Here is a 72,089-nt window from a genome sequence, read left to right on the forward strand (position 1 = left end):
GGCAATAAAAAAAAATACCTTTTCACGCATTTCTAAAATATTTCCTAAGGAGGCAGTAATGATTCCATTAAGAGTCATCAACCTAGATGTTTGGTGTAAAAACTGAAATTTTGTTGATGAATTTAATACTAAATCAGCTCTGCCTTAAAATTTATCTAGAAAGACTGGATGCATTTGATAAGAACTCCCTGTTCCATTCTTTGGATCTCATTTCATGCAGTTGCTTCTTCCTATTCCTGTCTATAGGCCTCGAGTCAGTCAATCCGGGGAGTCAGTTTCTTCGTTCACTAGAAGAAACTCATTAAGCCTATAAACATTACTGATACATTAAATCATAGCATAAAGTTTATTTCTCCTTGCTGCTAATATTTGTAATCAAGATTCTGTGCCCAGCTCCATCATTTGATGCCTTCTTTCTGTACATGCAATTTGTCAATGCCTGTTGGCTTAGACTTCTGACCAATTCTGATCAATAATGTTTGACCTTCTCTATGCCTGACCAGTCTACATTGAATTTAGATGTTTTGGTACCAGCTTATGATTTTTGATACAGGTAGGGGCCTTTGCTGGGCACCTCACTGGTCCCCAACTCCTTCTTTCGGTCTGACTCCTGCTTCCATTGTATCTCCAAGAACTCCAGCTCTCACCAAACACACCCTCTCTGTCCCTCTCCTTGCTCTGCTTCTGAATTTAGGGCCTATCCCCTCACCACGCTTCCTCTGTGCTGGCATAAAAAACAAAATCCCTTGAAGAGGCAAAAAACAATGAGAAAATATTGAGGAAAAGGAATTGAACAGAAGACTCCTCAATGCCCGAAAGCAAACAGACAATCAGAAAGAAATAACAATATTTGGATGTGGTTACCTCCTCAGTGTGCTAACTCTTCTCTTGTCCCATGACCCCAAATTATAAACTCTCTGAGGACAGGGATCTGTCATTTGTCTATTGTGCTATTGAGTCTCCAAATTTTGCCCCGTGTCTGAACCACAGCAGACATTCAAACATCTGCTGATAAATGAATGAATAAATGAGTAATATCATCATGAGTGGCAGCAGTAGTAAAAAGCAGTTCGTGTGCAAGTGGGAAGTTGCCAATCAAGTCGTGAAATGACCCACACATTGATCTTAACTAAAATGGTTAAATCACATCAGTTAACTACTTTGAAAGCTTTTAAAAACAGAGTACCGTTGTCCAGTAATAAATGCATATCTTTCATGATCAGCAACAAGCAGTGTTTACTAGCCCCCGAAATATGTATATATAATGTGTACAATGACATTATTTCTTTTTCTAATTTTTTTTATTTTTAAAGATTTTATCTATTTATTTGTCAGAGAGAGAGAGATAGCAGGAGCAGGGTGAGAGGCAGGCAGAGGGAGAAGCAGGCTTCCCACTGAGCAAGGAGCCCTCCTTGCAGGACTCGATCCCAAACCCTAGAATCATGACCTGACTCGAAGGCAGATGATCAACCAACTGAGCCACCAAGGCGCCCCACAATTAGAAGTTTTTTTAGACATTAAGAACATTTATGTTCTTTAGACATTACTTCTAAAGAAATTCTAAAGAATTTGATTTAAAATTTAAATCGTAAATTTTAAAAGAGTGTCATTACTTTCCCTATTTAAATGCTGGACAGCAACAACAATCACTCACATAGGTTAATTTCCTAACTTAAGAAATTCCCATTTGTTTATCAATGGGTAATTCACTTAAAAAAATACAGGAATATTATCTTTCTATTTGAACCTCAGCAACAAAATATGGTGCTATATTTAAATTGCTTTGAAGCAAACATTTCACTCTCCTAAAATTGGCATATTTTGAACTATAAAATATAATATGTGCATTTATAAAAATATTTTGAATTATGTGGTTTCATGCTCAAAAATTAAGTAAAAGTTCCATATAAAAACATATTTGTATCAAATTTTGATAAGTGATTCGAAAAATCAACAGATATGGCACTTAGTATTTAGATATGATTTCTGTATCCTGTAACTCTTTTGATACATAAACAGAAAAAATACAATAGAGATTTCTCATTTAGTGTTGAGTGCTATAATTTGAAAATAATAAGCTAATAATTTTCAGGTTTCCTAGTAAATTAGGGAACACAGAATGTTCCTTTGTACGGGAACTTTCAGAAGCAGGAGGCAAAAGATGGCAGCAGTGAGTCGTTCCAAGATCTAACACTACACATGATCATTTTACTTTATATTTCAGTATCATCTAATTGTGCATTTAATAATATCTTAAGTTACGAATTATTTTAGACGAATAGAAATCATAATTGTTCCAATGAAACTGAGCCCAGAGCAAATCAAAGTAGTTCAGGGCATCACTGCCCTTCTTACATACCCACCTCACCCACGCTCTGCAGAGGTTTATCGGGATTGCCTGTGGGTCATTTCCAAGGATTACAGCTAGTGAAAAGGGTTTGCCATTCCTCATTACAAAAATGATCTAAGAAACTTCAGAAAATTATTTTCTTAGATCTATACAGGCATAAGAGTCACATATAGTTCCCATGGATAATAACAATGCACGTACTTTAAATTTAATCCAAAGTGTAACTAACCTCCCCTTAACACCTCCCCCACCACCTTGACTTCCTGAATTAAAAGATGTGAAGAGGAAGAAAAGGGCAGGTGGAAAAAAAAAAAACCCAAAACCAAAAAAACAACCCCCCCCCCCGAAAATCTGACCAAGGCTAAGGTGAGACCAGAGCATCCTTTAAAATATAATGTGGCCTAATGGATACAGGGCTGCTAATTTGTCTTGTACCAAGTACTCCACAGTAATTGAACTGCCTTTTTGAGGACTAAAATAAAAAAATATAGTTTAGCACGCACTGAAAAATGGCCCTGCAGTGTCTTCTCTCACAGGGATTAGGAGTATTTAATATGGAGCTGGCTTCAAAACTTGAAGCCAGGCTGGAGCACTACTTTTGGAGGTGACACCAAGCCTGTACACGCACCTCCAGCCCCGTGGTAGGATTAATTTGCACTGTTGTCAAAAGTCCTTGTCTTAATACGCTGCTCATTGCATTTATTTCTACCTATTTAACCTGTCTAAAACTTTTTCCCTTTGCTTTTACTTCAAATGATAGTTTAACATACTCCAAAATATAACAGAGAATAGTCCCGGATAAATATTCCAGTCATTTGACTTTCTTGGATAATCACTTCTGACACAAAAGAGAAGCACTTTGTTAGGGAGAATCATAAGCCCCCAAATCCCTCTGATTAAAATTTCCTGTATTCTTTCATGTTTATCTGTGTCTCAGGAATCAGTTCTGGGGAGGGGTGGACTGGAGATGGCAGCCTCAGACAGTCTGGGATCTACAGGGTCAGGGATAGTGAGCTGGGGCATAATTAGAAGGAGCATTTGCCCCTGGCCCCGGGCAGGCTGCACTCCCCCGCCCATGTCTTCCGAATGCAGAAGCGGAGAGCCTCCTCATGATTTCTGAAACAGAGGGACACGGGTGAAGGCCGTGGACAACAGAGGACTTCCTTGGTACAGGACATGGGTCTTGTTTTCTAATCTTTCACCGTTCACTACGTGATTCTACTTGCTTTATTTCACAGCAAGAGAGGCATAGAGAAGTCTCAATGGAGTCAATGAGCTGTCAAACCATGAGGTGATGCAGAAAACCAATCTGAAAGTAGAGACAGCAATGCGGGATCTAGAGGAAGACTGTGCAGAAGGAGCAGGTGGAGGTTTCCATTTTAGCCTGGGAAAGGGGGAGGAGGAGGAAGAGAGGGTGCAGAAGTGCAGAAGTAGGAAGACAGGAGATGGGGCACAAGAGGAGTTGAACTTGTCATGGCAATCTAGTCAAGTTCCAGAGTGGAAGAGGTCCTTCTTGCAGGAAGTTTTCATACATTCCAGATTCAAAACCAGAGGGATTTTAAGAAAAAAGCCTCTCCATCTGCAGAAAACCTGTTTAATCCAAGTACTGGAGGTGACCAAAACTGGACTGGCACTGTGGGGAAGATCGCAGATGGGTGTCCTGCCTTCCCTGCTCTAGAACAACAGGATTTCAGAACATGCACCTCCACCCAGTAGCATGCACATTCAGCCTGCCCCCTGCCCCCCAACTCACACCCAAGCTATTCTAGAACCCCCTCCACCCCGGCCCCTTTGTTTGCAGGCCGACATCTGCACCCCCCCCCCCCCCCCCGCACACACAGAGTGAACTGTCAGCTTCTTGCACGTGAACGAAGGAACCGGCCCAACCCCGGGTTCCAGGCCTTCCCCGGGTCCCTTCCAGCTTTCGCCTGGTTGCGAGCATCCACCCATCTCGAGGCCAGGCAGCGCGTTCGCCAGGATGCTCGGCCCTCTCCCAACCCGCGGTCTCCTCCCCTCTCCCCTGCTGCTGCTGCTGCCGCGAAAACCAGGAGAAGTGGAATGCGCACGGCGAACCGCCGCGCGGTCGCGGCGGCACTGGGCATGCTCCGCACCCAGGGCAGGTTTGGGCGGCGGGGCGGTCGCTTCCTCACTAGCCGGGCGCCGGAGCCGGCCGCTGAGGCATAGGTGGAGGCTGAGGCTGCCGCGCGCCGCGGGAGGAGCCTCGCCCTCGGCGGCGGCGGCGGCGGCGGCGGCGGCGGCACAGGTGGCGCGGGCCGCGCGCTGGGCGCAGCACGGGAGCGCTCGGCGCCGGGCGCCGCGGCGGCCCCAGGCTCGCGCCCGCGGCGGCAGCCGGCCGAGCGGAGCGGCTGGCGCGGCGGCGGCGGCGGCGGCGGCGGCGGCGGCGCCCGGAGCCCCGAGGAGCCTGGAGGAGCCCGGAGCCCGCGGAGCCCGCGGAGCCCGCGGAGCCGGGCAGGGGGCGCTGCGCTCGCCGCGCTCGGAGGGGCCGCCGGGCCGGGCGCCGCGCACTCGCGTCGGGAGCCGCCTTTCCCCCGCCGCGCTCGCCCGTGCTCCCCGCCAGCATCGCCTGTCCCGCGGCCGCGCTCAGACAACAAAAGCGGAAGATGCTGCAGTTGGGCAAGGTCAGGACCTTGCCCTGAAGCCGGGCGGCGGCGCGCACGCCTTTTCCCGGACTGAGGAGCTGTCGCTGGTGGCGGGTGCATGTTTTCCAGGAAGCAGTCGGGCGCCGCGCCGTTGGGTGAGTTGCTTTCGCTGGGCTGCTGGGGCCAGGCGCATCCTCCTACTCGGCGCCGTTCTCCTCCTCGCCCTCCTCCTCTCGCCGCCGGTGGGGGTTGGTCCTCTGCTCCCCGCCGGCTGACGGCTGCTGCGCGGTCCTGCCGGCCGGGGGAGGACCGCGATCGCGTCCCGTCCCCTCTCGGAAGACAGCTCTGCTTGGAATGGGGACCGGGGTTAGTGCCTTTCTTGGAGCGGTTAGCAAGTGGCTTCTTGCGTGCTCCCCCTCCCTGCCACCCCTCTCCCCCGGAGGAGGCGTATATAGGGCAACACCAACAATACTGCTCCCCGCCACCTTCAAGAACATACCCGTTGCCTTCATGACGTCCCTAATATACGGAGAAGACAGGGTGGGGGTGGGGAGGACTTCCCTCTAGTCTTTTGCCCTTATGTTCAATGTCATTACGATGTTTGGCTAGAACAAAATGGAAATACTTAGTCATATGCGTCCATGGCCGTTTCTTCGGTCTCCCGCTGCTTGCCAGACCCAGAGCCCCTTTGGTCTATATTTAGCGGTTTCACAAGAAGCCTTTTCAGCTCGATTCACAGGTTTCGGGGGCTTCTGCGTCCTGACAATAGAGAGCGAGGCTCTGGAAAGCGCCGCCTGAAACCCAGGTTTGGAACGCTGTGCGTGTGTGTGGGAGATTGCGATGCGATATTTGGGTGATCGGTAATTAATGGCTGAAAGCAAAGCTGCTTTTCTTTTTCGCCGACCTTCCTCATATTCTGGTGTGTAGTGTGTTTTCATCGATTGCTGCTCAGCTGGTTTGAGCCACTACGTTCAGAATTAAGTCACTGAAGAGGTGGTGCAGCCTCCCTGGTCGTGTGGTAGGAGAACAGTCTTAGGGATTTTTGGGGGGTGTGTATGTGTGTGTGTATGTGTGTATGTGTTTGTGTATGTGTGTGTGTTTCCAACAAAGAACAGCTACTTCCAAAATGCCTAAAGTTGTGTTGAGATGTAAATGGAGGGGAAGGGAAGGGTGTGGAAATACAGAAAAAGAGGGGCAGCTTGTGGTTCCAAGATGTTTTGTTCCTCTTGTGTGCTTTGGTTGAACTGATCTGATTTGCTTTGGCCCTGAAAGGTGTTGTTAACATGCATGCCTAATGTTATCAAGCAAATATGTTGGTGTAGAAAAGGGATATGTTATAGGCATACATACTCTCAGGCCTGACATGCATAGATTTTCACTTTTTGGAACTATGTGACCAATATTTAAGATGCTTGCAATTTTCTGCAACGACTTCCATGAAAATAGGGAGGTGGTCAAACTACCCAAGAGTTCTCTCATTGTGCATCTTTCCATCAGTAGCTCGGTGTCCGGTGGTAGTCCAGTTCATCTTTTTGCACTTAGTAATTCACTTACCGGATTAAAAGGCTTTCAAGCTGCACCACTTCTAAAATCCCATGGAGAAGTGTTTGATATGACTCATGTAGAATTACAGGGATGAACCTGTGCATGATTTGGGGGCCTCATTCTGGAAGAATGAGCAGGCATCCTCAAATAGGGACTGGATGCTGTAAACTGCCCTAAATTCTTTGCCACATGCAGAATCCATTTTTAATGTTTCGGGGGAAATGTTAAGTGGCATCCTTACTGCTCTGTGGGTCACAGGATCTCAGGACTTGAATGAAGATGCTTGCATTTGGAGTTAGATGGTGAAATTTGGGAGACCTGTAATTATACAACTAACAAGTCTCAGCGTTGCAGGAAGACTAGCAAGCTCCATAGGGCTTGCGGTAACTGAACAGTGTGATTAGCTCTACCTATATTTTCTTCGTTTCACCTTATTCACATTTAGAAAACTTTCCAAGAGCGCTTTGAACACACTCTTGTGCTCGCTGCATTGTTTTAATATAAATTTTCTTCAAAAAGAAGCACTATGTGAGGTAGACCTTCTTTTCTCTTTTTTCCTTTTGAGTCTACAGTTCAGTTTTAAATGTGACTCTTAAAGGACTAGTAGATATTGTTCCGTGCTTATGTATGTGGCCAGAGAGCAGCCGAAGAGCATGAACAAAACTACATGTGTTGTATATGTGAGTTTTATGTTATATTGTGGATTGAAAATGATAGTACCTGGTTGAATGGCAATTGTAGTTAAGTACAGGAGGTTGTTGCTCTAATAAAATTGTTATAGTCTTGTGGAAAGGAGTTATTTAATTTGGTGAATGTTTGTGTAGTTGTACAACCTAATCATTATAGATGTCACTAATGTTTTCATTGTTTATAATAAAAGTCATGCACTGTCAAATTACAATATTTCCATCAACTTCACATTTTCCACAGTAGAACGCAAGCCAATCTTTCTTCCAGTGAAATGGCTCATCAGGGAGAAAATGAAATTCAAATGAAATTAGTTGGAAAATGCAATTTATGGTTTTGTTAAATAATTTCTAAGGATAATGTCACTTTCATAATGACCTTTAAAATTAAAAATGAAGTTATCATATTCTCAAATATAGCATTACTTTTGACATATAGTTGAAAATGCAGTGCTCTCCTGAAAATATTATAGAACTTGTGACTTCCCATGGTCCTTTATCGAAGTTCTCTTTTATATGGTATGCATTTATGTGGGATTTGGTGAGTTCTGTAGAGTAATTCCATCAGGTTTTCCTTATGTAAGTAAACAGTAAAACTACATTTAAAATCATTTATTGTAATTTGTCCATAAAGTCAGCTATACTTTGTGTGGACCAGTGTATCTGGTTGTAACAAGCCAGTTGGACTAAAGTGGGAACTCTTGCATTGTGAAATGCTAAAAATGTTTGTTTTTTTCCTTTTTCTTTTCCTCATGACTATCCACAGAAGATTTGAACACCCATTTACGATTGTCTCTGTGGGAACATTATTTTTACTTCTGTGGTGGGGAATTAGTGATGCTAGTATACTCTTCCTGAAAGATTTTTTTTTAAATAGAGATTTTTATTTTTAGAAGATGCCACGTAGTTGAGAGTATTTCAACTGGACCACTGAATTCAGAGAATGAATTACCTCTGAATGACCAAGAAAACTCAGACAGATATTTTTAAATACAGTATTGCCACGAAGATGTGGCACAAGGGGTCTTTGCTGGCCGACTCACAGGTCAGAAATACATTTTTAAGCCAAATTCTTCAGTTGGCTTCCATGATGGTTTTCATCATCCGTACTCCAGAGGTGTTCTCAGGACTTTGATGGCTTTGTGCTAAGTGTTATGCGGATGTGGGTGAAAAGTTAATTTGAGTTAACTTGTTGCTGGCTTCAGGTTTATCTGATTATATGACAAAGCCACAGCTTTTTGTATTAATGTAAAATATTAAATGTGTCATAGATAAATAGTTTCTATCACATTGTCTGCCAGTCTTGCCCACTGATTAATACACTGCCTGGTTGGGTTTCATGAATCTAATTGTGTTCACAAACAGTACCTCTAACAAGGAAACTCACAGAAAGATTTTATCATACTGTGCTTTTAGTCAATTAACAATGTTAAGACTCATAGCAAAAATGTGTAGTGATGACACTTCGGTTGTTTATCTTTTGATCACATAGTGGTTAAGTATGATCTCAAGCTCCATATCACGGTTAATTGATTTGTAGGAAATGTCTTAGCTATATTAGGATATTGAAGTTATACTCTATATCAGTTTTTGACAAATTGCAAACAGTATTTCCTAGAAGCTTTTCATCTTAGACACAGATTCACGTGTATCTCTTGGTGAGGTTCCTGAAAAGTGATCTGTAAAATGAATTACATCTATTGAAACGTATTCTTCCATTAATTCTCATTTCATGTCAGAAATATATTTCTAGAGGAAAAAGTTGGGCTCCGACCTACAATGAATATATATAATATATATATGTGTGTGTGTGTGTGTGTGTGTGTGTGTGTGTGTGTAATACATACCCTGTATGTTATACATAAAATACATACCTAAAATAATGAAATATGTTTATATTATGGTGTAATGCTATTTGGGATTCTGCTTTGCGTAGGTGCAGAGATGTGGAGAGAGTGCTGGCTTTGGGTGGATCCCACCTTTGTCTCTTTTTAGCTGTGTCCTTGGCCATTTATGTGATATTTAGACTTTAGCGCAATTATTTTTTTTTTCAGCTGTAAAATGGGTACAAAAGGAAAGGACAGAATATCTGAAGAGATTGATTTCAGGATAAAGTAAATAAGAGCATAAGTAGCTTGTAAATTATAAACATTTGCACAAACACAGGAGATACATATCTGCATATTAAAAGGGATACTTAGGCTTCATTTATGTATTATTAAATGTTATATAGGCCTCTATCCTCTCTAACAAAAGCTATTAAATGGATATATTCTCTCCCTATTTCTATTGTAATATCACTTTATTATGTAGATTTGCATATAAAGTATGTCAAGTTTTCTAGTCTACAACATACCAGTCCTTTACATATTAAAATATATATTAGTTAAGCAAAGAGAAGTAAATTATATCTCCCAGCACCATTATTTAAAAAAAAGGTTCTAGGGGCGCCCGGGTGGCTCATTCGGTTAAGCATCTGCCTTCGGCTCAGGTCGTGATCCCAGGGTCCTGGGATGGAGCCCTGCATTGGTCTCCCTACTCCGCAGGGAGTCTGCTTCTCCCTCTCCCTCTGCCTCGTTCTCTCCCTCTCTCTCTTGCTCACTCTCTCTCTCTCAAATAAATAAATAAAATCTTTGAAAAAATCAAAAAAGATTCTAATCACAGAGTCAGAAATTATAAAACTTTGATATTCTCTATTAGTGTTATATTTTTCACCCGATTAATATCAAATTTTCTGCAAGATTCATACAAAGAATTTTATAGACAGTTACAGAAACATGACCTCCCTTTCTGTGAGGTCACATTTTAAACATATGCTCTGTTGGGAACCACAGGGCATGAATCCCATCATAATATCATTGGAACAAAAAAGAAAGAAACCTTAAAAGGCTAAAGTTATTATGTAAAGAGAAGACCCACTCCCCCTATTAAAATCAGCTTTTTGAAATAAAAGTGTGTACACTGGTACCTTTTTGACAATAAATGGTAATTTTCACTTGTTACCTCACTTTGAGTACCTTCAGTAAAGTGCCCAGGTCCTCTGGGTTTGATCATGCCCAGCTCTTACGAAGGATAACCATGATCTTTAGCAACATAATTTTTGCAAAAATAATGTTTGGATATATCTTAGAATTTGTTACAGAATGTGACCTGTATAACAAGAGACTAATTTATCTTAAGTCAGAAAAACATTTTGACAATAAATACGGTTATTTATATTCAAATTTATGTGTTGTTGTGGGAACTGCCAATTATAAGTTACCAGAGTAAAATACGTGTTATAATAAAAGACCTTTCTGTTTTTTGGCTCAAAGTAAGTGGTGAGCCAATTATGTTTGGTTAAATAAATACAAATGTCAAAATTTCTGCAAATTTTGCATGATAATGTATTACTAAATGGGATGCTTAATTTGTAGCATTAGATGATGAAGAATAGATAGAATTTAATTTTATCATTGAAATTTGCTAATACATTTATCCTGTATAGGTAAGGCCTAGAGTTTTCTCATTAGTAACATTTTTTTTTTTTTTTTGCTTAATAGATGTGATTATCACTGTCTTTAGAAAGTTGATACAGTAGGTATCTATTAAGAAAATGCATTTTGTATACATGTTTTATATAGCTTATTCTTTTGGTTCTTACAATGCTTATTGTAATCTTTTATCCTTTAAATATGCAACAACATAAATCACAAAAAAGGCATACATTTATGTTAAATTATAAAATGTGCTGAAATGTGGATTTTTGGTGTCCTTAGGAAACCCAATAAATATCATCCCAGAACCCTTACAATTTCCAAAAAAAGTTGGTATTTTGAAAGAAAAAGAAGTAAAGGAGTAGCCACCATGGGTGAAATAATCAGTTTTGGTTAGACGTACCTTGATGTGATGCCAGATGACATCCTAGGACCTTGGCTTTCTCCCTTCCTTTCTCCCAGCAGGGACAGAGCTGTCTCTGAGCCCTAGAGCCTAGCCTTGCCTCTCTGCAGGCAGGAAGATTTCTAGAGGAAGAAGGAGGGTACTAGCCAAGATGCTTCCTTCATTTTTCAGAAACAGAGAAAGTGAAGGGTTGGAGAGAGACCAGAGTGTCACATGAATTAAGTTCCCTTTACCTGGAAAAATATCAGAAGTAGGCAAGAAGTGTTCCTCATTGATGTGGTTTATAAAGAATTCAGGTTGTAGAATTCTGGATATAATAGTTTCCACAGTATTTTGCTTAGAAGTTGAGCTCTTTAAATATTTTATGGTATTTTGACACTGTATCAGGAATTATCAGGGGAGTGTCTAATGCCCTGGCTGATTTATAGAGAGTATGGTCCATGAAAGTCAGCTGATTTATGTATTGCCAACTTTAAAATACCTCATTCTTCGTGTGCCCTCCCTACTCTCCACGTTAGACTTTGACTGCCAATAATTGGATGGCCTTGTAAGTGGTGAGAGTTGGGCATAAAAGGGACAGTGTCAAAATCTGACTTCCCAAACCATGTATAAATGATGATCTATGCGAGCTCTCATCTACAGCACTTTCTACCCCAGTGTAGATAATTAGAGTTTGGTTGGCATTTAATGTTCTAACTTTTAATAGGAGCAAAAATGGACACCGTCAAGAAAGAAGAATAAAGTGAATTTCTAAGTAAATGTGATGTTTTATTTGACTCCGAGCATGACTACTCAACCTTAAAAAACTCACTTCTTAAAATAAATTTTATTCTTCTCTCTCAAATATTTTGTTTGGACTCTCAAACATTAGAGTAACCTAGCAGTCATTACCTTCTGAAATGCAATAATTTAATTTCCAGGAAGAGCAACTTCTTTGGCAGCAAACCAAGTCTCCCAAATACAAAAAAGCCAAAATTCAGTCTCCTGTCTCTAACGCAGTCCTCACTGGTACTGACTCTGTGTGTTGTGTGTGTGTGTGTGTGTGTGTGTGTGTGTGTGTGTGTGTGTGTGTTTTGAGTCACTGGATAAGGAGGTAGAAAAGAGCTTCAGAAAAGCAGAAAGGTGAAATGGGCATCATCTGAAAAGTCTCAGAGACAGTAGAAATCATGCCATGTTTACCCAGGTCGTGGAAGGTGGTGCAGGAAGCCTGGGGCTTGTAGTGTGTGGATCAGACTGTTTGGTTAGAGTTGGGTTGCAAAAGACTAATAAATATATTTAGGTGCATAAATATATTATGACACCTCTATCCAAGGAACATTATATAGTTAGGAGTTATCTCTTCCAAGAAAGTGGGAAGTGTTCATGATACTGGAGGTTAAGAAGGTTAAGCAGAAAACTATATTGAATATGATACCCTGCACACATACCCATACACCCATACAAACATAAGAACATAGTGTAAATGACAAGGTTTCAAGTGTTTTGCTCTTTGTATATTATCTGCCCACCAAATACATAATTGTTTGGTATGTGATTCATTACACAGAAAAAAAGCATGCCTTTAAATTTTGAAAAGAATATTATATTTTTGCTTTGGGATAAATTTCATTAATTAGCTGAATGCCTGACTGAAATTAACATACATCCTTTGAGTGTGTATTACATATATACCGTTCAGTGCTACAACTAGATTTTCTCTGTTTTTAAGTTTAAGAGATGTGTATTTTTTTTAAAGGTTTTATTTATTTATTTGACAGAGAGAGACACACCGAGAGAGGGAACACAAGGAGGGTGAGTGGGAGAGGGAGAAGCAAGCTTCCCACGGAACAGAGAGCCTGATGTGGGGCTCGATCCCAGGACCCTGGGACCATGACCTGAGCCAAAGGCAGATGCTTAACAACTGAGCCACCCAGGCACCCCTAAATTTAAGAGATGTATTGAGTCGGTTTAGCAAGTTGGTATCTTCTTGAGAACTGTGCAGTGTATTAGTGAAGTATTTTCTTTTTTGAAAAACGTTTTATTCTTTTTTTGTTTTCAAAAGTAATGCACAATCATTAAAAATTTGAAAATACAGGAATGATGAAAGGAAGCTGAAGTTCATGCATGATCTCAAGGCACAGAAATGACTATTTCTAGTAGAAATGTTAATCCATATACATTTTTAAATTTAGAAGATTCCTCAGATTCTGTTTTGTTACTGTTTAAAATGTAAAGTGGCTTTTTTCATATAATTTGTATTCATTTTTAGTGTCTGTTTTCCATACCTTTATGTAACATCATTTACTTAAATAACTTCCTATTTTGGGAGATTGATGGCATTTTCATTTTTTGGTGGGATATATGATGCTGTGATTAAAGCTAAATAGTTTTCATCAGGCTATTTTCTGTAGATTACTTCATAGAACTAGATGTTTTCAAGCCTGTTGATATATGTTGTCAATTTGTCCTGCAGGAAGGTTATATAATTTACATTTCCTTCGGCGATAGAGTGTCCCAATTTCTCCATGATTTCAACAACTGGGTATTATAATAATAAAAAAAAAGACAAAACCCAGGCAACACATTCCAATTAGGGGGAAAATTGTGTTTCCCTGTGATTTACTTTTCTTCTCTGTGAATATGGCTGAGGTTAAATATTACATAAGTTTATGATGCACTCGTAATTCTTTTGTAAATTGTCTTTTTGTATCTTCTGAGTATTTCTCAACTGCTTTATGCCTCATTTCTTACTGATTTATATTACTTGTCTAAGGTAGTTGTATTACCCTTTGCCATGTTTTATCAGTTTATTCCTCATTTTATTCTTATTTTAAAAACATAATTCTAAAGCTTATAGTTAAATGTATTCCTTTTTCCTGGGGAAGGGGGTCCTCTTTAAGGGCACGTTCTCTTGTTTCCTGATTTTTGTGTCTCAGTAGTAAATATGGCAATGGAACAAATGGTGGAGGGAGTATGTAATAGTCGTATCCTGACTTGATTGAGTTCATACCTCAACTTTTCCATTTTTTTTTTTTTTTTTAGCAAGTGGGTAAGTTACTATTGAGTGTCAATATTGATAATGGAGAGATATTTCCTGTGTTTTCAGGTTGTTTTGAAGGCAGATTAAGAGACTGTGGATCTCGGAGTGCCTGGGTGGCTCAGTCAGTTAAACCTCCACCTCTTGGTTTTGGCCCAGGTCATGATCTCAGGGTTGCGAGATGGAGCCCCATGTTGGGCTCCATGCTTAGCATGGAGTCTGCTTGAGATTCTTTCCCTCTCCCTCCACCTCTGCCCCTTCCCCCACTTGTACACACGCATGCTCTTTCTCTCTAAAATAAATAAATAAAATAAAAAAAAAAAAGAGAGAGAGAGACCATGGACCACACCTGCACAGCAGAGAACTTAGTATTGTGAACCTCAAACACTTTAGCTATTTCTACTGTTAAATAATAAATATGACATATCTTTTTCTCTAATTCTGGCCTTTGCTTTCTCCTCATGAAGCATAATTACACACCTGTACAGGCTCAGGGACCTATGTGTGACAGCCAGGTGTTTACCACACTCTGGGGCTTACAGGCGGAAGCTCTGTGTGTGGGCTCTCCTCATCCTCCATGTGGCCTTGCTGAAGTATGTTTCAGCTTGTTTGGGAAGAGTGAGTTAGGATGTCATTCTTAGGCAAATATATGATTTTCTGTTTCACAGATCCAGTATAGATACATATATATATTTATTTTTTAAAAAGATTTAGTTTAGAGCGAGAGGGAGAGGAGAGAGAGAATTCTCAAGCAGACTCCCCACCGAGCATAGAGCTCCATGCGGGGCTCAATCCCAGGACACTGAGATCATGACCTGAGTCAGTTGTTTAACCGACTGAGCCACCCAGGCGCCCCCATACATGTATTTCTATATCATATCCTATGTGTACCCCCTAGGTATATCATGTGCCTTTCTCTCTGGTCGCGTAGGACCATGCATCTCTCCACCCCCACTCCATATTGGTCTCTGTCTCTTTATCATTGATCCTCAAATCCTAGGGCAATAACTGGTACGTAGTAAATACTCCATTAATCATGATGGGCCATATGTACATTCTTGTTTTCATTGTCAAAACTGATTCATGAGCTAGGGTTTGTTTGGTTGCTTTTGATGCATTTTGAGTACTGGGTACTGTGGCATTCTGGAGGGAATGCTGAATTTGGATTTTGAATCCAGGGATCCAGATCATGAAATCATTTGCTTTCTCTTGTGACCTTGCACCTGCACCTATTTTGTCATTTGCTCATTAGGATCAATCAACATTTACAGTATTTTTGTGAATGTGATATGATAATAAAAGTAAAAATGCTTTGGGAAGCATTATCATAACAAGCATTTAAGTGTAAAATAGATTCCCTGAAATTTGTGGTGTGCCTCAAAAGCAGGGTATTTTTTTTTTTTTTTGGATAAGGTGGAGTCAAAAGATTTTCTTGTCTGTAAAACCAAATCTCTGACCCATTATCAATATGGTTATGAAATGCTCAATCTTCTAATGGTTGTAAAGATACTGCTATATTCCATGCCATCGGGTATCACTTAGAGGAGGATCTTTCTTTTATCCATCACTGGAAGTAATTCCTGTTATTTCCTTATACCACTTCAAAAATTGTGTCATACCAAATTGGCTCAAAAAAAGTTCTACTTTTTTCTTTTTGCACAGACATGTGCTGCTTAAAAGAGTAGTAAAAATGAAGCCCTATTGTTCCTCAGGGATTGAAGTCTGTAGAAATGTCCCCAGAATATTATTTTTTCTCCTGGTGGGCTGCCGAGTCTGGCGCCTGGAAGGCTTTATCAGAACAGTTTTAGAAGTGTGAACTGTAGCTGGCTTCCATTTTTTGAGCATATTTCCTTAAATACTTTGAACAAAATTTCAGAGAATTCTTATCACTCTAACTGTAGGCTGCCAATAGGAAGAAATCGTGTGTAAAGTTATGAAAAAAGCTTTAATTTGTTCCCTATTCTCCAAACTTTTGAAGGAAGTGCAAAAGGGAACTTCGTATCCCCTCAATGAATGTGTTACTTGGTGAGGAGTAAAGTTTTAGGGACTCAAGCAGAGATGCTAATCATGGTTTTGCTTGTACTTACGGCAACTTCAGAGACAGTTGTATTTTTTTTTTTTTTAATTTAGCTTAGGGCAGGTTGCGTGATGAATTGTACAGTGATTCTATATTTCTTATTGTAGCAGTTGAGAAGCTCAAGGGCTGCTCTAGCTAGTACATATGAACCCCCTGAACGAAACAGAGTGTAAGGGAATTTGGGGCAAGAGGAAACTGACTTAGGCGACATCCCTCCTTCGTCCACACATATGGACGGTGGGGACAGGAGACTGTTCTGGTGACTTCTCATAGAGGGATAAGGGGTAAGTAACGCCTGAGAGGAAGTGTAGAAATTTTAAGAAGTGAGAGGGAGCAGGAAGCTTAAACAAGTTTTGGCAACAGGAGTTTTGGACGTGCTGGCCAACTGGTCATTGATGAATCCATTCAGTCAACAAACTGGGCTGAGTATGAATTTTGAAGGAGCAATATGTTTTGTTTTGTTTTTAAGATTTTATTTATTTATTCGACAGAGAGAGAGAGACAGTGAGAGAGGGAACACAAGCAGGGGGAGTGGGAGAGGGAGAAGCAGGCTTCTTGCGGAGCAGGGAGCCCGATGTGGGGCTCGATCCCAGGACCCTGGGATCAAGACCTGAGCCGAAGGCAGATGCTTAACGACTGAGCCACCCAGGTGCCCCAAGAAGCAGTATGTTTTAAAGAGTCACAAAATCAGGCTGCTCCAGGGCTGGATGGTCTGTACCCCTCTGAGTGGTTGAGCCATTTTCTCCATTTGAGGGGTACCTACATCTATCCTCTTCAAACTTGGATTTCAAGCTCAGGTTGCCACGCCCCCTTGTTGCCTGTCACTTCTCTGAAATCCTTCCCTCATGTCCTGTGTGCCAACTCGGCTGAAATGCATTCTGTAATTGCAACGAAGACTCAAGATCTTACACTACCGAACATAAATACCTTACATGTACACAGTGTAATAATACGAATCTATGTGGCTTCCTGGAGGCTTGTCAGAATATGCATATTCTACCAGTGGTTATTACCTCCAGAACGGCAGGTGAGAGAGAGCAGGGTGACAGCCTGATGAAGTGCTATCTTGAGTTGAACAGGGTGTGGGAGGAAATATAAGCAAAGCTATTCTTTTGAGCTTTATAGCATGTTAGTCATTACAAGGGCTTCCCCATATTTTATCTTTTTAAAGCATGGCTGAGAATTTTGAAAACAATGTAACAGATTTTAGAACCAATAGTAGATTTTGTCATTTTTGCTTATTCTCAGAAGCTCCTTAGGTGATATCCATCTGAGTTTCAATATACATGCTGTTCCTTGCTGTTATTCATTATGGGAGCTGCTTGAGATTTGGCAGATTCAGGATTTGGTGGCTAGAGGAATTTTTTTTCTTTTTTTTTAGCTTTGACCTGAAGAAGATGCTTTTGAACTCAGTTATTTTCAGTTTCTCTCACTGTCCTTTATGCTTACATAGCTGTGTTTGGTGCCCTTGCTTTTTCTTCTTCTTACTTTTTACAACGAATCACTTTGTGGACTATGAGGGATCATTCTGTTTCCTATTTGGTGTACCTGATTAGTTTTCAATATGTATGCCCATGATTTACATTAAAAAGCTGTCTGTATACTGTTTCTGCTTCCTAGTTTTCTTGTAAGCAGAGCATTGTTACCCATGTGTTTACCACTCATAAATCTTTGAAGATGGGTGTCATTAGGCATTTGGGAAGAGGTTAGATTGCTTCTACATCCATTACGAGGTAGAACAGTGCAGGTAGGTGGGTCGTCCTGGTATAGGCTGGTAGTGTCCAACACCTTGCAGTGATTCTGACGGCACGTGGAAAACATTGCCATCATCATGGTAAAAAGCTAAGCTGCACGTGCATATGAAGCTGAAAAAATACAGATGCAGTCTGAGATTTCAGGTGTTGTGGTATGGTATTATAGGGAATATTGTGATGTCAGAATTTGTGAAGCTGCTTGTGGTTCATCAGGAGAAAATGGTAGAGCATTTTGGCAGCGGGTCTATAGGCGGCTCTGTAGCACTGAGTAGATGATGGGGTGCCATACGCAGTGGCCATAAATATTACCTAAATCCAAATGTAAGACATGCCATGTTCCCCTCCATCATAGAAGACGTCCAATGGCTTGTCTGTTGTGATGGTGGAAGGACTTCACTAAATGAAAACACTACATGGGCAGTCTTCGCTCGGGTTGCCATAACAAAATACCATGAGCTGGGGGGCTTAAACAACAGACATTTATTTCTCACAGTTCTGGAGGCTGGAAGTCCAAGATCCAGATGCCCACTGCTTCGGTTCCTGTGAGAGCCCTCTTCCTGGCTTGTAAATGGCCGCAGTCTTTCCGTGTCTTCAGATGGCATTTCCTTGTGCGTGTATCTCTCTCTCTTCCTCTTCCCAGAAGATCTCTAGTCCCTTCAGGAGGACCTCCTCTCATGGCCTAATCTAAGCCTAATTACCTCCAAAGCCCCAGCTCCAAATATCATCACATTAAAAGAGTAGGGCTTCCACATATGCATTTTGTGGGGACCCAAACTTTCCATCCATAACAGAGACCACAGGGTAAAACCAGCAAGGTCCCAATGCCCAGGAAGGCCCACCTCTGGTGGCAGATTTGGGGTTGTTTGATATTGAAGTAGTCCCTAAGTGAATGGGAATCACTGATAATCTGGGTCATTATTTAAAGTGTTTTAAGTGATTTTTTTAGTTCACTTTAAGTGTTTTTCTTTGATTTATAAGTTATAGAATGTGACACACCGAACAGTATGCTAGACAGAATACCTGGGTACAAATTTCCATATTTATTAACATATGGTATTCCAAAAGTCTTTTGTATAATATTTTAAAAAATTACATGGATGGTCCTCACCTCAGTTGAACCTTTCACTTCTTATCACCTTTACTCTTAAAAATGTTGATCCCAGCCCCCATCACCTCTCACCAAGATTTCTGGAGCACGCTCCTGGCCGGGCACCCTGCCTATCCTGTGCTTCTTTGAAGTTCATCACCATGGGCATCTGGGCGGCTCATTCAGTTGGGCGTCTGCCTTCGGCTCAGGTCATGATCCTGGGATCGAACCCTGCGTCGGGCTCCCTGCTCAGCGGGAAGCCTGCTTTTCCCTTTTCTTATCCCCTCTTCTGCTCTCTCTCGCTCTCAAATAAATAAATTGCTAAAATTGCTTTTAGAAAAATAAATGAAGTTCATCCCCACAGCAGCTGGAGAGCTCCCTCTGTATCCACTCGTATCTTGCCTTTGCTTAGAGCCCTGGCAGTGACACACAGAAAAAAGTTCAACTCCTTCCTGGCATACCTCACCTACATCCTCTCCCGCTGGTTTATTCACCGGCAGCCACTTTGGCTATCTCTCTGTCTCTCATACGCATCAGGACGCTGATCCTTTCTCAGGTTTCTCACCTGATACTGACCCTGTTTTATTTTCTTCCCAGCATGTAAGAGAACTGGAAATCTTCTCATTTATTTACCGGTTTGCAAGTGTATTTTCCTGTCTTCCCCCATTAGAATGCAACCTCTTTGAAGGTTGGTCATTAAAAAGACTTAAAAATTACTCCCATACCAGTGTATTAAAAGGAACTCACCAGGATTAATGCCTACCTGGCTTCAAGTAGATATCTTATGTAGGATAAATTTTTTTTAAAAGATTTTATTTATTTATTTGAGAGAGAGAGAGAGAGAAACAGCATGAGAGGGGAAAGGGTCAGAGGGAGAAACAGGCTCCCTGCTGAGCCGGGAGCCCGATGTGGGACTCGATCTCGGGACTCCGGGATCGTGACCTGAGCCGAAGGCAGTCGCTTAACCAACTGAGCCACCCAGGCACCCTGTAGGATAAATTTTTAATATGCAATAATCATTGAATCATATCACAGATACATGTTGAAATGGGAAGACAAGATAGAAGACGGATCATCTATCACTGAATGAATGTCAGAGACCAGTATGATGATTAGTTAGGAAGAGCTGATGCGTTTCCATGTGTGGATCTAATATAATGCTTTCACCTACCAGGTCAGCTGTCATGTGATTTCCTGGCATTCTCAAGTATAGCAGGCTGTTTTTCAAAGGCAGATTATCTCCTAGTAAATGGAACATAAATATGCCAGGAATTTTGTGGCACGAGAACATTAAACTTACTTTTAGAACAAAAAAAATAGAACTGTACAAAGTTTACTTTTTCACAGAACAATATTCATCATCTTAAAGCAAGCAGAGAATATGAAACATGGGGAAATGTTGATTTAGAGGAGAACTTTCAGGATATTCGTTTGTTAAAGATACTATCTTAAGAGAAAATATTGATGAACGTAGGCAAAAATGGGAAAAATGATCATATATGATTATCAGAAGTAGATTTATTTTCTCAAGGTGAATTTATATTACAGTCTCCATTATATTTAAATGGAAGTTACCATCTATGATTTGGAATAATTGTCAACCGAAAGAAAATTATTTTAAATTATGACAACATTATCTAAATGTTACTCTTGGCATAAGCCTTGAATGATATATGTTGGAAATTTTGTGACTTGTTTAATAAAGGGTATATGTTAGTGTGTCAGGGATATGAATTTTTTAAGTTGTTACATATTAAAATATCGGAAGCCAATTTATGTGACTTCAAGAGTGATATTTTCGTAATTGCATATTTACTTTTATTTCATCTCATACAGGAAATGTCTGTAACTTGGAGTTAATATTAATAGAAATATCAGTTTTTGCTTTTATAAACTTTCCTATCTCACATTTGGACTCTGCTATCACAAAATCCCCTTTGAATTTAAATTAGCTATGCCTTTAGTCAAATTATGTCTTTGAAAAATATAAATCCTCCACATAGAAAATTAGCTTAAAGTTATTAAACTAGTGTCATTAGATTGAGGAGTTTCCTTTTAACTAACAGGAGTATTTTAAGGTTTTTTTTTTATGTTTAAATTGTTGCTACCTACTTAAGCAAAAATAAGGATTAAATTGTTTCTTATTGTATTGGCTACATATGTCTGCACCTTTTGAATCTGTGGCTTTTGAATCTGTATGTAAATCATGTCTGAAAGTAATTGACACAGTTTAGTCTTGGAGAGCAGTTTGGGGGTTCGTAACCAAAAAGGTGTCATCTGAGTGCATGCCCAGATGGTGGTCTCGTCAGGAGCTCAGTGGAAGTGGCATTCCGGCTCCTTCTCACATCACATGTTTACCAGTTGACATTCAGCACACTAATAATTTCAACTTTTGGTTTTGAGTCTTATTCAAGGAGAGAAATGGTACCTTCATCTGACTGTTTACCAAGGGTAGTACATGCCTTGAGAAGGTTTTTATTTATGAATCATTCTGGGAAATCCAGGCCTACATTGCTATTATCCTTGAGAGTATTAGGTAGAACCATGTGAAATTGCTGACATACAACTTTCTTTGACCTACAGAAATGACAATTTTTTAAACCTAATCATTAATCTCATTAATTGAGGAGCTAATTAATAATTGCAAAATAACATGTATACTTTTTTCCTCTGCCATCCACCATTTAGTAGGTTAATGACAAATAACAGATTCAAATTCTCTTGTGTTTTCAAGTGCTAAGGGAGATGTGCCAACTCTTGGGTCATGGCGGAAACCACTGATTGGATTAAAGTTGGCAGGGCTGGAAAGAATTAACTTAAATCCCTGAGAAACTTACAGAACTGTCAGCTGGTGTGTTTGGCCCTGGGGAGTGGGATGCAGGCTGTCACTTTCTGCCATAGACATTTCCTGTTATCTTCATCAGTGATTCTATCTCTTCTGGGTTTTTTTGTTGTTCTTGTTGTTTTTATTTCTGTTGTTGTTGGGGTTTAGCCTGGCTCTAAGCTTGTAATTTTGGTTTTTAAGCTATATAGGATTTATTTATTTATTTAAAGGGCAACATGGATTTATGTTCTAATATTTTCATGAGACTCTTTTCTAAGTTTCAATGATTTTTTGTTCTTAAACTTTAAAATGTCATATGATCATTCTAAATTATGTTAGAATTCATATAAAAATGCCATTGATTTATATAATTGAAGCTCCTGAGTCTTGTCCAAATGTTTACTTCAAACTGGATATGCTGGTAATACTAAATTGAGGGCATTAAAATATAATTTAGTTTCCAAGAATACAAGTAAGCAATTTATAAAAATTGTCAATTAAAAAAATCCATCTTATACCCTTGGTATGATGGCGTGAAAATGGTGCTTGACTTTTCTGACTTCTTCCCCAAAACCTGTAGTCCCAGTCTAATCATGCGAAAAAACATCAGGCAAGTCTCAAATGAAGGACATTGTACAAAACATCTAATTCAATATTCCTTAGAACTTTCAAAGTCATCAAAAACGGAAAATCTGAGACATGGTCAGAGCCAAGAGGAGCCCAAGGAGACATTAAGACTAAGTTTGGTATGGTGTCCTGGATGGGATCCTGGAATAGTAAAAGGACATTAGGGACAAATTAAGTAAATCTGAATAAAGTATGGGCTTTAATAATAATGAATCAATACTGGCTCATTAGTTGTAACAAATATACTAATGTAAGATGTTCATAATAGGGGAAATCAGATGTGGATGGTATATAGGAATTCTCTCTACCATCTTCACAATTTTTCTGTAAACCTAAAATGATCCTAAAACATAATGGTTGTTTTTCAAATCTAATTTTTAACACTGTAAGTTTTTAAAATGCCTGCTCAGAGATTTCAGTAAAGATTTCAGTAAAGGAAAGGATGATTTGTTTGATTTTAATAGGCTTGGATGGTATCTTAATATCTTGAAATCGTTATTCAAATTGATTTATTAGCTATTAAATAGTAAATCAGCATAAAATATTTTTTATCATCTATTTTGTGGATTTATGGTTAAGGTGAGGGAAGAGAGGGAGTTTATCAAAATTACAGAAAAAAACAATAAAAAAGAAAACTTTATTTGATGATGGCTTACAGTCATAAGATACGGGTAACACAAAATTGGCAAAATGTCTCAATATATTTTGTTTAGTTTATGGCTTTTATAGAAGCTAAGGGCACTGACATCATTTGTTTTGAAAATATTTTAACAAATGAAGATATTTTAACAAATATTTTAACAGGGAATCTTTGCTTCCTTCCACTTCCAAAACCAGAAACAAATGTAATTAGTATTCATTTTATGAATTGTCTTACTGTTAACTTTAATGCCTTGTTCCTGGTCCTCTTATACAACCTACACTATCCCCAGGATGTACCTATGTACCTAGAGTTAGAGTTGCCAGATTTACCAAGTGAAAATGCAGGATGCCTAGTAAAATACAAATTGCAGATAATTGGTAGTTTTGTTTTGTTTTGTTTTCAGTGTAAGTATGTCCTAAATATTGCATGGGAAACACTTATACTAAAAAAAAATTGTTGTTTTTCTGTAATTCAGATTCAGCTGGACCTACCCAGGCAGAATCTGTTGGGCATGATAAGACCTGCAATTCTCTTGATTTAATAATATTAACAATAATAACTATTATAGTTCTTGAGCCTTTAATAGATGTTTCAGACTCCCAACACTTTCCTTGTGATAGAAGACTTTCTTTCGGGTTTACTAATTCTTCAGCATTGCTATCTTTTTTTTTTTTTTTTTGAGAGAGAGTGAGCAAGAGAGATTGCATGCATGAGTTGGGGGGAGGGGCAGAGAGAGAGGGAGAAAAAGAATCCTAAGCAGGCTCCATGCTCAGCGCAGAGCCTGACATGGGGCTGGCTATCACGAACCTGAGATCATGACCTGAGCTGAAGTCAAGAGTTGGATGCTTAACTGACTGAGCCACCCAGGCATCCCTCAATGTCACTATCTTAAATCCACTTTCTTGTGCTAAGCCTTTTAGTCCTAACCTCAACCCAGAGTGAACTCTTATAGAACTTTTGTTTTTCATTCACTATGGAATATTTTTCATATTTTGTCTTTTATAGTAATCACCGGCTAACTTGTCAGACCATGACCTTGAAGAGAGAATCTGTCATAATTCCCTGGGCACCTCATACAAATGGGCATAATGTATTAAAATTTTTATGATTGAATAAGGAGATTGTGTATTCATTAGGATAAATTCAGTTATGCTGCTTTAACAGACAGCACCCAAATTTCAGCAGCTTAAAAAGAGTAAAAGTTGGTACATCTTCAGCATGGGTTGGTGAAAGGTGAGAATGGAGGCTTGGATAATCCTAGGCACTCTGGGACCCAGGCCAGTGGATCAGAATCTTAGTGAATTCTTCCATGATCATAGAGGTAGGGAAAGGGTAGTAGAAAATTGAGTCAGCTGTCACTCAGTCCTGTATAATCAGGCAGAGTGAGTTATGTGAACATGCTCAAGTTTCAATGCTGAGGGAAGCCAGTCCTACCGTATGCCCTGAGGGCAGGGAGAATCGGATACTGGTGAACAGCCCTAAATACAGCATAGGAAAAAATTTTGGCTGAGTCTTTGGAGGAGAGTTGGACAGCTTAGAAATACTTTAATTTTAGGAGTTATTCGTGAGCTTACAGCTTTTTATTGGTAAAACAGATTTTGCTTCAGAATTCTTGTACATAAAATAAAAACAGGAATTTGTATAAAAGTAAGAAAAAAATAAATGTCAAAGTCTCATTAATGGCACAGAATAGGGCATGAGTCATGACTGGGAATAAATATTATGATAATGTGCTCAAAAGAAATGGTAGCACACTCCAAAGTGGCCTTGCTGTTTTTCAATATTTCCGTGAAAATTAACTTTTCTGGAAATGCTATTCCCAGATGTTTAGAGAAGGCAGATCAAACTTTTCCTATATATACATACATATGCACATGCACACATATATATGTATGTATATGCAAATGTATGTATATATAGTTTTTTAAAAATAAACTTGCAGACCTGATTTTTACATTTCATTTTGGTGGGAACATCAGAGACACTTGCCAGTTTTAAATGTCTGTCTCATCTCCGTTTGTTTTCTGTTGTGTACTGCCGCCCTGTCATTTCCCGGGGCGCTCCTGTCCTTGGTGGCGCGTCTGTCTGTCCCGAGGACCCCTGGAGTGGGCGGTGGGGCGGTCAGGTTCCCTCCTCTCCACTCGGATCGCGTCTGGCGCTCGGCTCCGTGCGGCAGCGTCTCCATGGAAACCGCAGGCTGCGGGGCGCGCAGCTCGGTGGTGCGGGGCGGGCTGGAGCTGGCAGAGGCAATCAAAGAGCAGGGAGGCCTTGAAGAGCCCTGGAAAAAGCTTCCAGTGTAATTGCGGAGACAGGACCGAAAAATGTTATTAATTTGAGACATCCAGGCTCGTGGCAAAACTCCCAGGGGGCCCCGTCTCTGCTCACACCTTGCAGAAGTGTGCGCCGCGTGCACTGGCTTCGGGCCCCTTGGGCTGGTGTTCTCTGTTGGGGTCTGAGGAAATTTGAGGAGGGCCGAGGGAGGCTCAGTGCTGGGCAGCGGCTCACATGGAGCGGACTGCCATGGCTTTTAAGAAATAATAATTTGGGAAAGATGTAGACACCGAATGTCCTGGTCAGTGGTTTTCAGGCTACAGTCTTCAGCTCGGGGTTCTGCAAATAAGTTCTAGCCACTTTTGCAGGTTTACAAGCGTGGGAGGTTTCTGGTGGAATTGTACTATTTGAGATCTGGGTGATAGAACACTGCCAAACAGTTGCTTCTTCTGTCTTCTCGAAGCATCGCTCTACCCTGAAGATAGGAGGTAAACAGAAGCACAAAGTCCTCTGTTTCTTGGGTTGCAATGAATCCTGCCCTACTTGGACCTGACCTCTTCTCCGGGGAGCTCATCCCCGGGACAAATGAGCAATCTTTTACAAGAACTACGCATAGTGGTGTGGAGAGGGAACACAGAAGACAGAGAGGAAATTCTTGAGGGAAGAGAACTGAGGAAAATATGTAATATTTATAATAGTTTTTTATAACTCTTATACCAGGTTTATTAATACACATTGATGTAGTTTTTCAAGTATAAAATGAAAAACAATTCAGAAAAAATAAAATTGCATTTTTGAGTGTCTCTTATTACTTCCAAAATTTCTGTTCCTTTGTGTGTACCTCTGTGTGTGTCTGTGTGTGTGTGTGTGTGTGTGTCTGTGTGTGTGTAATATTGTTAAGCTCTTCCATAAGGCACTTTTAAAAGAAGAAAGCTTGGATAGAAGATAATTTTCTTCAGGACTTCTTTTCTTTTCTTCTTTAAGATTTTTATTTATTTATTTGTCAGAGAGAGAGAGAGTGGCAGGCAGAGGGAGAAGCAGGCTTCCCACTGAGCAAGGAGCCTGAGGCAGGGCTCGATCCTAGGACCCCGGGATCATGACCCCAGCCGAAGGCAGATGCTTAACCAACTGATCCACCCAGTATTTCTTTTCTTATATGCAAGATTCATTTATGTGATTCCAGCATATGGAAAGACTCAGAAGTTTACATGCGGCTCTTTGGTGCTTACATATTTTTAGTTATTAGGTGGATTTATATATAGTTTTATTCTAATTTGATGTTTGTAATTTGAAATTGTATTTTTCTTGCCTTTTCCTATAGCATCTTTTCCCAAATGCAAGAAAGCATTAGTCCTTCTCATTTGCTTCTCTAATGTCTTTGTCTTAAAGACCAGTGATACTCTCAAGAGAATATGATAATAATGAGGAAGAAGATCATCATTATCATTATTGAAAGTGAGGATTTTTTTCCCCAAACCTTTTATTTTCCAGCTGTGGATTGGGCCGTGATATGAAATAAAAGCTTCTTAATAATAGATACTTTAAACATTGGAAATTATTTACAAACATACTCAAATATTGGTGATACGGTTTAAAAACTATCTTTTGAAATCTTCTTTTACAAATTAAATATGGTTTATTTCTTAGATATGTGATTTATAATGATAATTCAAAATTATTTTCAAACTTTAACTTTGAGACATCATAATACATTTTGGAAAATGTAACTGAATGCCAATTAAAACAGCAAATAGCAAAATTCAAACAGTGTAGCTAGTGTAGGACATGCATTTAATGCATATATTAGAAAAGAATAATTGATAATTAATGAGCTAAGCATTCATCTTAAGAAATTAGGAAAGAAAAGGCAACGAATAAAATGAAAGAAAGCAGATACAAGCCAGCTATTGTAAAAATGCATACTACAGTCATTTCCTCAGTGTGCTTTAGTGTTAGGAATTTGTTTTATCAGTTACACACCACTTACCTATTTACAATAGAGGGGATTATATAGGAGAATGGTTACATAGTTGAGAGAAAAACCAAGAAGTCAAAGGAGGCAGGGAAGTAACTCAGAGACTCAGCCTCAAGGAGCATGACTCCCATTACAACAACCAGGGACTGTACGGTCCCTCTCCCCTACCAGGAGACACTTAGCAATCTTTTTTTTTTTTTTAAATTTTATTTATTTATTTGACAGAGAGAGATACAGTGAGAGAGGGAACACAAGCAGGGGGAGTGGGAGAGGGAGAAGCAGGCTCCCCGCCGAGCAGGGAGCCTGATGTGGGGCTCAATCCCAGGACCCTGGGATCATGACCTGAGCCGAAGGCAGACGCTTAACTAATGAGCCACCCAGGCACCCCCACTTAGCGATCTTTGGAGACATTCTGATTATCAATCCCTGGGCAGGAGGTGCTAGTGGCATCTAGTACATAAAGGTCGGGGATGCTGCTAAACATTCTGTGATGCACAAGACAGCCCATATAACAAAGAACTGCCTGGACCCAGATGGCCAGTAGTTCTGAGATTGAGAAACCATGGCCTTGAGAGATAGGAGAAGGCAGTGCCACCAGGATCCAAGGTCTGGATTCCCAGAGGGAGAGGACCATCCAGCAGGACGTAGAGCCATGGAGGGGATGTAGCTGCTGTCAGAGAGGCTGCTGGAGGCAAGAGGAAGGAAGAGTGATACTCTGTCTCTTCCCTCCTTCCTTCCATCCGGCCTCTTGGCAGGGCCTCCCAGTGGCTGAACTCAGCCGAAAGCCTGCTGTTACAGGTGCACAGAACACTGCCTGCAGGGCAAGCCCATGATGCTGGGCAGAGTCAGGAAGGTGGAGGGGTGATTCCAAGGGCACAGGGGAGGCGCCAGCCAGCAATTCCTGTAATTCCCAGTATTAACAGATGGAGGAGAGACCAGTGGTCATTTCAATCAGTGTTTAAAAAATACCACATTTCCAAACTAGGTCTTAAGTAATGATTTGTAGTAAACTAAGAATTTGGGCATGTTCTTAACCTAAATAATACTGAAATATCCTAGGTCTGTAGTATCATTTTCGTCACAAAAACTAAAGAATATTTGCTCTTACCACTTTTGAGACCTTAGCTATCACAATAAGATAAGAAAAGACAAAAGAAGCAAGAGATTAGAAAAGAAGAGGAAACATTTAAAAGGTTATTTGCAGATAATATGAATGTTCACATGCCAATTCCAAAGGATTCTGAGGATTAACTATCAAAACTACGAAGATATTTCAGCAAGTTTTCTGGGTGAAACATCAGCATGTTAAGTATAGCTTATTTCTTTCATGCTTGATTTATAGTGATAATTCAGATTACTTTTAAAAGTTAACTTTGAGACACCATAGTAAACTTTAGACAATGTTTGTAACTCAGTGCCAATTAAAATGGAAAAAGTGTGAAATAAAACAATGCTAGCTTTGAACGCTTGTTCAATCCATAGCGTTATTGAATGCTCATGAATGTATGGTGTGTTTTTCAGATCACTTTTTATCCAAATCAGGCTTTTGGACTATTTCTCTCAGCTTTACTTTCCATACAAAGTTCTCTTTCTATTTTGTTTAAATCTTTATATGCATTTTAGCATGTATATGTGTGTATGTATTTACACACACACATGCACACACAGTTTGTTGAAGGAATATAATTATATTGATTTTAGCTCTTTGATTAAGTAGTAACCTTTTAGACTTTTAAATGGATTCTTCCCTATGAAATGCGTTTGTAATCCAAGGTACCTTGTTGAAAGATTAATGTATGCAATCTATAAATTCATAAATCCATTTATTTATAAACATACCATTATACATGTGACATAGTCTTTCTGTTCTTTCAGGGGAGTGGAAATAACAAACTCTTGCCTATCTTGTCTTCTGTTTCTTTACGTGAATAGCACCGAGTTAAATATTTTATGTAACGTTATTCATGGTATGGCTGTTACAAAAATGGAGAATTTATATACTTTAAGATTTGGTCTGTTTAATTTTTTATCAAGTATGCTCCCTTAAGACCATTATGGAAGCAAAAACATACCTGACGGAGAGCAAGCATTTGGCTTTGATGGTCTTGATTGCTTTCTTGCTTATGTTCATGGATTGGAAACTCAATGTGCTAGTGATTCTGGTAAAACCCAGAGTCTGTTCAATTCGCTAATCCCAAGTGCTGAGGTGCTTTGGCAGCATTTTTTCTCTGCGAAGCCTTGAGGATTTTTGATTGAGTTATGTATTCTTAGAGCAAGTGCCCTTGCACAAGTTCAATAGTGAATTTAGGGGGTTAGGAGGTGAAAATTGAGGCTTCAGGGTAAAGGGCGTGTTTGTGAAGCTCAAGAACTGGATATGACAGGAGGCTAATAGCTAGTCTCTGTCGAGTGCCTATCAGTAGAACATAGGTTTCTATCAGAATGAGTTCACAATGTGGAAATCTTTGTTCCTAAATGGGTAAAGACTTAGCAGTTCTGTAGGAAAATTATTTCCAAATTACCAAAATGAAAGATAAAGCCATGAATAGTGTAAGAGGTTAAAAATATTTTGTTTTCCACTTGTGCAAACCTCTTTGGGATTTGATAATTTATAATTTTTTTCAAACTTGTTTGGAAGTATCTACTTAATCACCACTACATACATACTTTTTCATAGCTAACTTAAAAGGTGCCTGGGTTATACTTTACTTTGCAAATTAATAATGGGATTTACCTTTGATTTAGTACAGGTTATCTGGGTGAGAGATTGTGGTGCTAATTTCCTAAAGTAAATGTTATTCCACTTCACTGGCTCAGTGACATTTGATATTAATACCATGTTTTCATACATTGTGAAGGTTATGATAAGTTTCTCACAAAGAGGTCATAAGAATGAGAGAATTTTATCATTAAAGGTTGCTGTTTTAACTTAGAAATAGGATAGGGCTTTAGTGTATGGTTAATGAATTCCAAAGTTTGCTCCCCTCCCCTTTCTTCTTAAAGCAAGTCTATAAAAGTGCTTAACATTCTATTCAGCACTGACTAGCAGAGCTTGAAAATCTGTGTCAGTCATGATATGACTGTCACGAAAATGGAGAATTTATACATTTGTACGCAAAATGACAATTTAACCAAACTTGTGATCCTTTTCCCACAAGTAGGGAAAAAATACTGAAGTTTCTCTTTGGGACCCTGATTTCGTCAGCAAAAATGAAAATGCAAGAAGTCTGCTTTTTATATTTAGAAGAAAATAGCACTGTCAAATGAAATGAGAAATGTGGGATCTTTTATGTAGTTCTTACACCTTGGCTATGAAAGTGTTTCCTTGCAAAGAGAAGAGTCTTGTGTCATCACAAAATGCTGGGGAGTGCAGAGGGAAGGTAAGATGTAAGATAACCGACCTGGATTAACAGTTTGCACCTTGAATGTTAGCAAACATGAAGGTAATAGCTTGTAAAAAAAAAAAAAACATGAGATAGAGAAAAGAAAATAATTTTCATATACATCAGAATTTAAAACAACGCATTAAATTCTTGTTTAAGAATTTAGCCTGAATAACAAATTTAAGACTAGTTATCAAATTTAAGACTATCAAGTTTAAGACTAGTTACTATTACCTGAATATTAAATTTAACCTGAATATAAAATTTAAGACCAGTTACTGTTACCATAGGTTTTTCCCCACATGTAACACACACACTCTTAAAAATAATAAAACACCTTCATGTTCTTCAATCTAATTAGTGAAGTATTTCTCTAGACATCTGCAAATAAGTAGCTTTAAAATAGGAAGAACATCTTAAGGCTGTGTTAGTTTTCCCATCTCCTCTGTTCCCCTGGAGGGGGTAATTGTAGATGTTCTCCTATGGGTGCTCTATTGCCTGTAGTTCTTCCTTTCCACCAGTGGGGGCCTCTCATCTGCTGGTCCTTCTAGGGGTGGAACAAGTTTTCTTGAAGGTAAATACGAGGCTGCTGTCAAACTGCTCATGTTCTCTTTCTCCTCACCTTCCTCTTGGGCAGGTGTCACGGGGGTAGCCTCTGTTCCCGATCTTTGCCCAGTTGCTGGAAGTTGTGGAGGGGCTGGCTGTGGCCTCTGGTCTAAGGTGAACGTTCAGCTCTGGCAGCGGTAAAGCAGGGGGCTATATTTTTAATTCTATTCAATCTTTCTTAATTGGCTCGGAATGGGGAGGTGACTTATATGCAACATGTTTATATTGATTTTAACTTTGTGATAAATTAGTAAGTTCATATATAGTCAGTAACATCTCCGGTGACCCAATTCGCCTTGAAAGATAAATATATACGGGTTAGTGAGAGGAAGCCTCAGCCCCTACCAGGATGCATCTCTGTCCATGCCTTGGCAGTGGGAGCAGACACACTATAGTTCACCTCCTGCTAGCTGCTGGTTTGTTTGGTTTGGAAAAGATGGCCACTTTTCAGAGTAACTGTTTCAATCTTAAAGTGTCAATTTAGGGCATTTCAGGCTGTATCATGATATTGATTATCTTTTAATATTGTGCATGAGTGTCCTCAGCTTTAAACACTGTAAACATCTTGGAACTACCTTTTGCTTTTTTGGTTATTGCCTAGGAGTTTTGGACAGATATGTGAGACTGTTGAATAACTATTTCGGAATGAATAGGTTTCGGCAGAAATATCCAGAAATTATCAAATCAGACTGTGCTACTACTACTTTATACACCCTCCCCCAAAATGTTTAATTTCTCCTTCCCAATCATAGAATGGGGATTTTCAAGTGAAAACTCTGACTTAGCTTAATTGTCTCTTATTTTTAGCTAATCTTAGTGCTCAAAATGAACTGTGAAGAGTTGCTTCATTTTAAATTACTAAGATGTTAACAGCATCACAAGGAGGGACCACATAGTCTGTGGAGATCATGTAGACACACAAGTAAAGCCTCTAGAGGGTGCCAGAAAGTCTGTCTTTGGTACAGTTTATGAGATAAACTGTCAAGTTAAGTTTCTAAGGATTTCACCATCTTTTTCTTTTTTGTAAAGAAGTACAGTTAGTTGTAAATCTGATAGTCCTGAAAGAAACGAAACAGTAAACCAAAAGAAGGGAATCCATGAAATGAGACCATATTGAATTCATTTTGTGTAGGTTTGCTTCAAAGTGATAAAGGGAATGAGCTCTTTGGAGGTTTTGAATGTAAATGCCACAGTCATGAAACCAACACTACAATCAAATGACTAACTTAGTCTAGTCCTATTACTTTATAGTGTCACATCCACTTTACTCACGGGTTTGAGAATAAAGGCTGTTATTCGGCCATAAAACTTTAAGAGAGATTTGTTTGACATTGACAAGTTTAGTTAATTGTTTCACATTACTGTGGTCTTTGCTTGTATATTACATGCAATATTAATGTTTTTGATGCAAAGTGAAGAACATGGTTAATGTTAAAATATTTCTTTCCCCCAAGTTTTCAAATATTCTTTTCTTTCTTGGCAAGAACACTGTGAATGTGGCATTGAATGTTCCATTTCTGGCTACCCAACATTTTCATTTTAATATTGGCTACAAATAATCTGTGGGAACTTAGGCATCACATTCAATTTTTGGGGGGCCTCACATTCCTTTGCTCTAAAATGGTGCTGTTGGCTGCCTCTAACATTAAGTGCTATAATCTTTATTTAGTTATTGCAAATGTAGGACTTTTGATGTGGCAGGCATTATTTGTAGTCATTTACATAGTTAACTCCTTGAATCCCCCTAACAACCTATGAGGTAGACACTATTTTTTATCCATCGTACAGATGGAAAAACCTGAGACACAAGCTATAGAAACACGAGAGGTGGTGTTTTAGTTTGAGCTACTATAACAAACTACCACAGACTGTGTGGCTTAAGCAACAGACATTTATTTCTCACAGTTCTGGAGGCTGGGAAGTTTAAGATCAAGGTGCCAGTAGATCCAGTGCCTGATGAGAGCCAGTTTCCTGGTTCATAGATGGTTGTGTTTTTGTTGTGTCCTCACATGGCAGAAGGGCTGAGGGAGCTCTCTGGGGTTTCTTTATAAGCCCCCTCTATGAGGCCTCCACCTGCATGGCCTGATCACCTCCCAAAGGTCCTACCTCCACATACCATCATGTTGAGGGTTAGGATTTCAACAGCTGCATTTTGGGGGGGATGCAAACTTCCAGTGCATTGTCAGTGACTTAGATGGAAACCGAATTCTTGAGTTCATTTCCCACTAATTGATGTTAGGTAGCTCTGCCTTGACCAGTTAATAGTAAATTCTACCTCTGTACCTGACCCAGAATATGTGGGTTTACCCTCTTGGCACCAGCTTCCATTTTCCTGCCAATTCTTGCACAAGCATGTCCTGGGGCCAGCTCTGCATGACTGGATTGAGTCAGCACAGGGGGAGGTAGCAACAAGGCAGGGAAAAACATCCTCTGCTCCTCACAGAGATGTGGAGGTGACAGATTTTTCTTGCTCTGCCTTGAGAAAGCAAGCTTAGCACACTTCATGCATTTTTAGCACTTCCTTTTTATAGGGAATTGAGCTCCTGGAACTTTTTGTTTATCATCAAGTTTATTTAAGTCAGGGACCTTTGCAAAAACATCTTCCTGGTTGGCAGCTCTGGGTCTCCAGTATTTCTGCCTGCACAGAGAGGTCATGAGTACCGCTGTCTTTCCATCTTCACAGAGAGAAATGAGTACTGAGGAGCGTTGACTTTCACATAGAGCAGGGGTCTCCACCTCATTACTGTTGTTACCATTGTGCGGGCTGTCTTGGGCACTATAGGATGCTGGGCAGGAGCTCTGGTCTCTACCCACTAGATGCCACTAGTACCCCACCCTGCCATTGTGACAAGCAGTAATATCTTTAGAGCTTGCTACATGTCTCCTGGGGTGGAGGCACCACCCATGGAAGAGAACCAAGATGTAGATTAATGGGGCTTCCAGTGGACAAACCCCCTTGGTCCTGCCAGTGAGGCTGTTAAAGGGGTGCAGCAGATTCTACCATGGCCACCTTTCCTATTACAGTCACCCTGTGTGTATTTGCCAGGTGGTTATTGTGACCCATCAGGGTCTCCCCAGTGTTCTCACAGTGCAGGCATCTTGAGGTTTTCATCCCCAAAAGGATTAGCTGCTCTGCCAGAGAATTAAACCAATTTCCTGCTTCCTTTTTTTCTCATTTTGTTCCTCAAACGTCAGTACCACTCTTCAGGCACTAGGAAAGGGAATATGCTTGTATTTGGCCCAAATTGCTTCGTCTCTTCACCCTCTGGTACACCTCTTGGGCAAGATACTTTTTAAAAATACTCTTCTATTGTAAAATACATATAATATAAAATCTACCTTTTTGAGTATTTTTTGAGTATTCTTAAATGTATAGTTAAGTGGCGTCATGTATATTCACAGTGTTGTAGGACTATCATAACTATCCGTTTCCAGAACTTTTCATCCTTCCAAGTACAAGTTATGGACCCATGAAACAGTAACTCCCTCCGCCCTCCCCCTCCTCTCTCTCCCTGCCAGCTGACGGCACTCATCATTCAACTTTCTATCTCTGTGAATTTGGCTATTCTGGAATCATACAGTGCTTGTACTATTGTGTCTGACTTATTTCATTTCACATGATGCATTCCAGGTTCATCCATGCTGTGGCATGCATCAGAAATCCATCCCTTTTTGTAGGTGAAGAGTAATATTCCATTGCATATATAGACCATATTTTGTTTATACATTCATCTTTTGATGGACACTTGGATTGTTTGCACCTGTTGGCTGTTGGGAATAGTGCTGCTATGAACATGGGTGTACCCTCTTGAGTCCTTGCTTTTAGTTATTTTGGGTATATGCCAGGAGTGGAGTTGCTGGATCAAAGAGCAATTTTAACTTTTTGAGGAACTGCTGTGCTGTTTGACATAGTAGCTGTACCATTTTACAGTTCCATCAGCATCAGATGAGAGTTACAATCCTCACCAACACTTACTGCCCATTTTTTAAAATTATAGCAATCCTAGTGGATGTGACGTGTTATCTCATTGTGGTTTTGATTTGCATCTCCCTAAACAACAGAATGGTAAACCTTGACATGAGTCATACTTTCCATTTTATGGTGAAAACTGAACTAAAATAGGGGTCATCCTAAGCATTTCTCATAAATGTGAGGGTGGTGGGATTTTCAAATGGAGGAACCCCATAAAGCTGAAAATCCTGTGAGAATGGAGGCAGCCCTTATGATATCGATGCGAAGAAAAGGATAATGATGGTGAAGTAACTCACGAGAGGTCACATGTGATCTTGAGTCTCAGAGCCAGTCTCCACCTCGGGAGTGTGTCCATGCTGCTCCTCCTTCTGCACAGCTGGTGTTTCTGGGTCGATTAAAGATGGCACCGAGGCCCTGCGTATGGTGCCCATTCCATGATGGTTGAGGAAAAGAATCTGTAAGGGGTAGATCATGAAACAAGAAATTTTAGATGTCCAGCACTGTGTAGATTCAACCATTGTTTTTAATATATTTTTATAATTTATAAAGAGTAGCTTATCTTCTGTAGCCACATTATAGGTTGGCATTTTAATAGGTATATTGATTGATCTGTGAAAGTTCATGTCTTAGGATCACAGCTCTGCTTCTGATTTGCTGGATGATTCGGGGATCTGTGTCTGAATCTTTGAGACCTGCACAGGCACTATGGTTGAATGAATGTATACATGAGGAGTCTTTCTGTCTGTCACTAAGGGCAAAAGTGATTGGTTTTTCAGGTTATTCTCAGCTTTAATACAAAGTAATTCTCAATGTGAAAATTGTGCATCTAGATGGTAACCTTTGGTAACCTTATGTTTCTGCCAGTGTGACGGAGCATCCTGTTAATGCAACAGAATTGGCATCTCCCTGGAGGAGAGAGAGAAGATCTTTTTTCTTTTTAAGATTTGTTTATTTATTTGAGAGAGAGAGTGAGAGCATGAGAAGGGGGAGGGGCAGAAGGAGAGGGAGAGAGAGAATCTCAGGCAGACTCCCCACTGGAGTTGGGGAGGTCAACACAGGGATTGATCTCATGACCCTGAGATCATGACCTGAGCCAAAATAAAGAGTCGCTCAACTGATTGAGCCACGAGGCATCCCTGAGAGAGAGAAAATCTTAAACAACTCATTAAAGTTCTGATTGGCTGATTATAATAATCTGAGATGTTCTTCTTCATCTGTAATGTTTTCTGTGATTTTGTATTTTCTTCCCCCAAATAAAAACAAAAACAGCAATTATTTCTTGCCTCAAATAATTATTGGACTTTTTCCTGAAATCAGTACAAAGTCTGAGCAAAGGGCAATTTTCCTGGCTAGAATCAACATGATATAAAATTAGCACTGCAGTCTCTAGCAAGTTCATTCTCCTCCGGAATAACTCAACTTGTTGAAACTACCCCTGGCTTCACCATATATTTTGCATGAGCCAACCAGCTGGATATTCTAGGCAAGGTCATTATGCCTTGGCAGTCCAGAAGGCATTAAAAAGAGAGCTTGAATCAGAATCATGTGGTATTATATACAGACTTATGATATTAAAATGAAGCTGAGTAGAGAAAATATAATGCCATATCATCCATTTGTCACGATGATAGATGCACTTGCAGATATCCAGAAAAATTTTTACAGCTTATCTACTGCTCCTGATAAGGTTGGTCAGGGGGGCAGAGACTCGGAGTGAGTTCATGATGACTGGAATCATGTATTGATCGGGACCACACAGAATAGCACATAGTTATTGATCATTCTAAAGATTCTAAGAGAGGCCTAACAGCACGTGATTTCTCTCTCTCCCTGTGCATTTTTCATGAGTGGTAGTATAACTTGCTATTAGGCGAACACAGGAAATATTATTCCATTGTGGCAAAAGCTTTTCTATTTGTCCACAGGGAAAATGCACAGAATGTCCATGATAAATATGTATTTAGCTCTTAGGATGTGCCAAGCACCGTGCTGGACACTTATATGTAAAATCTCCTTAAATTCTCCCAGTGGGTCTCTGAGATGCTTTTGCTTTTTAATTTCCTGTGTCATAGAGGTCAGCTAGGGCCTCCTGATTTTCATATATGATTAACTTTGGCCCATACCCCCATTTATATGGCCATCGAGACACAGGCATCTTCCACTGTACAGTTTCTAATAAATTCCGGATTGGTCACCGGCTCAGGTTTCGCTGTAAGCCAAGCCCTGTGTCCTCATGTGCTGTATCAGTTAGAGCTGACTGTGTTAGTTTTCTGTTGCTCTTTTAGCAAATTACCATAACGTTAGTGGCTTAAAGCAACACAAATTCGTTCTCTTTTAGTTCCAGAGGTTAGAAGTCCAACGTGGGTCTCCCTGGGCTAAAACGAAGGTGTCAGCAGGGCTTTGTTTCTTTCTGGAGGCTCTAGGGGAGAATCTATTTCTTGCTTCTTCTGGCTTTTTGAGGCCACCCACATTCCTTGGTTTGTGGCTTCTTGTTCCAGCTTCAGAGCCAGTGACAGCAGGCCGAGTCCTCACATCACTGACCTTCGACTTCCCTCCCTGCTTCTTTGTTCCTTTTTCAGGACCCTGGAGATCACTTTGAAATGATCCAGGATAATTTCCCTATTTCAGGTTCAGCTGATTAACAACCTTAATTCTGTCTTCAACTTTAACTCTTTTTTTTTTTTTGCACGTGACATAAAATATTCACAGGTTCCAGGGATTAGGATGTAGGCATCTCTAAGGGATATTGTTTTGTTCCCCACAGTGATTTAACCTGGAAGTGAAAAACTAAGTCCTTTGCTGGCCTCTATTAATAAGCCATTTATCTTAATTATAATTATCAGGAGTTTATTTAGTTTGTTGAAGGTTAAAGAAGTTGATGATTGTCCTCCCTCTCTTCCTCTTTCTCTCTTTTCCCTTTCTGGCTTTATTGATAAATTACCCTCCTTTTTCAAACGAGGTAGTTCTTCCCATCTCAGCTCCTGGAAATCTCCTTAGCCTAGTAGCAGATGACCTACAAAAGGAACGAAAAGAATAGAGAAGAGAAGAGAAGAAAAGAATAAACTAAAATAAAATAAAGTATAAAATAAAATAAAAATAAAGGAAGTTCAAAACACTAGAGAATCTGTCCTGACAGAAACATTATGAATATGCTTTTTCCCATCTCCTATTCATCCATTTTTCAGATTAACAACAACAACTGGAACTGGACGGATTAGTGATGCACCATAGACCAATGGTTTTGACCTGGGGATGATTTTGCCCGGAGGGCATACTCAGTGCTGACTGGAGACATTTTGCTCGTCACTACCAGGAGGGGGGGTAAGGTGGTGGCATTACCGGCATCTGGTTTGTAGAGTCCAGGGATGCTACTTGGTCCTTCTACCCACGGGAGAGCCGCTACAACAAAGAGTTACCTGATCCATACTGTTAGCGGCCCCGTGGTTGAGGAACTCTGCTGGAGATTGTTACGACTACACGGTGGATCTGGGGAGGCCCCCTGAGTGCCTGTCCCTGCTCTTCCAAGCAGCCATGGTTCCAGAGAAGAAGGATGACACTTTGTAGAAACTTCTGACTTTTCTTAGTTGCAAGATTATTGCATCTGTTTGAAATGAATCATGTTCGGGGGATTTGGAAATATCCAGAATGCAATGTTTTGCCTTTGTTTGGTGTGGCTTCCAGATTTCTCGGTAGTATGATGATGATTTCTATGAAATAGCTGCAATAGACGTTTCTTAGAAGAGCAGCATCAATTTTCTGCCTTTAATGTTAAATGACTGTTTGTCTCTCTGAATTAAACCATCTTTCCTTGAATTAGAGGTCAGTGAAGGCCCTTGCTGGTGGTTGCCCTGGGTCAGCTCTTGGAGCCATACCTCTCATGTGGGAGGAGTGTTTTCTGTGAATGATGAAGACAAATGAAGTCAAGGAATAATTAGGAAGCAGAAATGCTGACCTGAGCATTGCAATAAAAAAGAGCCAGTATTCACGATCCATTTATAGTGAACCTAAAGAGAAGGCCCAAAGCAAGGAAAGAACTGAAAAATGTTTTAGGTGGACCTTAAAGTAAACCTTAGGTAAGTGGATTTTAGCCTTAGGTATACTTCTGCAGATCTCAAATGTCTTTCATACCTATTTCGAAGAGAATGTTGAAGGGAAGTCTGAAATTTAGTGTAAAACCATCTCTTAGTCTCAGAAAAGCATAAATCTATCTTTCATTGTGTATTATCTTTTATATAATATGCTGCCTTCAAAAATGTGATTATGATATTCTCACATTCAGTTTGGACAGAAGTGGTGCTTTGATAGAAGAAGCAACGTATGGACAGAGATGACAATTTTATGCTGATTATGTACTTACAGCACATTAGTATTTACCTAGCAGTTGTGAAGTTGAGCTTCCAGTGCTCAGATCTTGTTATTTTTGTAAAAATTGGCACTAAAATGAAAGAGCCTCTCTCCCCTCCTGCTTTCTCCATGTGACACATACACAAGCACCTATTGTCCTAATAATTGAATTTACTGCTGGAAGTTATTAATAATTTCATTGTCCTAGTAGCATCCTTCCATGTCATGTTCTTACCAATCAAAAATAATTGGTTTGGAAGCTAGGGAAGCTATTGTGTGTGGGATCCTGTTGAGATATATCCGGTCCCATAATTTGATTTATGCCCTTTGAGTAAAATCCTTTGAGATCTATAACCCTCAAGTTGTGAAAGAGAATATTTTTCAAGATATATCATTTATGCTAGGGAACAGCAGTTGTTTGGCAATCAAGAGTTTTATTGAATGTCTCTTTGCATAACAGTGTGCTGGGTACTTTGGAGAATGTGTGTGAACATCAATATATGATTTGTTCTCTTTAAGAGAAAGCTTTCAGCTCTATTAGGAAGACATGATTTAAACATGAACATTTTCATATAAGTTCAAGGGTTAAATGAAATACGAGAAAATAGACATGATCAGGTCGCATTGCGGAAATGGGGAGTGGTGGGCACTGCAGAGTCTCCTAGTCACATCTGAGCTGTCTCATGGACTCTCAAAGTCTCACTAATCTTTATGCTTTATTTTAGCCCTAATCCTTCTATCGAATGACACAGAAGACCTTTCATTTTTATCTTATGCATATTCACTCTGTGTCATTGATATTTCATTTTGATGTTTAATACTGCCCTGGCTTGTGTCACCTTATATTTATTCAAAAATGGATTAGCAGTAAGAAGAAAGGAGTTTGAGAATCATCAGGAAGCCAAAAAATGGAAGAGTTGGTTACATGTCAAAGGAAATAGGTTAAAGTATAAACAAGGTACACTGTTCTAATGATCACGATAAAACCCAGACTCCTTTTTGAGGGAAGGGTAGGGAGTAAGAAAGAAGAGGAGGAGGCAGTAAAATGATTATTTTTTTAGTGACTCTTCAACATGTCAACTAATTAGGATTTTAAGGTAACATGCTAAAACTTCTCTTTTGTAGTGGGGGGATATCGGAGGGGGAGACGAACCATAAGAGACGATGGACTCTGAGAAACAAACTGAGGGTTCTAGAGGGGAGGGGGGTAGGGGGATGGGTTAGCCTGGTGATGGGTATTAAAGAGGGCACGTTCTGCGTGGAGCACTGGGTGTTATACGCAAACAATGAATCATGGAACATTACATCAAAAACTAATGATGTAATGTGATGTGATAAACATAACATAATAAAAAACTATGTAAAAAATGGGTTGCAAAACAAAAAAAATTTTTTAAAGATTTATTTATTTATTTATTTGAGAGAGAGAGAGAGAGAGAGAGAGAAGGAGAGAGACAGAGAGTGCACAAGTGGGGAGAGGATCAGAGGGAGAGGGTCAAGCAGACTCCCCACTGAGCAGGGAGGCCAGTGGGGCTCCATCCCAGGATCCGAAGATCGTGACCTGAGCTGAAGTCAGATGCTTAACCGACTGAGCCACCCAGGCAGCCCTCTTTTGTACTAATGTTAAGAAATTCCTTCAGTTTCCTAATGCCCTACTTTACCAATATGCTTTCGGGGTGAGCTCTTTGAAGAGATGGAATATAAGTTTATTTCAAAACCACACTGCCTTCAAAGTAGGAAAAGGTCACGTTAGTGAATACTTGGACAAAATCCATTATTTGAAAGGAAACCTCTTCAAAATGTAACCAACGGTCCTTAAAATACCATAGCAAACATGAATTACCTTAGTAAATATGAAGTACCTTCATATTTACTGGTTTATATTGGCTAAAATAGAACAGTCTTTGAGAAAAGTTTTGTAACCATTAGTCCGAAGTTTTATGATATAAATGTGGATATTTGGTTATATCAGTGGTTAGGAGAAATCTTAATTTTTATTTTCTGTTTAATCCCATTTCACCTAATTATAGAAAGTGATAAATGTTATGAAAAAACGTAGAACAAGGTCAGAGGTTTTGGGGTATTAAAAGATAGGGTGCATTATCTGAAATTCTAAATAAGGCAGTCAAAGTCGGCTGCATTGAGAAGGTATCATTTGACCTGAAGTTTCAGGAAGATGGGGAGATGGCCTTGTGGATATCAGGGTGAATGAAAATCAAGGACACAGTTGATGAGGTCCCTAGGTGCGAGAATGCCTAACGTACTCAAAGAAAAAAAGGAGGCCAATTGTGGCTACAGACAAGAAAGATAAATCGTAGGAAGCATAGTCATGACATCAGACTGGCAATGGGAGAACCCATCCAGCAATTTTCTAGACCACCATGAGTGCACTTTGGCTTCCACTGTGCCGAGTTTTGAGAAGAGAAGTGACATGATTCAGTTCACATTTTGAAAAAATTCTCTGATTGCCCGGCAAAATTGTGGAAGCAGGGAGCTCAGGTAGGAGGCTCTTGTGGGATCCAGACAAGAGATACTGGTGTGGACAATGGTGTAGAGATGGGGAGAGAAGTGATCATATTTGGGATATGTTCTGAAGGTCAGAGTACTTGCTGGTCCATTGGACAGGGGTGTAAGAAACAGAGGGATTCAAGATGACACAGCAACTGGAAGGATAGATGGAGTGGCCATCCGGTGAGAGTGGAGAGAGTGAAATTGGCAGGGAGAAGGTCAGTAGATCACATAATAACATATGTTATTATGTTGTGTTATGACATGTTATGTGGTAGCAGTTTATCAGACATCGAGGTGGGGGTGTCCAGTAGGGAGTAGATGATAGAAGTCTAGAGTGGAGCCTGAAGGTCTGAGGGGGAACATAAAATGAAGCATGAGAGCATATAGTTGGTAATCATATTTTGTAGCTATGGAAGTGGATTGCATGTGTGTTGCAAGTGTGTATATGTGTGAGTGTGGTTTTCCATTCAAGTAGTTTTCTGTGGTTTACAGCTTAGACGGCAGTAACAGAAAGAATGTTCCAGTACCTTTTAGAATACTGTTCTTAAACAATGCTAGTTAGATTGTGCTTTGCAATAGAGAGGTTTCTGAAGAATCTTTATTCTTTAGCAACAAAAAGAAACCTCCCATTTTGTGGAGAGAAAAATTCTACTGTGCTAGTAAAATATAAATGACAATTTAGGCAGACTCGTTGCCTTGTTCTGTACTTAAATACTTAGAGAGATGTCATGTTTTGTGTGAGATCTTGGATTAGTCGGGATTTGCCAATCTTCTTCAAGAACCATGCATTTAAATGCCACATCACAGTAGCTGAGGTCACTGCTTGAACTAAAATAAATTAAAAGTTCTAATTGGTTTCCATATTACTTGGTTTAGTCTCTTTATACATGTGTTATAAAATAAATTATAGCACTTGTTACAAAAATAAATAACCAAGCAACGTCTGGTTTCCATAAGATGTAATTGTTACAAGCAGTGAAGTTATGGGTATGTTTTTTGCTTTTTCCTATTTTGTAACTGGAACACATCTTATGTGCATTATGGAATTTTAGATGCAATTACCAAAAACCCAGCTAAGATGCTAGAACAGTAAAACTTACAGATGAGCTTAAAAGTCCTTAGCTCTAATAGGGAATTAGTTATAAACCTCTGTGTTAAACATTACTGATCATGTATCTTTTGAAATGTTACCAAGTAGGATATTAAAACCATAGCATTCATAATTGAGCTCTAAAATGTACTAAAAAGGGAGTTATCCAACAAATGTGATTACAGAATTGACTAGCGGTGAAAATATTAGTAAATCTGTAAAAAGTAGTTTCATAGCAGGAAGTGGGAGTGCTCTTTTGCTTAGAATATGTAACACTTCCTACCAGAAGAATTGAACATGAGATTAAAATAGTTGTATAGCCAATAAGTCTTGGTTACAAACCATTCTTATTTTAAAGAAATCTTTGTGTGTTATTACAGATATACCATCTATACATTCATGTTCACTATGGACTCAAAAGCATCACCATGCTCTATAATACTTAATGAACTCACTTGCTAGTTAATTCCACTGTGAGTGAACCAGTGTAATAGAATAAGAACACTGCTTTTAAAAAAAATAAGCTTTAGAGCCAGAATTGGTTGCAAGAGGTAGCAATTTTCTTCATTCTCAGTACTTCTGCAATTTATATTTTCATGGGAAATTGAAGTGGAAATGCTGAGATGCTGATAGAATCATTGTTGCATTCAGGCATTTCCTGGCAGATTAGAAGCCCAGGACATACAAAGCAGAGTCCAGGTTTTGAACTTCAAATTTACTGTCCAGTAAAATTGTTGAGTTTTTACGTCTTTTACTGTAGCAGAATCTGATTGAACCATAAATATTTTTAGAGACTTAACCTGGTTGATTGTGATTTATATGATGAACCAAATGTATGGTTGACATTTGTGTAAACATAGAGCAACAATTCAAGCTAGATTGTTTTTTTTTTCCTTATTGTGATAGTTCCTTGTATATATGGTGAATAAAGGACTTGGGGAAAATCCGTTTGTCTATTTCTGATAGTCTCTACACTGTGCTTACACTGTGGTAAGAGTAGGTACTGAGGACAGAGTGCTTAATACAAAACATATGCCACCTGCCCTTGTGGCGCTTGGTCGGGGGAGGCAGATGGTTGATGAGAAAAGGCTGAGTGGGGAAAGAAGCAGGATGAACATAATCATCAAGAGGTGGGAAGTTCTGGAGAGAGCTTGTGCAAAGACTCTAAGAGAAAACTTAGACCCTTCCCTCGATTGGAAGAAGGCCGGCCAGTGAGAAGCAGGAAGGTGACTGACAGAGCCCTCCAGGGCCATGTAGAGATTCAGGGGGGCGGGTTGTGCCAGACCCTGTTTTCTCCTAAGAACTGGGAATTTACCCTTCCTTCAGTATCTTCATGATCGCTGGGTCTGGTGATGGAAGGAAGGATGTCTTAATTACTATGGCCATTGTTGTTGTTTAGTATATCTTCTGTTTTTTCCAGACCTCTCGCCGTCTGGAGGTCTGCACATGGATCTTAGCTGGTGTGGAGTTGGTGTGAGTTGCAGGATCGGGCATGATGTGTGAAGTGTGACACCTGTGACCCCGAAATGAGCTGCATCACTCATTTGCAGGACAGAGAAGTCAGCAGTTAAAAGAGAAGGAAGATTCCTCACAGGGAAGGAGTTCGGGCCGTGTCTCCATGGACAGTGCTGAAGGAGACACTATTGCGGTGGCTCCGAGTCTGAGTCTAGGGTCAGGTTGGATTCCCAGCCTGTTACCTTTGCAAACTTGGGGACACCCTTCACTGTGGAACATCACAGAGCCTACTTCATTAGGTCTTTCTAATAAATGAGATAATATGTGGAAAGCACTTAACCCTGGGGTGGCATACCTAAGCTGATTGAAATTATTAGCTCTCTTTGTTGCTCCTACTACTTTTATTAGTTGATTAAGTTGGTAACAAGAAGGGTGGAGAGAATAATTAATGCCTTGGAGCTAAGAATCTGCATCCATGATAAATAGGTCAGTAAGCAGGATTCACGATTCATGTAGAGCAATATGAGTCAGTAAGATTAGAAAAATAGGACAAATATTGATATTTTATTGCTTATAACTTTACACTTGCAGACAGCAATTCTGGCTTTATTCACTCAACAAACACTTCATGTTCTCAGTGTCACCCAACCCTCCACCCCCAACCCCCCTCCAGAAAAATAGGACAAATATTGATATTTTATTGCTTATAACCTTACACTTGCAGACAGCAACTCTGGGTTTATTCACTCAGCAAACACTTCATGGTCTCAGTGTCACCCAGCCCTCAGCCCCCTTACCCCCCTCCTATCAACTGGACATTTAACTGTCTGTAAAACTCTGGGGATTTCCTTGTGTATATCTATAATGACATCCTTATAAGGAGGTATTCAATAGAACCAACCATACCACCTGTTTATATATTGTTATTAGAGTTGAGAGTTGTTCTCATAAATGTCTAACAAGGCCTTTGAGGAATGCATTGGTAACTAAGAAGGTCAAATTAAACATGGAGACAAGTGTGAGAAGCAAGCATGAGCAAATCTAGTATAAAGCTGAGTTTGAGCCACATTGTCTGTGATTTCGTTCCATCACAGTCATTTGGAGGGAATCAGTCCAGCCACCAAGTACACGCTGTAAGGAGTCCCAGACTTGCTGTGGGCCCCCAATAAAGGTGTTCCCAAAGAACCCGCAATGTGTGTCTGTCTTCGGCTCAGGTCAGGATCCCAGGGTCCTGGGATCGAGCCCCGCATCGGGCTCCCTGCTCAGCCAGGAGCCTGCTTCTCCCTCTCCCACTCCCCCTGCTTGTGTTCCCTCTCTAGCTGTGTCTCTCCCTCGGTGTCAAATAAATAAATAAAATCTTAAAAAACAATAGAACCCACAGTGTACAGATTTCCAGCAAGAGAACTCTCTCTCCCTTTCAGCACTGTGCTGACCACCAACAGGCCTTGTCAGCCTTTTGTGGATCCTGGTTGGAAGGTTTGTGTTGAAATCATAATACATTATATCGTGTGTTCTTCCTTTCCCTATATGCTCATGTAGTATCTCAAAACACCTAAGAGGGCAGACAGGCATAATTTCTCTTACATGGAGGTGATATTTTTTTCATTAATAGCACAGGTAGTGATTAAATACACTCGTTTGTGGCTTAGCTCAAATTTATTGACTATGACACTAAGTAGGTTAACCCATACTTAATGTATATTAGCTCTTCTGCTCATTGACCCCAAAGATCAAAGATACCCTTATGAGTCAAGAGCTTTTTACATTATTCTGGGTCCAGATGACAAGATTTGCATTATTCATTAGAACATAAGTATAAAACTTGTTGGCTGAGGGTAGTCAGATCATATTATTCTCCCTGGCAATTCTGTGTACCAGGAAGAGCATCTTCACCATGGTCGACAAGGACATGGCCCCTTTGACAGCTGGGCCCCAGCCACACTTGGCTTTTCCTTGTTTCTCACACAGACCAGGTGTGCCTCGTGCTTTCGAATGTGTCACACATTCCCCCATAAACAGTTTGACAGAATCGTATACCTGGATATGGTTGGCCCGTCCTTATCATTTTGGGCTTTATGCCATTGGAAGGCTCATTTCTGTATCTGTTTTCTTGTATGAGATTTCATCATATGAGAGTAGAGAACATTGACATGAAAACCGATGCTTTTTATATTTAGAATGAGCTTTAGTGTTTGGGAATTTAGCCCTGATGTCCGTAGTATGGGAGTGTTTTTTTTAAGTATAACTCTCGAATGAAGACTGTGGAATTTTAAAAATGCACATTCTCACATCAATGAATTGGACATTGATGCATCTTTACTCGCTGGCTGATCTCAACTCTATAAGCAGATTGTTTGGGAATTTGATAAATTTGAGAATAAATAGTCTCACATAATATGAAAGGGATTTCCATCATCATGTTTCCATTTTGGTTTGACCTTCTAAAGTACTGTGATTTCAGTTTTGTTCCTTGTGCCGGTAACTTACTTTATAAAGCTCAGATGTGCTGCAGTCCAGACGTACCTTCTGAATACGTTACATGTAGCTCAGCTTCAGCCACATTATCAGTAAATGCATCATGTCCCATGCCATGTACGAGTTAAAGGAAGATATATTTTGGGGTGTGCTTCTTTGAGCCTGGGACTCTATTTGACTCACCCAGTAATTCATTCTGCAGATCTAGTCACTGCTGCTCTTTTATGCTCTCTCCTAACTATGCTTTGCAATTTTTACTCCCATCTCATGCTCCTCCCCTCTCTTCTCCATATGGGTTGCCTGCTCTTCCGGTCTCTCTTTGGCCTCTTTCCTCTCTGAGACTCACATTGCTGCTAACTATCATCCAGAGCCAGGTTTGGTGGATGTAGAGAAACCCAGCCTTTCTCAAAACCTCAGTGACTGTCCAGAGAAGGTAATAAAGACCAGTTCCTCCCGGCGACACTCAAGTCCCCATTATGTGTCCAGCCTCCTTCCCACCAGCATCCTTGTTACCTCCTTTACCACCGCCACAACTGACCAGCTTGGGCTATCATCATTCCGTGTGCGCTTATCTTCCAGAACGGGGCTCACTTTTTCCTGATTTGTCACAGCAGGAGCTACATTCGGCTTTGCATTTTTCTTAGCCTTCCCAGGTCTGAATACCTCATATCATTACAAACTCCCAGGGGTCGAGATCAGTCCGTGTGTTAACCTTTCTATCTCTCCTAGTTTACAGCATGGTGGCTGACGCATAGTTATTGCTGGGTAGATCCTTGTGAGTTGAAGATCTTGTGTGCTGCCAAGCCAAATACTATTTCTCAGTGAACACCGTGTTCACTCAGTGTTTTCTAAAGATATTTTCTTGCAACCAAACACTATCAATTCATCACTTAACTAAAGCATTGAAGAGTCAAGTTTGATTCTCCATCAATATCTTTTCTCTCTTGGGAGTTGGTGGCTGAAGGCAGGGGTGCTCCGACTTCGGCTCATGCCCCCAGCATCTGGGGGCTTGTTATAATTCAGATTGCTGGGTCCCAGACCCACAGTTTCTGATTCATTTGGTCGGGGCTGAGGCCCAAGGATGTGTATGTCTGACACGTTACCAGGTGATGGGTTTTTCCGTGCTGAAGCAACTGAGTCAGAGAATGCTCGCTCTATGGAAAACCTCAATGTTTGAGTGAAACATTGGCATTGAGTTGTGTATATTTCATAGACCCCTTTGCCTTTAGGTTTTATCTTTCCACCCAACAAGAGAAAGTTCTTTCCCACTGCCTCTCCACTGGCCTTCATGTAATTGGCAATGCTTTAATCTACTGGATGCATATATTGAACTGTGTTTTGTTTGTTTGCCGCTGCTTGGTTGCCCAAAAGAAGTTCTGGTGAGCACAGGTTGTCTTAGTGCCCCACAGGTAGTGGCTCATTTAATTCTCACAGTAAACCTAGAGATTGTCTTCGTTTTTCCGATGCGAGGTGGTTAGGCAGGTGGTGTGAGGTCATATACACAGTGAAGGTGGGCGAACTAGGGGTTGAACCCAGGAGGTCTGTCTCCATGGCCTGGGCACTTCACCACTGTCCTCTGGTCTCTCTCTAGGTAAAAAAAAAAAACAAAAAAACAAAAAACAAAAAAAACAAAAAAACCCCCAAAAAACTGCTCTTGTCCTGGTTTCAACATGGGGCTTGATGCCTTCTCCACAGATCCCTTTGGCATCTCCAGTTAGTCCCTGGTTTAAGATTGCCTTCTGGGCATCACAGGATTTTTACGCTCGAATGGGAAAACCTTAGTAACCATCACTCTTTAAGGGCCCATGTCTTAATCAGATTTAGTTTGGTCTGTGAGTACAGCTGCACATTATAATCATAGTATGTTTTTATCACTTGCTTTATAAAAAAAATGACAGCACATAGCCAGTAGCCCAGTTCAGAAGGGAATAGTGGGTCCTCTTATCATATGATCGTGCATTTCTGATTTTATAGTCTTACATGCATCATCATATTTGGTGTTAAGCATAAAAGCAACAACAAGAAGCCATGAGACATTATCCTGATTTTACAGAGAAGGAACTGAGTCTCAGGGCACTTGAAGAAATTCAACAGCAAATTGCAAGAATGGGATCCAGGCTCAGCTCTGGGCTTTTAGTTCTCGGTTCAGTATTGACTTCAGTACATATTAGGAATTATATTAAATTGAATTTACGTTAAATTTTGCAAATTTTAGGTGAGGTTTTGCAAGTATTGAGTATAATATTTAGGCTAGATTTTTGAGTATTCACTTATTCAACAAGTGTTTCCTGAGCCTCTTGTTTGAGCATTCTGCTAGGTGCATAGAATATATTAGCAAACAAAACACAGAGACCGCTGTTGCTGTGGTGTTTGTACCATGTTGGTAGGAGACAGTAATAAGCAGTGAACATAAATGAGTAAGTTTATTGTATGTTAGAAGCTGACAGGTGCTACAGAAAAGAAAAGAACAGTAAAGCAAGGCAGGGAAGGAAAAGGGCAGGAAGAGATGTCGGTGGACTTTTACGTTGGGTAGTTGGGCGGAGGAGCAGTTGGGCAAGAAGAAGAGGAGGTGAGGGCCCGTGGACCTGGCCAGGAGTAGACTGGTCCGGGTGCGGAGAGCCATAGGCGGGACAAGGGGCCACATATGGGAGTGGGTTTCAGGAATGGCAGGAAGGACGATATGGCCATGGGGAGAATAACAGGGGTATACGTTTGAGAACCAATGCTCACACAGATTTTCTAGGGCCCCATATGCCATTGAAGGTGTTGAGCTAAGGATTGGCACGATCTGACGTAGACCTAGTCTGGTTCTCTATTAAAAGTAGACTGTAGGGGATATACAGTGGAGACCGCATCAAGCCGAGTGAGTGATGATGTGCACTCAGGCTAAGGACAGAGAACAATAGAGATGCGAGAGGGGCCCAGCTATATATACCTGGGAAATTGAGACAAGTGAATTACCTGATGCATTGTGTGTGAGGTGGGAGAGAAAAAGCTGAGCCAAGAGTGATTCCCAAGACTTTTGACCTGAACAATTGTGAAGGATGGAGTTGGCACCAAATAAGAAACAGAAGAATGTGGGTGGAGCAGGTTTGAGAGGTAGTTAAGCTTAAGAGATCAGTCTTGAGTTCCCTTTGGATGCCTCTTGGCATCCAAATGTCAGTGTTGCAGAGACAGGGGGTGGGGGGACATGCGTGCGGTCCTGGCTGGATATGGTGACTTGAGATTCTTCAGCATCTGTTGCTATTTAAAGCCCCCAGGATGAGATCCCCAAGGAGGTGAGTGTAATAGAGAAGAGGATGTAGGACCACCGAGCCCTGATACAGGTGTTATTAGGGGGTCAGGGAGAAGAGGTAATGAATGCCGATGAAGTGGGAGGAAAACCAGCAGAGTATGATGTCCATGAAGCCAGACAAGATTAGTCAAGACTTTGGTGGTAAAGAAACCTGAAAACGCCATAAAGAAGACAGTGCTGAGAATTGCCATGAGTTTAGCAAAGGGATGGTCATGGGAGCGAGAACTGCATGGGGTATCTCCCGTAAAATGGGAAACTCTGGGAGACGTTGGGGAACGAGTGGATACTTCAAGAAGTTGACTCAGTTCTCAGTTTTGAGATGCTTTAAGTTTCCTAGGTCGGAAATTGATTTGATGATGTTCAACAGGAAAACAAGTTCAAAAAGAAAAAGTTTCAAAAAGAAAAAAAAAGACATTGCAAGAAAGATGTAGAGAAACAGATGAGACAAAGGGAAAAGAAAGGAGAGACACAGCAGGGACTCTCAGAGAGATCACAGGGACTGTCATCCTTGAGACACAGACACATGATCAAATTTCCTGTTCATTTCCAGCTGTCTCTTTTCTTTCTGATGAGTAATTAATTGGGTCTTCTGTGAACAAGTAATCACAATACATGTTTTGTAGCCCTCCATTACATTTCTTAGCTGCCTGTGTTTCAGAGGTATCCCATGAGCTGTTTCCAGAGAGGGTCAGTGCAATTCCAAGACCTAGGAAAGAAAGTTTTCAAACTCCACTTAAGCAAAAATTTTGAAGGTTTTAAAATATAAATATATAGTATCTTTTCACTAACTGTACATTTTGAACTCAATCATGTTTGTGTCACCCCAGGGTGTGTAGAGTTTCTCCTGCAGCTTCTCTGAGCTGAGATACTGTCACAGGCTCCTTCAGGCAGGGAGCTCTCAGCCCTTTTCTCTGCACGATGCTGCATACCTGGAAATGCCCCATGTTTACTCAGAGAAGTTTCTCACATGGGCTTCTCAGTTCTCTATTGATTCTTGTTATCGTTCTTTATTGCATTAGACCATCACTTAGTGTCAAGGGAGGAAAATAATGGTTCAGAATTGTACGGATCAAGTGTTGTCTGTACTGTTCAACAAGGATTCCATTATGTTTTTTTTCCTAACTTGAAGAATGCACTTTTCTTTTTAATGCCTTTTGGACTTTTATAACCATAATCACCTGTGATTATAACGTGTGGCTTTACAGGGAGCATATTGAGGTTAGTTGCTGGGTGACATTCTTGGGCTGAGCCTGGGGGTCATTGCCCTTGGTGGGCACTGTAAAATATGTAGTTAATGACTGAAAACTAATGAATCAAAGAGGTAAAGGAAAGGGGGACTAATAACAACGAATAACATTGGATACAGTTAAGGAGAGAGCAGGGTCAAGGTATGCAAGCTAATTCTTAATGTGGAGAGAGAGAACAGCCAGAGATGGGGAGGGAAATAAAGTTTATGGCTGACTTGAGGTGGGAGAAGACATGCTATGACGGTCTGACTAGGAATCATACTCACTCAAAATATTTACTTGTCCTTTCTGGAAGTCATAGAATGCGTTCAGCTGCCCTCTGTTCTAAGCAATTACATACCACTGATTAAAATATAAATAGCTTGTTGTGGTTAGGCTTTTGGGTATGAAGACTTAGATTTTTGAGATTACTTTTATGATCAGCACTCTATGAAACATACTGTGTTTACCAAAATCACAAATGGACTTGTCCACTGCCAAAATGAAGACTTGGCAGCAACATGTAGGCCAAGCAAACTGCCAGAAATATAAACACTATTGCTGGTTGATTCAGTACTACAAGCAGAATACAGCCCTTCTATGAGAAGGTCCTGGTTAGACTCTGTTGAATGACTTTAAAAGTGGGATCACCACACAGGCTTCGTGTTGATTAACAAGGCAGCAGAAAGTGAACTGCTTCTGTTGACTGTGGATGGATGAAGCCAGTTACCATCAGGCCCCAGAGTACAGTTAGAAAATTCCTTTAAGAAATAATGAAAGCTGAGGAAACAGGGCACCATTTCTTTCAATCATGTAAAGACTTTTCTTCTCCTGAAAGGTAGAGTTTAAGCCAGGATCTTTCTGATGGCATTTAAATATCGTAATAAATCTGCTCCATGATGAACCATAGGTACAGATATTTGTTATATTTTATCCTTAAAGGTGCACATTGTCATTGGTAAATGTATTAGGGTTCTCCTGAGAAACAACACACACACACACACACACACACACACACACACACACAGAATTGACCCTTGAACATCATGGGGGTTAGGGGCACCAACCCCCTTGCAGTCAAAAATTCACATAGTATGAAGATGTAGGTGGTAATTTATTTTCCTAAACAGCATCATCAAACACACTGTACTGATGCTGTGAATTTGAATTATATTTATTGTGGTTTATTTTATAATTTTAAAATTTATATCTGTAATCACTGTAAATTTAAGAATAGTTAGACTAGTTGTATATTGTCTGTGTTTAGGGACGTTTACAATACATGTATTTAAAATTGGAGGTCCTTTTTCTTTTTTTTTTTTTAAGACATGCCATTTTAGACTATGTCATGTTTTTTTCTCACATTGAACCTAACAGAGTTTGCACACAAGGGAGAAGTTTGGTGAATATTTTACCATTCATTTTTGACCAAAAGAAATTAAAGGTAGAAAGGACAGAGGCAAAATTTTGTCTTGTACAGGATGAAATCTGTGAAAATTATGTGTAGAAGTGTAGAAAAGTTCTTATCAGTAGAAGAATCTTAAATTCTCTTTGGTATCTTAAAATATATTAAAGATAAGCATTAAATAACAGAATTCTTCACAATGGCCCAATTTTAATATCATTAATATTGTTATTGAAATTGTTTTTTAATATATCACTTGTAATGCAGAAGTAATTCATTGAGGAAGGTATCTATGGATATGTTGGCATAGTTATACTTTTCATTTAAAACCTTCAGTAACTGGGGCGCCTGGGTGGCTCAGTTGGTTGGGCGACTGCCTTCGGCTCGGGTCGTGGTCCTGGAGTCCCGGGATCGAGTCCCGCATCGGGCCCCCTGCTCGGCGGGGAGTCTGCTTCTCCCTCTGACCCTCCCCCCTCTCATGTGCTCTCTCTCCATCTCTCATTCTCACTCCCTCAAATAAATAAATATCTCTTTAAAAAAAAAAAACAATAAAACCTTCAGTAACTGTTTCCACTTTTATTTCTGATTACCCTTTAAAGACATAGCAACTTTGCCTTCTGCACAGCATGAGGCAGAAATTTGATAAATTGTTCTTTGAAATGTTAAAAATTTTTTTTGTCATTGTACTTGTATTTTTTTCTCAAGCTGACAACATATGGCGTATTTCTAATTTTTCTACTAGGATTTCTTTTTTAGTGACTGACATACTTGATTTAAAAAAAATTACAAAATTCTTCCAGTAAAAATGGTAAAAGAAATAGTTGCTTTTTATGTAAACCTATTTCCAGTTCAGTTCTTAGCATTTTATTAAGCATGTTCACCTGCCACTGTATTTTGAATTATACTTCTCTGTATTAGCCATTCATTCATTCATTAAACAAATCATTATGGTTTATGGCCATAATGTTTCTAGGCTGTTTTTTAGGTACTGGGGAATGTGTCAATGTACAAAATGAAGTTTCTTTTTTCAGAAGGCTTTATGTTCTAGATGTTCTCATTTAATTTAGTTGATCATCTGTTTATGCTTATCTTAATGTAGACTAGATGCAATATTTAGGGATCTAAACATTAAATATAGAGATAAACGCCCCTTAAATTTTTCTTGCCTTTCATATTCTATTGAATTTATTCATAATTTAGATTTTTCCATATTTATTTGTAAGTGTCAAGTCATAGGTTGTGTTGATTACTGTATTAGTTTGTATTAGTATTATAGGGCTGCTGTAACAATTATACACTGGGTGGCTTAAATAACAAATTTATTATCTCACTCTTCTGGAGGCTAGAAGTCTGAGGTCCAGGTGCCTTCTGAGGGCTGTGAGGGAGAATCTGTTCCACGCCTCTTCTAACTTCTGTGGTTGCTGGCAATCTTTGGCTTTCCTTTGCTTCTATTACATCACCCCCATATCCGCCTTCACTGTCACGTGACGTTCTCTGTGTATGCATGCCTTTTCTAATGGCGTTCCTTTTTGAAGGACACCAGTCACATTGCATCAGAGGCTCACCCTACTCCAGTGTGACCTCATCTTAACTAATTACATCTGCAGTGACCCTATTTCCATATAAGGTCACATTCTGAGGTACTGAAAGTTAAGATATCAACATAGGAATTTGCAGGGGGAGGGGACGCAATTCGGTCCCTAAGAGTCACCATGGAGTGGATGAGAACTTTTTATTTATTGAACTGACATTTATATGTACCTACTAAATTGTAGCATTGTACTACAGATAAGCGATGGCAGCAGTTATCTTTTTTTAAAGACATGTTAAGGCCCTGATTTTATAAAGCTGACTGGCAGGTCATAATTACAGTAGTAGGAAGATCAGTTGTCGACGACCCTGGTTATTTCAAGTACTAAAAGTTGGGACAGAAAGCTGGTTTCCATCTCAGAACTGCTCTCCCAACACAGCAGTGACTCCTTGGCAAATCCTTAGCCATCAAACCATTGGAGAGTCAGGTCTTTGCCATGCCCCATTAGGTGACCCAGTTCTGGGCACATTCCAGCTCTGGTTTGCCAAGGCAATAGCTCCCTGGGCACTCAGGTATAGGATAGCTCATCTCACCTGCCTGTCTGCAATGCAAATTATGACATGCAAATTGGACTCGGATACTTCCCATTCAGCTTGAGTGAGACACTAGTAAGACTTACCATACATGAGGTTTAGTGGTGAAAAAGTAGCTTCCTAGGTGAATATAATGATTAATAAGAAAATGGACTTAGCTCTTAGGATTTTTTTTTTAAAGAACCATCAATGTATCAAAGGTTTGGCAACAGGATAAACATGGGATCTCTGAAATCGCTGGGATTAAAGTAAACAACAGGTGCTCCACGAATCCATCAGTTCTATAATTAAAAACAAAGTGAGGTAGACATTCTGGGTTATGCTACTTTATGCTAAAACAGATTTCCCAATTTTCAGAATGAGTGAAATAATTGTAGCTGGGAGATTGCTTTCATTTTAATGGGAATCTGCAAGCGCAAATCCTAATTTGCTTCAGGAGTTGCATTATTAGACTTTAAAATCTGGCAAGGAATGTTGTGCGGCGCGTGCGTTTGTGTGTGTGTGTGTGTGTGTGTGTGTGTGTGTGTGTGTGTGTTTCAATCTATCCATTCCTTAGGAGGATTCATAATGCTTTCAGGAGAGATGGCTTTATACATTTTAAAAAGTCTTTGGGGAACTGTTACACATCCTTCTTAGAAATACGTATTGAAAATATTTCTATAGGGATGTTCTTAAATATCACCTAGGTTTTATTTGGATAAATGTGGGTATTCTCTGGTTAAATAGGAGGTCTTATTTTTACCCCCTCTCCATTTACATAGAAATATGGAAAGTTAGAGCCAGGAGGAGAATGGCAGTACAACATCAATGCCCTGTTTAGGCTCTGAGCAAATGGAAATCTCAGTAATTGGACCATGATGAGAGCTAGGACTCAAATGGAGTTCTCTAGATTCTAAATCAAAATGAGACAGCAGTGTATGAACTACTTTGGGTTATAGGTATTTCATAATTTGGAGATAGATCAAACTACTTTCAGATTCTATGTCAGATCAAATAATATATTCTTTTTTTTTTGCCTTCAAAAACCTAGTTCTATTAAAACCAGCCAAACGACCCTTGAAAAAATTTACTTTTTGAGATTTCATTGATCCACATAGGGTCAGAGTTCATCTCTTAGGACCACAAATAATCATTTAGCATTTGTAATGGGTATCCAGAAGATGAACTACTTAGAACTAGTGAAATGTGAACCCAAATTTCGTCACTTTACAATGGAATCAAGATCAGGTAGTTATTTTCTTTGCTATTATCCACAATATCATAATGGTGAGATAGATATTTTTTGCTAAACTCTGTTGTCAGTCTTGATTATATGTTGTTGGGATCAGTACTATGGACACAGAGAAGCTTCACTTATTTATTTTTTCCTTCTGCAATACTGAATACTGATGCAGCCTGGCTGGATACCTTGACAGTCTCAACGTGGCAATATTTGTTCTAATAGATGATGTGTAATTTGTCCATGAGGACATTTAGCAAGGGTAAGTGGCATCTTCAGGAAAGCGTTCATCTGCAATCAAGGATGTCAGTTCTTCTGCTCATGTTATTGCCTGGACTTCCACCCCACCAATCATTCTCTAAAGAGAAAATAAAATGAACTGCTGTAATTTTTCTCTGGAGAAAAAGAGCATACTGGGCACTGCTCATGAGACAATGTTTTTTGATAGGTAGTTAGGTGTTCTTGTTTCTTTTTCATCACCGTATTTTCAGATTATTTTGTAAGACAAGAAATGCAACCTTTTCATGACTCTCAGATTCAGTGATGAATGCATGGGAGCAATAGCATTCCCCACTGGGCGTTTCTGAAAATGAGGAGAAGATTCTTTGCCTGCCCTTGATCATATAACAACATTAAAGCCTGGTTGTAATCCTTGGTTTCAGACTGAGCCAAGTTAATATTTCTCCCATACAGTGGGGCTCCACATCTTGGTAAGAACTACCTGCCTACTCTGGTTGTCTCTAAAGAAGTACTGTCCAGTAGAAATAAAATGGGAGCCACACGGGCAATTTAAAATTTTTCTAGTAGCCATGTTAAAAATGCAAATAGAAACGGGAGAAATTAATTTTGGATTTGAATTAAACCAACACATCCAACGTATTATTTCAATATATTAAATATAAACAACTATTAAAGAGATACTTCACAATCTTAAGCTGAGTGAGATAAGTCAGACAGAGAAAGACAAATACTGTATGATCTCACTTATATGTGGAATCTGGGAAAAAAAAAAACAAAACAAACCAGACCACCCAAAACCAAGCTTGTAGATACAGAGAACACATTGATGGCTGCTAGAAGTGGGGGATCAGAGGTGGGTAAAATGAGTGAAGGGAGTCAAAAGGTATAAGCTTCCAGTTATAAGTAGGTCATGGGATATAAAAAAAAGAATAAATATTGTGTCTATTGCATAAGAGTATTTACTATTTGAACACCCTTCTTAGATTAAAAAGAAGAGAGCAGACCTTGCTTTTAGAGGGGAGAGATTCATAAGGGAATGCAACATGGTGATAGACTGATATCTCGATTCCACTGGAATCAGAGAGTTTTTGAATTAGCCAGTGGTGTAAACTTTTCACTGTAAGGCTTACTTCTGAATAAAAGGTCTCCGAATCATAGAACCTCAGTGTTCGAAGGTCCATTAAATGCCATTCTAGGCCAAGCCCTAATTTTACAGATCAGGAAACTTGGACATGAAGACGGTATGTGATTTGTCCAGGAAGAGCAGGCCAGTTTCAAGTCAAGCTGTAATGTATAATGTCACCTCTGCTGAAATGTCACCAGCCCAACGAAGCCTCTCCTGCCAGGGTCTCTACTCCACTTGTTCTCCTTCATTTCCTTTTTTAACCACTGTGACCTGACTTTGCTATTTGTTCCTTCTACCTCAGCCTCTAGCATGGAAGCTCTAAGAGGACAGGCACTTGTCATTTTATTTCTTTTGTCCTGGAGCCTGCCACACGGTGTCTGATCAGAAAATGTTTTTACTGATTTAATCAATTCAAGGCTGAAATCCAGTGATCCATATTCCAGGTTTAATTCGTGCTTTCACTACAGTACCTTCTGGGGCTGGTGGGTGGGGGTGTGCAGTGTCTCATTAGTTTCTTGTTATTTTGTCTGGGATGAATTAATACTAATCTGGGAGTCCGATATCCTATAAGGCTGATGGTCATGCTGAAACTTGGTAAGGAAGTGGCATGAGAAGAAAGGGGTTTCTAAAATGAACTATCAAGAAATGAGAGGGTGAAGGTCGTGTGTTGGAAGGTTGTTTCACCTTTTCTTTCATTGTTGATTGTAGTGAGGAGCTGAAATGATTGTGAGCATTTGTAGAAAATTGGGTGATGTCTGGAGTAGATTTCTGAGATCTAAAATTGAGAGGGTGTCACTGGCCTTACGGGTTTGTAGTGAGAATTCAATGAAATCATGTATTTCAGGCACTCAGGATGGTGCTTAAAATAAGGTTTGTTATATTAATACCATTAACATGAAAGCATCTTAAATATTTCTCTAGGACAGTGAACACATTTTTAAAGTTTGTCAGTGGCCACTTGTTGGGATAAGTATGTACGTTTTGAAAAAGCAAAGTTTCTAAATCATTTTAATCCATAGCACATGGACAGACAGTTTTTGGGTGTTTCTTGCTTTAAAGTTGAATATGTTTTTTACTGACATTACTTCCTGTTAAACCTATCATTTCCCTTGTGCCCACCTTTTACTGAAAATTAACCTCAGGATACTACCTCTGAAGACTCTTTACCCAAAACAGCATGGCTTCCTATGCACAGGCACCATGACTCTTAAATAAGATGAAGTGACACAGAGTTGGTTTTTTTTTTTAAAGATTTTATTTATTTATTAGAGAGAGAGAGAGACAGTGAGAGAGGGAACACAAGCAGGGCAAGTGGGAGAGGGAGAAGCAGGCTTCCCGCCGAGCAGAGAGCCCAATGTGGGGCTCAATCCCAGGACCCTGGGATCATGACCTGAGCCGAAGGCAGACGCTTAACGACTGAGCCACCTAGGCGCCCCAACACAGAATTGTTTTGATGGGCCCAGTTTGCAACTTTTGAATCCAAATGTTCAAAGCTTTAAAACTGAGTCCAAATTAGAGAATCATCTGCCCACTTAATGTTTGTTTCATTGAAAAATATCAAGCTATAGAGCATATTTATTGTTTTGATTATTCAAGTCAGTAGGCCTCACATTTCTCTAGATGCAGTGCATAGATAAGAAAACCATCCAGAAACTTGAGATAATTAATTTCGAGGGACACCTATCCTTTCACAATACATTTTAAAAATGATCTTGAACACATGGTAGTAAACAATGAACATTTCATAAAGAAATATTATTTATGATTTTTAAGCCATTTTGTTGAGAGGTTTTTATATCGATCCAGTTGGTGTTTAGGAAAGATATGCATTGTGTATCTCTGAGTTGTTGGTTTTTTTGTTTGTTTTTTTTAGGTTGTTTAGAGTTCTTTGTCTCAGCAGATAACTTACATGTAGTTATTTTTTTCCTACTAATCAAAAATATTGCAGTAACTTTTATAACTTTTTTAAGAATAAAGATATGAGATTTTTCAGTGATTAATTTTCCCAGTAGAGATCATTTAAAGTGGAAGACTTGACCTTAGTGTTCAGAGAATGATAACTTATATTTAAAATTCCTCTTTCCCAAATGTCCATCGACTGATGAATGGGTAAAGAAGTGGTACACATATACACAGTAGAATATTACTCAACCATCAAAAAAGAATGAAATCTTTCCATTTGCAACGAAGTGGATGGAGCGAGAGTGTATTATGCTAAGCGAAACAAGTCAGTCAGAGAAAGACAAATACCATATGATTTCACTCATATGTGGAATTTAAGCAACAAATGAACAGATGAACATAGGGGAAGGGGGAAAAAAGAGGAAGGCAAACCATAAGAGACTCTTTACTGTAGAGAGTAACTGAGGGTTGCTGGAGGGTAGATGGGTGGGGGATGGGCGTAGATGGGTGATGGACACTAAGGAGGGCATTTGTGATGAGCACTGGATGTTATGTAAGTGATAAGTCACGAAATTCTACTCCTGAAACCAATATTACACTGTATGTTAACGGACCAGAATTTAAGTAAAAACTTGAAATAAACAAACATAAATAAATAAGTAAGATACCTCTCTTTGTGGCAGTTTTAAAACATATCGTTATTTTTCTCTTGAATAGAGACTGGCTTTGGGGACTCAATTCTAACAAGTATGTTGTAGCAGAATCATCACTAGATCATGAAGACCTTTCCATAGGCTCTCTGTGTTTCTTTGTCTCTCTTTCTTGCTCTTTCTGTCCCTGGAGACACCCACCTTTGGAGCCCTGAGCCTGCATGTTAGAAATCTGACTAGCCTGAAGACACCATCTTGGAGAGACAGGCCATGAACAGGCCACGTAGAGCGAGAGAGGTGCCCCAGGAGTCCAAATATTCTAGCTCCCAGCTGTCTGTGTCTTCCCATTCTAGGCATCAGATTTGTAAGAGGCTTCTAGACACAGTCCCTCAAGATCTGACTGTTACACCCTCGAAGAACTCTACCTAGTTGAGCCCAAGTGACCCTTGGAGCCATGATAGATAGTAATAATTTAAAGAATCATCATTGATTTATACCACTTAGTCTGGAGTCGTTTGTGACACAGAAATAGACAACTCTGGAACACTGTTTTCTGAAAGGTTCTCATGAGGAACCTGAGTTTGGTGACTACAAGTCAAGAAATCCAAAACTGGAATGTGGTCTATGCCCCACCCTTCCAGGCTCCTAACAGACCACACTGACTTTTGGAGGGAAAGTCTTCACTTCTCTGGGTGATTAGATACTAGATCACCATGATATTTGTTCTTCTTTTGTACTTTTATATGTTAATATTCTGGACTGAATTAAATCAGATCTTTTAATATTGTATCATTCTAATACCTTATTTCTATAATATTAATTGAATTGTAACTTTCAACTTTGAGTTAGAGTAGGATTTTCTTATTTTTTAAATGTTTAATCTTAAGATGCACTATTCAGTGCTAATGTGACAGAAAAGATGCTGGCAAACATTTTTAAAATACAGATTTTAAAGCACAATCCCATATCAAAGACATTAAAGGGTGAAAAAGTATATCTCATAAATGGATGCAATATAATATTTAATATTGATACTCTCTAGCAAAGAATATTAAAAATAAACAAAATTTCAAGATAGACTCAGGAAGTGGGGCATGAATTGGGTCAGTCTGTTCCAGGGCCTGATTTTTATTCTACAACATAGGACTTAAGTAGTCATTTACTCTAAACTTTCTGAGGTAGCTGAGTCATGGTACCCTAGATCCATCGCAGGCTCTTTCAAATGTCCCCATGTATCAGAATCTTAGCTGGAAGAGCTGATAAATCATAAAAAAAGGCAGATGTTCATGTAAAGGGCCTGGGGCTCTGCATTTTCACCGATTCCCCCTGCTGACTCTAATACACACCTGTTTGAGAACCAGTACTCTCGGACAAGTTTTCCTTCACACCTGGAGGAGAAAGAAAATGCTAAATAAATGTGCCTGCTGTCGTCAAAATCCTGCAAGGATAGCTAGGGGAACCTAGTGGAGCTGGCAGAAAAGGAATCCCAAGAAGCATGAGTGAATCCCAGGAATTATGATGTTGGTGGAATCAAAGGCCTGACTTGCGGAGAAGCTCGGGGCTCCTCTGTGGGGAGAGGAGGATGTAGGAGATCCGAGGCTCCATCTGGGGTGGTGGGAGGTGCAGGTTCACTGCGAAGGGAACATGAAAATACAAGGGTGAGGATGCACAGGGAACGTGAGTGGTGTTCTCAGGGCAGAAGCTGTGTGTAAAATGGATGGTCCCTCAGTGAGGGACCTGGGTTGGGAAGAGCAGGAGGTGCCTGGAGGTGGCCCTGGGGGCTGAAGGCGGTGAGAACAGGTCACAGACGGGGGCCACTGTAATGCACAAGAGCGGAGGGCCTGGAATTATGACTAAGAGCAAAAGTCTATACATCTGACGGTTTTCAGAATTGATTTTTTCTCGAAATATGACCTGAAATACCAGTAACCAGCTGGACTCTGAGGATATTCGTGACCAGAAATTGCGTACATTATTTTCTCATGCTAGAACTTGTTCTTGAGTCTTTGAGCTGAAAAAACAGATTCAGGGAAAGATGAAAATTCTCTGAGAAAAGCAGAAAAGCTTCCTACTTCTTGTCCAAAGGATCTGATTGGTGCTCCAAAGATCCTTGTACTCAAAAAAAAAAAAAAAAAAAAAAAAAAAAATGCTGAGGAAACAGGGCGGATCCAGTTACGACGTAAAACCCAGCAGGGTCAGCAACCTAACTGTTGGGGTATGCGTTGAGATTCCAGATTGCCCCCTCTTCTAGTGACCAGTCTTCCCTCCCTTCTCATCTGCTGGTTAACACAAAACATAAATAACCTAGTTTGCTAAAAATTCCATACAAGCGCTAAGGTCATGAGGTGTTATCAGTTTCGTTCCTCAAATATTGATCACTGGAAAAAATGTCCCTACTGCATATTTACAATTTAAAAAGCATTTTGGAAAGAAGCCGGTCTTAAAAGGTTACTCGTTGTTTGGCTCCATTTCTGTGGTATTTATGAGAGGCTAAAACTGTGACCGAAAACCAGTCAGCGGGCACCAGTGGTTAAGGGTGAGACAGAAGGGGGTTCGACAAAGGGACGAGGGCATTTATTGCTTGGTGAGTATGTTGTCTTTATTGTGGGTGGTGGTGGCTACACAAACTTATACATGTTGTTAGAATTTGTAGAACTGTACATAAAAAGTTAATTTTTACTGTTAATTTAAAAAAATGTGAAACCTAAAAGGGAGAAGGTAGACTAATGGCAAAAGTTACACAAAAACTTATACTACAGAGGGGATCAGGGTTCCTCAGGGGAAGCCCACAACAGTGAATTTCCAGACTTCTCTGGACTTAAAAAACAGTGGACCGTGTGTGTGTGTGTGTGTGTGTGTAGAATATTTACGTACATATATGTATGTATGTATGTACACATATGTATGTAGGTACACATGTGTGTATGTATTTATAGTTGAATTACAGTTGATAAAAAGGCATGTGACTTCTGAAAGTGAAAATTGTACAATCAGTATCATCTAAAGAAACATCTCATAACACTTCTGACAGGATCACCTGCTCTACTGATAGATAACAGTTCATATGTTGTTTTCTAAGAATGAATGTGTGGCGTGAAATGCGCTGTATTCCATGGTCAATAGTCTTACAAAAATTCTTCACTAATTAAGAGGGACAATACAAGGAGTAAGTGCCTCAGATAGTCTAGCAACTGGTTTTGATTTTACTTCTACGTAAGTCCATAAGCTATTCTTCACTGGTGTCTGTCTTAAATATTAGATTAACTTAATTTAATTTAAATGAGCCCCCATTAGAGATTCTGTCAGAACAATTGGCTGGAAACGAATTCTTTTAAACAGGTAAATTGATTTCTCTTCCAGGGGTGGTGTTGTCTTTTTATTATTATCAATTACTGATATTAAATTGCCATTTACTATGTTTAGTGTGCACTGTGTATTGAGCAGCTTCTGTGAGTGGGACAGCCTTGCTGGAGGGAAAGGAGGTTCGGTGGTGGGCGTGTGAAGGGTGAGTGGGACCCTGTGCTCAGGGTAGGGTCAGCCAGAGCCCAGCCTAGAGAAGGCACTCCGTCCATTCTTGTTCTTCTTCCTCTCCTCATCCATCTGTGCTAAAATGCCCTTTAGCTCTGTTTCCTACGAGGGAGCTCACCTGAAAAGGGGGCAAGTTGAAAGACTAGTGAGATGAGGAGGTTTGGGAGGTCCTGCCACCTGTATATGCAGTTCTGGTTCCCAGTGTGGGAGTCAGAATTTCTTTCTCTGTGATGTAATGAGAGGTCCCTCACAATGGTATCCAACCCAAGGCTGTGGGGTACAGGGGTTCACGTGTTCCAGTTTGACTTAGGCCTTTCCAGTCACTAGTTGTCTTATATTCAGAAATCAACACTGGACAGTTACTTATTTGGGCTTCTCATGGTATCCAGGGAAGAAAAATGAGAAGGCACAGGAAAAATCAGTAGATACTGGGGCTTGCAGGTGTTGTAGGTAAAAGTAAACATGGGTGACATGGGAGGGAGAGAAGCAGAGGGAGAAGTCATGAGGTTATTTTGTAAAGCACTTATTTTCAAATGCATAGGTTTACTAAGGGGGCTGTCTTAATATTTTTGCAAGCATTTTGGTGGTGCAAATATTAAGATTGTTAGTGTTTTGTCACTGTGCCTCATTTTATTCCCCAAAGTTGCTCTCTTTCTTAGATTTTACCTCAGGCTACTCCCTGGCTGCTCCAAGAGCAAACTATGCCCTTCCCTCCTCCAGGCGTCTCTGTCTCTCCCACAGATGTTTAGTTTGTGCTGCCGAAGTCCTTTTGATCTGTCATGTGATTAATATTTTTTATTTTTTATTTTATTTTATTTTATTTTTTTAAAGATTTTATTTATTTATTTGAGAGAGAGAATGAGATAGAGAGAGAGCATGAGAGGGGGGAGGGTCAGAGGGAGAAGCAGACTCCCCGCCGAGCAGGGAGCCCGATGCGGGACTCGATCCCGGGACTCCAGGATCGTGACCTGAGCCGAAGGCAGTCGCTTAACCGACTGAACCACCCAGGCGCCCCTGTCATGTGATTAATATTTTTTAAAACTCAGGTGTGTTTCAGGCTACATTGAAGATGTAGTGTAAAACCTACATACAATAAAACTCTTATTTTTGGGTTTAAATCCAGTGAGGTTTGACAAATGTGTACAGCCTCCATCCACATTTGGGTATGAAACAGTTAATCCCACAGAGCTCTGTCTTGCCCCATTGGAGTCACCCCCCCTTTCCATCCTCAACCCATGGCGGCCTCATCTGATTTCTGTTCCTGTAATTTGGCCTTTTTCAAAGTGTTAGGGAAGAGATTCATACTATGCCCATATAACCTTTCATGTCAGGCTTCTTTCACTCAGCCTAATGTATTTGAGTTCTACTGTGTTGTATCTTGCAGTGCGAAATTGCTGCATAGAATTCTTCATGGATGTCAGTAGTTTGTCTACTCACTCACTAGTTAATGGACTTGCACGTTGTTTCCAGTTATTAACTATTATGAATACATTTGCTATAAACTTTTGCATGCAGGTATCAGACATATGTTTTCGTTTCTTGAGCAGATAGATGCCAAGGAGTGGGATTTTTGGGTCACATGCTTGAGTGTGTTTTAATTTTTTTTTAAAAAACCACCAAACTCTTCCAGAATTGCTGTGCACTTTTCCATTCCCACCACCAGTGTATGAGGATTCCCATTTCTTCACATCCTCGTCAGCACTCTGTGGTTTCAATTTATTTCTATTTTATCCATTTTAGTAGGTAGGTAGTGGGATTTCACTCCGGGTTTACTTTGCATTTCCCTAATAACTACTGATGTTGCCCTCGGCATTGATTGCTTCTTCAGTCAAGTGTCCATTCCAATCTTTTGCCAGTTTTTTAGTTGTATTGTTCTGCTTTCCACCAGTAAGAGCTTCTATCTCCTGGATACAAATCTCTTATCAGTTATGTATTTTGGAAATATCTTCTTGTTCTTCGTGTTCTTGACAGTTTATCTCAGAATGGGACATTTATATTTTAATGAAGTTCTGTATTTTTACTTTTTCTCTTTGCTCACTCATAACTTTTGTGTCATTTGTTTGAAATCTTTGCCTAACTCAGGGCTCTAAAGACTTTCTCTTGTATTTTCTTCTAGGATTTTCACACATTAGGTTTTACAGTAAGTTTGTGATCCTTTTAAGTCAATGTTTTGTGTATGGTGTGAGATTCTTTTTATGCTTGTGTTTAACAGTCTGTCCGGTTTCAGCATCAGGTGTCAAGAAGACTTCCCTATCTCCAGTGAGTTATGTTGGCACATTTGTCAAAAAGCAATTGACCCACATATATGAGTGGGCATATTTCTGAATTCTCTTCTACTCGCTCATTCTCTGTTTTTATTATTATGTCAAAAAGACATGGCTCTGGTTATTCTAGCCTCACCTGAGTTCTTGAATGAGATAGTGTAAGTCCTCCACCTTTACTCTTCTTTTTCAATTTTTTTTTAATTAATCTTGGTTCTTCTGTTTACAGGCAAAATTCAGTGTCAACCTTTCAATTTCTACAGCCGTGATTGCTGACATTTTGACTAGGATTGTATTGAATTGAAAGATTAATTTGGAGACATATAATATTGTGTCTTCTGATCCATGAAAAAAAATATACCTTTTAAAAAATTTCCCACATCATTGCTTTATAATTTTCACTGTATAAATCTTGAAATTATTTTATGACATTTATCCCTACATATTTCATATGCTTTGATATTATAAATGGGATTTTTAATTTCAATTTCCAATTGTTCATTGTAAATATATATATATATATATTTTTTTTTTCTATATTAAGCAGAGTCCTGCTCTTTTCACTTACTAGTTCTAGTAAGCTTTATGCAGTTTCTTTGAGAATAGGTATATAACCAGTGATGTTGTCTGTGAATAATTACTGTTTCAATTTCTCTTTTGAAACAATGTATTTATTTTTCTTCTTTATTTTACTGGCTAGACTCTCCAGGACAATGTTAAATAAAAGTGGTGAGAGTGTACATTCTTACTGTACATTCACTCTTTAGGGGAAATCATCAAGTCTTTATTTTTTTTAAGATTTATTTATTTGATAGAGAGAGACACAGCGAGAGAGGGAACACAGGCAGGGGGAGTGGGAGAGGGAGAAGCAGGTTTCCCGCCGAGCGGGGAGCCCGATGTGGGGCTCAATCCTAGGGCCCTGGGATCATGACCTGAGCTGAAGGCAGATGCTTAATGACTGAGCCACCCAGGCACCCCATCAAGTCTTTAATTATTAAGAGTGATTTTAGCTATAAGCTTTTTTCTAGAGCTTTGTCAGATTGAGATTGTTCCCCTCTATTCTTAGTCTGCAAAAATTTTATTATGATGTTGAATTTGGTTAAGTGCTTTTTTATCGTGGGCTACCTACTGATGGTAGGATGGAGGGTTACCTCTTCTCTTCCTCTTCAAAGAGACACTTTCTGTTTCTAGGACTGCCACCAACCACCCCTCCATCCAACCTGGAGTGAAAGCATTTGCTGACCTTCCTGCAATGCTTTTGCTTCCTGTGTGAAAAGTCTGGGGATGAGGGATGTGTTGAATGTGTATCGATTGAATTTTTAACTGTGGTACTAAGGACATTTATGGAGTGACTTCCCATTGGTAGAATGGTACGTATGGCTAACTCATTTCCGTTCAAGTCTGGATGGATCCTGAGAGGCCTGGTGACAAGAGCATCTGTCTAATAATATTTTTTATTTAAAAATTATCATTATTTATGAATATGTTTTCTGAAATTCCAAATATATATGTTTTCTAAAATTCTGTCTATATATAATTGTGACATTATACATATTTTGTAAGACTTTTAAAACTTACAAGGAGATGTATTTATCACCCGAGCAGTCCTTTTTCCCTGTGTCTAGGGGCAGTGTAACTTCTTCCTTCCTACACAGCTTCTTTCCCTTCCTTATCTGTTCTGAACTCTCCACCAAGCTAACCTGACATACTTTATTTTTCTCTGATGCAGCAGCTTTAAACACCTTTCATGTACTTCTCAATGGACAAAATCAGTGTTTTACAAATTTATCATTTTAAGCATTATTTAAACCATTTAGTCCTACTTGCTGTACTTTGAGATAATAATTATAACTCACCAATTAATTATCTAAAACAGGCAGATAGTCAAGCAATACAAACCAAAAACTCACTAGTGCCTTTCTGTCAGTGTGTCAAGTAGAGGGACTCTCCATTTAGCTTGTTTTGCTGAGTATCCGGGTTGGAATAGGAATGCTTGATGGCTTAGTAATTTTCTTTTTGATGATACCAAAATTTATTTAAATTGCCAGTACTGTTTTTATTATTTTGCTATTGATGTTATTGTGAAAGTGCTTAAGAGTGCAAAACTGTCCTTACTCCACTTTGTTTAACTTTATTCTCATGCGTGTATCCATACAAGTAAAGAGATCTGTGATGGGGATGCTGGTGACAGATCCATAGCTATGTAATCTTTGGAATTTAGTATTTAGAAGTGCCTCACACAGTGCATTACACTTTTCACGTAAGCATTTCCCTGGACGTCATTCATAATTTCTACCAAAGATTTAATTTTTGAAGTGCCATCATATAATATGGCACTAAACTAGTACCAAATAGCCTAGAAGCCCTTTATATTTTATTATGAATTATGCCTTCATCCAAATTTATCTCTGCTGTGAGAATACTATTCTACCTTATGAGATTAAACATATAAGTTTAATTTGGTTAATGAAAATGAGCCATATAACAGCTAAAAAATTTCAGTGGTTTTATAATGACTGGTATTTATACTTTCATTTTTATTCTCTTCAGATATGAAAATATCCTCAGTGATTAATAATTTGGGTAGGCTACTAGTGTGTTTCAGTAACCATGGCTGAAATGCTTTAGAAATAAGAGAAAAAATAAATAATGAGATATTTTCTTTGAAAATGTTTGAGAACCAAATTGAGTCAGTAAAATTCCTGACTGACTATAATAATCCTCCTAATGTAACTCAGCCCAAACTCAGAAACACAGTAATTGGGGAAAATTGCATGCTTCATTAGTGGTTTTCCTTAATTTGATCTTTTCATCTTCCTTTCGGAGGGCACTAAGCATCAAAGTTTGAAATCGTCACCATGTGTAGCTCTTTAATCCTTCTCATATTAATTAATGTTTTACTTTTGAACATAATCCCCATTAATTTAGTTCAATATATATTTGAATTGTTGATACAAGTATTAAAATTATGCTTAGGATATGGATTCAAGGAAATTAGAATTAAATATAATTGTCAGTAGTTAGAATAATTGACTTGTTTTAACAGCAATATTGCATGTATCATTATCTATTGTTTTATAACAAAAAAAATGCAAAACTTAACAGCTTACAGCAATATACATTCATCATCTTATGGTTTCCGTGGGTAAGGAACTGGGCATGGCTTAGATGGTCCCTCTGTTTCATAGTCTTTCACAAGACCTGGATCATGATCTGCAGTTTCATCTGAAGGGTTTACTGGGGAAGGATGCACATCCATTCTCAATCATTAGTTTTTTGTAGCGTTGAGTTCCTTGCAAGTGTCAGATTGAGGTCTTCATATCCTTGTTGGCTTTTGGCTAGTGACTTCCCTCAGTCCCTTAACATGTTGGCCTCTCCAGAATGGCAGCTTGCTTCATCACTGTGTGCAAGCAAAGAAGCAGTAGAGAGTCTACTAACAATACAAATTCACAATCTTTAGCCTATTCATGGGAATGATATCCAATCCATGTTGTCTGTTGTTGGTTAGAGGAAAGTTATTCACAGGGCAGGAATTACACAAGACCATGAATACCAAGGTGTGGAGCCCATCATAGAGGCCACCTGCTATATTGAAATTAATCATTTGTTACACGAACCAGCTATTATTTGAATCTTTTGTTAGACTGAAATTCTTTATCCTAGAATTAAGTTGATTTGAAGAATTTGAAAATCAAACACTGTTCATCATTTTTTTTTCATGTCACCAGAATTTGTTCTCAGTCAAATTTCTTCTCAATTCAAATTGTACCATAATTTATGACATCCTTCCAAAACATAGTGTTAGAAATACAGATCTAGACAGTTATTAGGAACTTAATGGAGGAGGTATAACATAGAGGTCAAGGTATGATTTTATTCATATTCTCTTTCTGCCAGTTACTACACATCTCTGAGACTCATTTCTTCTCTTTCAAATGGAGTTAACAGTGTCATCCTATTTACTAGTCTTTAAAGTTTACGTAAAATAATAAATATAAGGCACTTAATGTAGTACTGGTTCACATTAGGTGCTCCATGAATGGGCTTTATCAGTAATATGTCTATCAATACTTAAAGAATGAGGAATCCTTCCTATTGAGGAAAACTGTTAGCTCACCCTTAATGAACTCAATTTGTTGTTTTCTTATTTTGGGTCACATGGTTTATTTAAAGTTGTATTTGAGTGAAAATAGAATTTAAATGACTACTAGCTACGGAATTGTGGTCTACAAAGGAGCCATATTTTATGGAGAAGCTTCCGTAGATCAATCACTGTGGTCATATATTTGAATTTAATATTGTTAAGATACCTGCGCCTTCCAAAGTGGTCTGCAGTTTCAGTGCAATCCCTGTAAGTATCCTGGTTGCATTTTTGGCCAACACAGAAAAATATCCTGAAATTTGTGTGGGGCCACGAGACTCTGAGCAGCCAGAGGAATCTTCAGAAGTCAGGCAAAAGAGGGAGGCATCCCATTACCTGATTTCAAACTGGATTACAAAACTATAATAAGTTGAACAGTATGGTACTGGCATAGAGACAGATGAATAGACCAGTGGAACAAAATAGACAGCCCAGAAATAAACTCATACTTAAAAAGTCAACTAATCTCTGACAGAAGTATCAAGAACACACAATGGGGAAAGGAAGTCTCTTCAATAAAAGGTGTTGGGAAAACTGGATATCTGCATGCAAAAGAATGAATTGGACCTCGTCTTACACCCCATGCAGAGATCAACTCAAATGGATGAAAAGCTTGAATTTAAGACCCGAAACCATAAAACTCTTAGAAGAAAACATAGGGAGGAAGCTTTTTGACATTGACTTGACAATGACTTTTTGTATGTGACACAGAAACGCATGCAACACAAGCAGAAATAAACAAGTGGGACTATATCACTCTAAAAAATTTTGTACATCAAAGGAAACCATTAACAAAATGAAAGGACAACCATATATCTAATAGGGGGCTAATAGCCAAAATATATAAGGAGCTCATCAACTCGATAGCAAAATAAACAAACAAACAAAAACCCCACAAAAAACCAAGTCTGATTAAAAAGTGTTTAAGCCCCTGAATATACATTTTTGCCACAGGTCCATGCAAAGGTGCTTGAAATCACTAATTACCAGAGGAATGCAAATCAAAACCACAATGTGATATAACTTCCCATCTGTTAAGATTACACCTCTTATTAGAGGTGTAAAGAGTCAAAAGGAAATGGGTGTTGGTGAGGATGTGGAGAAGGGAAACCTCTGTTCACAGTTGCTAGGTTTGTGATTTGGCACAGCCACTATGGGAAGCAGTATGAGGGGTTCTCAAAAAACTAAAAATAAAACTACTATATGATCTAGCTGTTCCATTTCTGCTGACATAGGCAAAGGAAATGAAATCAGTACTTTGAAGAGATAGCTTCACTAGCATGTTCATTGCAGCATTATTCATAATAACTAAGTTATGGAAACAGCAGGTGTCCATCAACAGATGAGTAAAGGAGATGTGGAAAAAATGTATATGCACATATAATTAAATATTATTAAGTCTTAAAAAATAGGGCAGTCTTGCCATTTGTAGCAACATGGATGAACCTAGAGGACATTATCCTAAGTGAAAGAATCCAGGTACAGAAAATCAAATACTGTATGATCTCACTTATACGTGGAATCTAAAAAAGTTGAACTCAAAGAAACTGAGAATAGAACTGTGGTTACCCGAGGCTGGCTGGCAGGAGGGAGAGATGCAGAGATGCTGGTCAAAGGCTACCAACATTCAATTACAAGAGGAATAAGTTCTGGAGAGGTATGTATATAGTATGGTGACTATCGTTAATAAAAATACATACTTGAAATTTGCGAGTAGATCTTATGTGTTTTCACCACACACACAAAAAGCAGCATATGTAGAAAAAAAAGTCAGTTAATTCGGACATAATCTTTGTCTGAATTT

The sequence above is a fragment of the Eumetopias jubatus genome, unplaced genomic scaffold, assembly GCF_037043125.1.
Source record: "Eumetopias jubatus isolate StellerSeaLion01/CBP00866 unplaced genomic scaffold, mEumJub1_p1.0 scaffold_5, whole genome shotgun sequence".
NCBI classification, from domain to species: domain Eukaryota; kingdom Metazoa; phylum Chordata; class Mammalia; order Carnivora; family Otariidae; genus Eumetopias; species Eumetopias jubatus.